Below are 60,948 nucleotides of genomic sequence, written 5' to 3'. Positions count from 1 at the left end.
TTGGGTTGTGATCTAGGCCATCTTTTGGCCCAGTATAAGAGATTTTTTCCCTTAACAATATTCACTTTCAAAAAAAGAAAAAAAAATTCTCAATGAATTATGCTATTTAATTTCCTTTGTTTTATTTTTTTAATATATGAAAAAATTGTTTTGACTATGGGTGAAGTTAAAAATTTAAATTTCGATAATTCTTTATATAAAAAAAATTATTTGAATGTAATCAGTGTCAAATTACACCTCAACATGAAAATCAGTGTCAAGTTGCTAATAAATAGCAAAACTCAAACGTTTCGTTAGGGATAAATATGTCATTTCATCGAAAGAACAGCACATCGAAGATTCGAAGTCTTAGGTACAAATTACAGATATTTTACCGTTCGTTTTCACTCTTGTAACCTTGTTCTTCGCCGCCGTTGAATTATTTAGTATTATTATTATTTTATTTTATATTTTGTCAGGAAATTTGAATAATTCCGGTCACAGTCACTAAACCCTATACCTATACATTTCCGCGCCTCTCTCACTCTCTTCAAATTCGGACCATCCGCGTTTATTTCACGCACAAATCCTCTCATATATACACACATCCATATACATATACATGTGCGTGTGTATGTATATAATTATATATAATATCTGCTTCTGAATTTGTAATTGTCTGAGTTTCATATTTCCAAAATCTGGATCCACCGCTTTCGAATCAAAGCCCCAAATCTGTTTATCTCTGTTCCTTCAGTGTCTCTATCTTTCTCCATTTTGTATCTCTATCTGTGAGCTGCGAATAACAATGAGGAAAGGTGCAAAGAGGAAGGCGAGTCAGAAGGAAGAAGCCAAGCCTTCGCACGAGAGTCCCCAGAAGTCCAAGAAAGCAGCTTCTAGGGCTAAGCGGGTCAAGGCCACCAAACCCGATTCCGAGCCCGAGTACTTCGAGGATGAGCGCAACTTGGTATACCTCACTTTCCTAGTTATCGCGTGCAAACTCGATTGAATTTGTCTCTGTATGTTGGATTGGTTGGTTGTCGTTTTGATTCGTGGAAACAAGCTATTTTCGTTTGGATACGAATTGCATTAGCATTGTATGATTTACTCCGATTCTTGAAGCTCCTCGATTCTTGAAGCTCCTCGTGGTATCTTTGCGATGTATAACTGTGTTGTGATTATTATTGTTATTGTTATTAGTGTTATCATAAAATTTCTTATCTGCGTTTTCATTTTACTTACAAAAAAAAAAGAAAAAAAAATTCTTATCTGCGTTATTTAGGCTGACGATGCGAAACACAATTTTGATTGTCTCCATTTGGTTGCTGAAGAAATTCAATAAGTAGAAGAATGTTAATGTATCATGCCAATTCTATTTTTGAAGAATATATGAACACTTGGCTGAGTTAACCTAAGTACTTGCATGGAGCTCCGCTGAGTGGGCTGTTTAGCTCGATTAGGATTTCAAGCAGTTTAAGACAAAAAAAGAAGAAGAAGAATTCACATAGAAACATGTTATATTTATATCATTTTCCTTTATTAACTTTTACCGTGAGCGGATTTTGAATCATAGCTTTGCTAAGCATTGCTATGGCAAAGTATAGTTTATCACACAGCATCACTCTTGCAGTCTTGCTTTATGTTTTTGTTTTGCTTAGCGAAAAATTCACTGTAATGTCTCCACAATGAGACGCACATATCTGAAGCTATTATGCTTTGTTTCTGTCTTGCTTATGCAGGAAGACCTATGGAAGGAAGCATTCCCAGTTGGGACAGAGGTTGGATAAATGTTTTGATTATCTCATGTTAGGTTCTTGTTGTTGTCGTTTTTTGGCTTATATAATACCAAAAAAATGTATCAGTGGGATCAATTGGACTCAGTCTACCAATTCAAGTGGAATTTCTCAAATCTAGAAGTAAGTAACAACTTACATTTTCATTAGTCTAAAGGCTTACTGGAATGATTAGTTCTTAGAGAAATGATCTAATTGTGGTCAGGATGCATTTGAAGAAGGGGGGAAGCTACATGGGAAGAAAGTTTATCTCTTTGGTTGTACAGAACGTGAGTGTCTTACTGACTTGGATTACTTAATAAATTTACTGAGAAAACATTTTTTATTTCATGTGAATTATATCTGATTACATTTCAGTCACCAAGATTCTAGACGTCAATTATTTCTCACTTCCGCTTCACATTCTATTCTCACATCATTTTACGTTACTGCAGCTCAATTGGTCTTTTTCAAGGGTGATAGCAAAGTTATCTGCATACCTGTTATAGTGGCTGTAAGTTATTCTGTATTGTTGCTTTTGCACATTCATTTGAAGTCACCTATCTAGGTGATTTAGGTAATGATCAATGTCTGTGGAAGTTAGTCCGTTAGGGGTTGTAATTTTGCAGCTGCTTTAAATCATACAGTTGCTGTTCTTTGATGCTTGAGTCTTCTCTATCATGGATTGTGTTGCTGTAAATTTCACTTGAAGCTTTGGGTTACTGCATCCAAGATGCACAATTTAGCGTTTTTGTTTGGGCATATTAACTCACAAAAGTTATATTGTCTTATCCTAAAAGGCTAAAAATTCTAATATATATTTTTTGGATAAGTAGTAAAAATTTCATTAAAAAGCACAAAAGGCGCTATCCAAGTATGCAGGTAATTTGTGCAATATGATATATTTGGGTTTCTCCTGTTGATGCTATTTTTGGGTGAAACTTTACGGATAATGTTCTTCCGTTTTTTATCATATCTGTCTGTTTTATCAATTGTAAGTGTTAAACGTCTAATACCTAAAATGAGTGATACAGTTTGTATATTAACTTGAATTGTCATGTGGTTATTTAGGTTTCCAATAATGTTGATTCTGGACTGTCACACCATTAGAGCTTTTCATTTATTCTTATAATATTCTGACGACTGCCATTTTTTCTTAAAGATGTATGTTCTTTTTATTTTCTTACTACTCTGGTGCAGTCATGTGTTTTGATTTCTCAATAATTGCTCGTCTTATATCTTATTAATTATACTGTAGGCAACAAAGGATTTTATCGAATATTTATTACAGTGGATGCTAGTAAATAATTATTCATGTTGCAATAAGTATTTCCACTTTTTTGCTCTTTAATTGATTTGGCTTCTTGTTGATTAAAAAAATGAATGGTTTTTTTTCCTTGTTTCACAGGTTGTATCTCCCTTCCCTCCTTCTGATAAGATTGGGATTAACTCGGTTCAGAGAGAGGCTGAAGAAATTGTTCCAATGAAACAAATGAAAATGGACTGGGTTCCTTATATTCCTCTTGAGAACAGGTACTGAATATATTGCTGTTATTTCAACTGATTTTATGGATTATCTCTTATCGCCGTCTTCCAAAGTCTTCAGATTCCTGATGTCATTACACATTTTAATTCTTCTACAGAGGCAGCCAAGTTGATAAACTGCACACTCAAATATTTATATTGAGATGTACTCAAAGAAGGTACTATGCCATTGCATTCTCTCTCTTCCGCTTTCTCTATACAAAAAGACATACATACATATATATATATATATTTATATTCTCATATATTTTTTACCTGCAATTGAGGAAGGTACCATTTACATTCTTTCTCTCTTCATTGTTGATGCCCCTTAAATTTGTAGATTAGCAGTTTCCTACCGTTGATATAGGTGGGCTGTTCCTATTTTATCAGAACACAAATTAGGCGGGTTGTGGCTCTAGGTTTATACTTGTGGGAAGGAAAATGTGGAATTTCATTTATTTGGAAGGAAGTTTTGCAAGAAAAGTAGTAAAGATTGTAGAAATTTTAGAGAACAGATAATTGAGGGATTTGTGGCTGTGTGCTAGGTTTAGGGCTCAAATAGGTGAAAAATATTTGGATTTTGGGTATATACAAGAGGGCTTAGAATTGAAATTAAGAAGGAAAGCTATAGTCAAGGGTGTTGTCCTGGGGTTGAGAAGTCCAAAGAAACAAATCTGAACCTTTTTTGGTTTTAGATTGTAATTGATAGTGGGCTTGTTAAAGTTCTTAGATAAAATTTAAGGGTTTGAGAAGGCTGAGAAGAAGTTTGGTTGTGGTTAATTTTTTTATATAATTTTTATTAATAATCAATGAAAGAGAACAACCTATAATTGATGTACACTGGGGGCTATACAACAAATACAGCTGGTGTGAAAAATTGGAAACAGTAAGGAAATCCTGCAAAGTAAGGCTAGAGGTGCATAGGTTAGCAGATAAAAAAGGAAAGCCTACAAAAGTCTTGATGCTCTTTGGGTGTCAATGAAACTACAGTCATTTCTTTCCCTCCAACATCAAGTAAGTTGGGATCATCTTCCACAATCTTCCACAATCTTCCACAATCTTCCACTATACCTCCCACCAACATGCTAAAAGATCTACCACCATGACAAGACAATTTCTTAAATTGGAGGAAGGATTTTACTGAGTGCAGTCGTCCATGTAAAGAAGGCGGCTCTCATTAGGGCCTTGCTCCTCCAAATGGTCTTTTATGAAAATGTAATGGTGATAGGGGACTGAAAAAAAAGTAATGGTGTCATAAGGGATTTGTGCTTTATAAAAGGACTTTACTTGAAACACCCCTCTCTTCATTATGCTCCACCGCATCTCTCTCTCTCTCTCTCTCTCTTTTTTTTTTTCCAAAAAAGAAAAAAAAAATCTTTCCATCCCAGTCCTAGTTGTGTAGAATATACACTTAGTATAAAAGGCAGTAGTGAAGCAGCCTCCCAATCCTGTGCCACTCGAAAAAACCTCACTCCTCATTGAGGGAAAAAATCCATTTGATAGTCTTAAGTTGTGTGCCATCAATGCACTGATAACAAAAAAGGTGTCTGCCATTGATTCATTATTCTCCTTAGCTATGCCAAATAGATCTGAGAAAGGGGTTGGTTGCCACACAATACATCATCCTAGAATTTTATCCTTGTTCCGTACCTCACCTTATATATTATGATGTGTTGGGAAAAATTCTGCCAAATTTTTTTTTTTAATTTTTAATATTCTTCCATAACCAAATACTGTAACTCCCATTCACCTCTTAGGAGCTCCAATCACCCCATCAACTACCATACTTCAAGTCCATGCCTCCTTCTAAAGACTTCCTCTATCATTCGCATAGTGCCAGAGCCACTTCCCCAATAAAGTGCTATTGAATGTGGTCATTCTTCGTAACTGATCAAAAAAAAAAAAGAATGTGGTCATTCTTCGTATACCCAAACCGCCTTTGGAAAATGGGGAAAACACCTTGGGCCAGCTTACCAAGTGGAAGTTCCTCTCCTTCCTCCCCTTGCAGCCCCAAAAAAGTTCATTTGAAGCCCTCAATAGGGTTAAAGAATGAAAAAAAAGGAAAAGCATGAAATCTCATTAAGTGTTAAATCCTTTATCGGTCCCTATAGTTTGCTAGTGGCTTCAATTTGCCCCCTATAGAGGTTGTTAGTGTATTGGATTCCCACTGGTGTTGTCTTTGTTATTTATGATTTTTTCTGCATCATACACAATTTTAATCTAGAGAAAAGTATGATCTCTGCTAATGGATTTAATTTTAATTCCTGTTTCGAACAAGATAATAACCCCTACTATTCCTTCTGTTTATGAATTGTTTGTGCAGGGCTGCTTTGAAACACTTGAAATTAGACCGTGTCAAGAAATACGAGTACTGCTTGCCTTGTTAGTTCTCAAACCTCTACTGTTTAAATTTCTGCTCAACATTAACTTTATCGCCACTTACCAAAGAATACAAGACAATGAGCTCCCTCTTTATTCTTATTGACTGGATGACCAATGGCTTTATAACTGGCTTTAAAAAAGTAAAGCTGTAAAAACTCTCTTGATTTTTCTTTTTGCTTTACGAAACCCTATAGACAGTTCCTGAAGCATCTTGGAGAAGACTTAAACTCTGTTGCCACGTTTGTTACTTTGTCAGTATGTAATCTAACTAATTCTTTTGGCAGATATTTACCAGCCCTTAAAGGAAGATGAATTGGAGCAAAGCACTGAGGTTCAAATAATATTTCCATCAGAACAAAAGCCGGTAGGTTATGAAATGTGATGGTAAAATAATGATGCTTACAAAATGTGATGTTTAAATAATGATGCTTGTATTTATTTGGATATAGATGGATTTAAGTTCATCCGAGTAATCCAAACTTTTGTAATACATCCACTCCATGATGCTCAATGGAGTTGGAATAATAATGGAAGATGGACTCCTAAATCTTGTGTTAATTGACTTCTCTTTCTGTCCTTGCAGGTTTTCTGTGAATTTGATTGGGAGTTAGATGAGCTTGAGGTACTGAATCAATTTTCAATATTTTTCTTGTATTATATACTAAAATGCAGTTGTGAATTTATAGTTCCGTGGTCTTCTCACTTTATTTCGCTATGGTTATTGAGTCCTATGTGTTAATTACTGCAATTATTATGCCATTTGATGGATTTGCCCGTTTAATCAATTGATCTTCAAACTTTCTCCTTGAATTTGTTTTCTATGGCAGTCATTTTTTGATACGTGTTTGTTCATGTAACTTGCAACTTGTTATTGCATTATTAAACTCTAATGTGAAATATCTGAACTGAGGATGGGATTGTCCCAACTTGTGGAAGATGAGGTCTTGCAGTCACCTGTCAGTTCTGTCAAATTTACCACCCAAAAGAGGAAAGAACATAAAATTGAAAAGGGTAATAAGAAACAGGATTGGAGAAGGGGAAAAAGGCGGATATTGTACTAAATTGCAGCTATAATTTGTAGGAATTCACAGACAAGCTAATCCAGGAAGAGGAATTGTCTGAAGATCAAAAGGATGCCTTCAAGGTAAAATAACAATGGATATGCAAGTAATTTGCAGTTTTTCTATCTGTAGAAGCCAATGCAGGAGTTGATCCCCCTCCTCTTTTTCAGGAGTTTGTTAAGGAGAAAGTTCGAGAGGCGAAGAAAGCTAATCGAGAGGTAGGTACTTGGGCAGATATGGTTGTAAGTGTCATTTTCAAGAGCTTACATATTTGAGCAGGTCTGCTAATTTCTTCTTTCATAGGCAAGGGAAGCTCGGAAAAAAGCGCGTGAAGAGATGAGTGAGGAAACTAGGGCGGCGTTTGAGAATATGAGGTTTTACAAGTTCTACCCTGTGCAAACACCAGATTCACCTGACGTATCAAATGTTAAGGTAAATCTTTGGAAATCACTGCTTTACAAATAACTCGGGTGTGCCACATGTTGGAGTTTTTATAATAACGTCCCCCCTCCCCACGCACCAAGGCATTTTTTATTCAACTTGCAATATTTTAGGTTTTGAAATACTAATAATTACTCAGATAGGATTTTGATTTGTATTTTCTAGGTTATGAATAGTTGATCTGCATATACGCATATTGCATGCTGACAAAGCATGTAAGGTTAGTCTTTGATATTAACTCTGATTGTTTACAACTTCTTGTGGTCAAATCAGTTTATGGCCACATTGACTCTGAAGTTTTGAAGTGTTAATGGGCTTGAAAGTTCAAATCTGAAAAAGAAAGCTGAGTTATATATGACTAGTCAAAATTATGAGTTATTATAAGTCGTCATTTAGTAAAAGTCTGATAAAAAAAAAAAAAAAGGTTTGCAGTTTGCCATTTGCTAAGTTATTTGTTGAATGGTTGGAATGATCATTTGAATTTTTATTAACTCCAAAGGATACAGTGAAGGATTCAATTTTCTGATCAAGGAAGATTTCCCCTTTACAGAAACTTATCAAAAAAAAAAAAAAAAAAGGAAAGAAAGAAAGAAAGGAAGAAAGAAAGATTTCCCCCTTACAGAAGAACATATGAACTCCCTCCTTTCTACACCCTTAAGTATTTAGAACAGAAAAGCAGAGTTAACCTTTGTTGGGAGTGCAAAAGTTCATTCATTTCTCAAACTTGGACTCTTTCTAATTATTTGCCTCAATTTTTGTGATGTATGCTGTGACAAGTTGAGCATGACTTTTACCGGTCATGGTGCAACCTAGTTGAGCTGTACTCCTTGGTTCTACCAGTTTCATGGATTGTCTGATATATGGTTCCGGTGGGTGGGGTTGTATATCCGGGTTTACTCTCATGGCATGGGTTCAAAGGATCTTACCTTGGTGAGGTTTAATGTCATAAAAAGAATAGAAAGAAAAGTTCAAGCATGATTTTATAAGAGACCTTATATTTGACTATCGATATCAAGAATCTGAAAGTCTTGCAAGTTATTATTCCTCGATGCATTGTGCTTAGTATGTACTCTGAGAATAGAGACAAAACTTAAGAGTAGGACTTGTTTACATCTTTTCTGCGTTGGCTTTTCGGACATGGATTTAGGCGACTGAGGTTTTGTTTCTTAATCATCCTTAGTTTCTTTAAATTTTTTGAAGTAGACCCCTTGCTTAATATGAAGTAAGCCATGTCTTCCTCAAAATTATAACTGCAAAATTTTGGCCTTGCAGGCTCCTTTCATAAACAGGTATTATGGAAAAGCTCACGAGGTTCTGTGATTGATCTCGGGGACCAGTATGGCCGAGGTGTGGTCTCAGCCTGCCATGATTGCCAAAGCAGTTAAGATTCCCAAAGTTTTGCCCCCCCTTTAATCATGAAGTTTAGGAGGCAAGCCCCGGTTGCCTGTGTCTGTGTCACATTAATAGATCAGAGCACAAGTGTCTCTCAGGATAAAAGGATGTAAACTAGAGTTTCAGAATTTGTAGACAGACAAATGAGATGCTTTTCTCACCATAGGATGAAATTGTAAGATACATTATTGAGGCTTTTCAAAATTTTTAAACTGAATTCTTGAGCTCCCAAGTTAAATACTCAAGGGTTCTCGACGTCTCAGGTTCGTTGTGGTTCTCCCCTTTGTCTCAGGAATATTTGTTTTTGATTCCATTCACTTTACTTTTGCACAACTAAAATGTCAATCTTGCAAACAATAAGAAATAAAGAGCTTGAAGAGAAAATCATTGTGCTTCTTATTGGTGGTTTAAGAAATGCGAGATTGTGCAATGTGCGAAGTGGCGAGAGATTCAAACTAGCAACCTCCACCTCTTACTTCATAAGATATGGCGTGTAAATGGATGTAAAAATAAATAAATAAAGAGTAATGTTATATACAATCGTTGTAAGTACAGTCGTTTTAAAAAAGAATATAATTTATTATTAAAAAATTAATTTTTTTTTTTATGTATATTTCATATTAAATTAATTTTTTTTAAAGTGATTGTACGACACTTACACACTCGCGACTGTTACCATCATTTCTCATAAATAAATCAGACCGAAATAATGATGAATCAATTTAAAAAGCATTGAATACATTCACCATTTAGATTATCATATATTGTGGCAATTAATCCAACTCACAAAAAACAATAGATAGATGGGTCTGGCTTACCTCCTGTGGATATTCCGCCGGTTTGTACCGGTTTGTACAGATCAAAACAGAATGATACAAGAGCAAATTTTTTATCTTTTTAAGTTTAGTGCAGTAGACTTACAAGGCTAATATACAACAATATCACATTACAATTCACATCAAGCAGAATCCCTGATAACATCTTCTCACATGATCCAAGTTGAGAAAAACGGCTTACATAGTAACTAACACATGAATAAATACACCTGGCTGTGCTAGCAGAGCTATCTTCAGCATATACAACTATTGGCTGCTTCTGATACAGTAGACTCATAAGTTAGGCTGCACAAAGACCCAACTCTAGCTTCAGTCACCAGGATACAGATAATCATTTACCTGCAGTGAAAAGTGATCTTTCCATTCACCAAGGCTCGCAAAAGGCACAAGACCACATAGTAGTGGCAGAAACAGGAGCAAGATGGTATAGAACAGAAACCGACGGATCCTGTAGGGTAATATAACATTGCCTTTGGTTCCTTGAGACACATTGACAGGTCCATGGAGGATAAGGAACAACGATGATGTACATACATTACAAATGAAATGCAGCAAGCACAGTATCTCCCAATATAGGAGCCAATGATATCCACTCCCTCCTAGTGTGTCCACACAAAGCTTGCCTGCAAAACCACAGGCAAGTCCTAACAGCAAAAGCATGAAAGTGACTGGCATTATCTGTTTTGTCGTTGCTGAACGCTGGAGAAGCAAACAAGCAATTGTGACAATCATTAAGACGCCAAACAGCATTCGACTCACAACTTGAACCTGACATCTGAGGATGTGAAGCCCTGAATTAAAAGATGCCATTGGCTTTGGGATCCACCAAGACTTGGACTCCTGAAACAGAGAAAATAACATCATCTGTCCCCTAAACAAGTAAATTAGCATTGGGAAGAAATGCAGGTTTATTTATTTATTTTTTAAATCATCTGTTATATGTTAGTAGCGCACAGTCTTATGTGAGTCCTACTCATGTCAAGCGACTGATTTGAAGATTGGAAAATTTCTAAAAATAACAGCAGCAGTAAAAGAAATTGTTTTTTTTTTTTTATAGGTAAACAAGAATTTTATTGATAAAAGCAATAGGCATAGCAAAAGAAATTGAGTTCCACTAAGAGATAACCTTGGACAAAGTAAGTCCTGGAAAAATTTTGGAGAGCGCAATCTGTTCTGCCTCTATCATTCTATCTTATATGAATGTAATTTAGAGATATAATATCCCCTAGGGGTTGGCTCAAGTATTAAAGACTTTGGTCTTGGTAGTATGCTCTCTCCAAGGTCCAAGGTTTGAATCCCACTAAGTGCAAAAAATCTCTAGGGGCTATCGGACTGGGGGATTTTCTCTTTGAATTACCCGAGACACACTTGAAGGAACTCTTTGCCAAGTGCCTGTGCACCTCTAGGATTAGTCGAGATGCTAGTCTTGGATGCCTAGTGCTAATAAAAATAAAAAATAAAAAATTGGGATATAATCTATGTATTGGAGAACTCACATTATTGGATTTTATTTTGAAATACAATCTATCTAATTACCATTTAATTATCCAAACAACATATATTTCTTACTCTTTCCCTATTGCTACAAGAACAGCAAATCTATAATAATATGTGAAACTAAAAGCAAGTAAAGATATGCAAAACACATCCACATGCTGTGAACAAGATTAACAGGATCTTTGAGAATCATCAAACCATGGAGGAAATGATGCTTGCCTGGGGTGAAGATGTGCAAGATTCAGTAGCGTCAGTAATCCTCTTGTATGAAAACACATAAGCACCATATAACAGTGAAGCTGACATGAAAAGCAAACCAGTAACAAGGCAATCTACGCACTTTCTGAGCAGCTCAGCATGTCTCATGTCTTCTAATTGGGTCTTGAATTTCTCAGCTTTAAAGGATGCCTTTGACATACCCATGGCCAACTTTGATCGCTCTAGATGATTTAAATCCAAGTTGAGAGCCAGCTGGGTCTCTTTCAACTTCAATCTTTCCATTGTAAGACCAAGCTCCAAAGTCTTAAGGTCATTAGAACGGGTGTGCTCTGCGACCGATTTCTGAACGGTGCTAACCATGGACTGTCCGATTACAGAACCAGAAACGCTTGGCAAGATACAAGCCAATTGGTTTGTTTGCCCATGCAGGGCAAACTCCTGATTACCAGAATCAGTTAACGTATTCTCTCTTATCTCATCACTGGTATTTATTAGATCCCGACATGCAAAAGTTTGCAAGAATGCCTCTGACTGAAAATCTTCTCTACCAGAATTGCTCATGCAACGTTCTTTGTAAAGACTCGTAGGTGAAGCAGAACCTTCTACTTTTAAGTTGCTAAAATGTTGTCCTCCCTTTTCCACATATGAATCATTGATCGCTCTAAGTGTCCTCAAGGTGCTCCCAAATGACTTCTCAAAATTATTCATAAAACAATCGCATTTGTCACCAAAGACCTGCTGCCACAGAGGCAATCAAAAGAGGCATGAAGATAAAACTTTAGACACCTGTATTGAGTGATGTTGGCAAGAACTACAAGGGGAAACTTAACTTGTAAAACCAGTGTCATGGATGAGTCAGCAGTTTAAGATCTGGCTTACATTGACTAGAGATTCTCTGATAGCCGAAGTGCAGATCTACAAGCAAGAGTGAATCAACATCGAATATATCATTCAAACTCAAACACATATCATAAGCATGTTAGAATAAATACAAGAGGTTTGCCCCAACAGTGCAAAATATTAAGAATTGATTATAATTTCCTTGGGCATGCCAAGAATGATAAATGGGATGCAATGTGGTTCGGTGCCAAACAGACCCCTCTAAGGTTAATCAAAGTTGATAATCATGTTAATCGGATAAGAGGGCTAGGATTATACCATTGAAAGATGATCCACAGAGATCCTTCCACGTGCTGGGTCTTTCGTTTCCAGAACCTAGAATCAACAAAAAGCAAAAAAAACGAGGCACATATATCAAACAAGTTCCATTTTATATCTACGCAAACGATACTTTTTGCAAGTGGCATATGTTACACTTCCAAACAAGTAAAACACATTGTTCATTACTTATTAGTCATCGTGACAAAATTTGCTCGGTAAAATTATTTGAATTCAGACGACCTCCACACAAAGCACTTAACTTTTCACATGGTGATAGTGTTTTGAGTTACGCAAAAAATTGCTTCTTTTCTAATCATAGCCCATGTCTGAGTTCTCTACCTAAATCCCATTGGGTGAAAACTTCGAGTGCATTTGCATTAAAAAAAAAAACAAACTCCTGTTCACCCAATTTAGGATTTGACAATCCCAATCAAATAAAAAGATCCAACAGCAAATAAGAATAATAAGAAAGGACCGGAATTAGAAGGAAACCCGCCATCAAAATCAAAGCTTCGCCACTAACCCAAGATTTTCCGACCAAAAACAAAAGACAGAAATGACCAAAAACACAAGAAAAAAATAAGAATAAAAAGGTTGAGTTTCGAACCAGAGCAACAAGAGCTGCGACCGACATTCCGAAAGGGAGAGCAATCGCGGCCACATTACCCTCGCTGCGCCGCGCAGCACCGAGAAGGAGCCTAGGGCTTCGGCGTTTCAGCACCAAGCGCGTGGCAGGAAAGGAAGAAGAGGATGAGGACGAACAATAGGGAGACGAATAAGACAATAAATCAGATCCACCTGGCAATACCCTTCTCTTCTTAACCTTCTTTTTCGTCGTCTTATTCTTTTGGACGATGGTGATGGGCTTCGAATTATCGTCGCCGGTGGAATCCTTAGATAAAGGAAGTGAAAGGTCTTCGACCGCCGAATTTGGAACTGAATCCGTGGTGGGGGTGCAGGCACTGGATTGAAGAGGTTCCTGAGGAGGCGAGGCCGCGGCCTCCATGGAAAGGCAAGGGTTATGATTCTGAATCTGAAAATTGTAACATATATTTTCCGACAGACAAAAAGTGGGAGGAAGGAATTAAGGAATCAAGAAAGTACGGCGTAACTCTTAACTCCGAAGTTTGATCCTTTTTTTGTTAAAAACAAAAAATCTCCGAAGTTTGATACTTGATAGGTTTGAGGAGTGGGTCCCAGACTCCCACGTTTATATCTTTTTAAAAAATCTTACTCATAAATTTATACATTATTTAAAAATATATAAATTTATTATTTTATTTTTATATTTTATAAAATATAAAATTTTTTATAAAATATAAAATATAAAGAAAAAAATATAAAATCACATATTTTTTAAATAATGTACAAAATATAGAGTTTATGTATAACACAATTCTATTTTTTTTTTTTATGATCACGCTCATATTATTTGGATAAGTGATTCTTGTTTTATTCATTTTTGAGATGTTGAAATTGCCTCAATATTATTTATTATTTTTTACTAAATTTTATTATTATATTTTACAAAATATTTAAAAATATTTCACTATCCAAATATAATCTTAATCATAATCTTCCAACAATACAATAATTATGTCAAAGAAATGATTTGTAAGTCTTCAATACATAAGTTTTATTCAAGTATTTGTAAAAAGGTTAGACTTTATCTAACAAAAATAAAAAAATTATTATTTATTAATAAAATATATTTTTTTATTTTTTTATAAAATTTATCTATTTAAAGCTTATACAAAATTACTCTTACCATAATTTTTGAATTTCATTTCTAAATTTTGTCTACTGTTAGGCTAAATAAAGGGAACCAGATCTTGAGCTTGGGCTTGGGCTTGGGCTGGAGCAGGGAAAAGTGGCCCACTAAAGCCCAGCTCACTAAAGAAGAACACTTTATCCGTTGAACCAGTCGAAGGTTGAGAGAATATCTCGAAGGCATAGGCTAGCTATAGATTGCTCAAGTAGGTTTGGAGTTGAGATAAGAATTTTATATTTTATTTGAAAGTTTAAAATATTATATTTTAATATTATTATTTTAAAATTTAAAAAAATTGAATTAAAATTTAAAAAAATTAAATTATTTATTATATTTTATATGATGATTTAAAAAATGTGTAATGATAAGATAAAATGAGATGAAAATTTTATATTTTATCTTGTGTTTCAAACCAACTAATTTTTAGATATTTAAAAAAATAAAATATCATTAAAAAATTCTTACTTAATCCCTAAATAATAATAATAAAAAGATAAAAGGGTATCGATAGAAATATCAATAAAAAGTCATTTTTGTTCTTGGCTTCGCGTTACGAAAATTGAGAGAAACTCATAGATCAGTGGAGATATATATATATATATATATATATATATATATAAATATAAAATTCACAAAGAAAAGTAACAATTAGAATTTAGCCTTAGTATTATTTATCATCAACAAATACAAGAAACTCATACATATCACAGACTACTCCATATTAATATATTTTATTAATCTCTACCACTCAACTACATCATGATGAAGATGATCATGAGCTTGAGCCACAGCTCTATTGCCATTTCCATTGCCATTTTCACAGAATTCATTTCCCTTAAAAGCACCAATCACCATATTCTGATCTTCATAACCCGTGCCTGATCTTCCACTACTTTCTCCATAACTATCCGGATTTACTTGTGTCCCAAACGAATAAAACCCACCGCTAAAACGCTGAAAATCTGCGGTCGCCACTACAGAATTAGCAGTAGTAGTACTACTACTCATGGCTCTGTGAATCTGATCATTGTAATTAGTGCCATGATCGGTGTAGGAATCAGTCGGAGATTGGTCTCCCTGTCTAGCCATGGAAGTCTTGTCTCCTTCGGTCTCCCTATACTTGCCGAGGTAGTTCCTCAGGGGTCCGACATAGTTCTCGAACCCTAGTATCGTCATGGCCCACAAGAGGTCGTCACCATTAATGGTCTTCCTCTTTTCTCGTTGGCACTTGTCTGATGCTTCACCCGTGATGAAGCTGATGTACTCAGAAACACATTCCTGGACGGTCTCCTTTGCTTCCTTAGAGATTTTGGCATTAGCCGGGAGCGATTTCTTCATGATACGGCTCACGTTGGCAATAGGGAGGAACCGGTCTTGTTCTTTCAAAGAGATCATGATGTCTCCGGAGGAGGGGCTCCCAACGTCTGGGCTGGTTTGGCTTCTTTTTCCTGTCATGGAGGACAGAAAATATTTGTATCTATTTCTAGGGAAAGAAGAAAGAAATTAGGCCGGCTGTGATATATGGGTGAAGGCAGGGAGGCCAGAATCTATAGTACTACTTACTAGGAAGGAGGCATGCATGGGCTCTTTTTAAGCTAACAGAAGCTGGGAAAAAGAGAGAAAAAAATAATGCAAAAGTGCAAAGGCGGTTTGATGTGGACAAATAGGAAACAAACAAGCATTTGGTGACTAACAATCTATGAGAATTTTTCTCACTTTCATCCATAATTAAGAACAACTTGATCTTATTAGTTATAAACCATTGAAATTTTCTATTTTTTACCATTTATAACTAATTAAACATCCAGTGCCCTGCATAACTTACAGCTTGTTGACATGATCGATCGACACTTTGATTATTATACGTACATGGCCAAATAATAATGGAATAAATTAATCCAGAATATATATAAATATTATTAATGGTCGATCGACATTAATATTAAATCTAGCTAGCTAGCTACTGCATGCGCGCATGTTTACTGGCCGGGTTTATTAATATTCCAGCAACATATATATAATATATGGCCTGGCCTGGCCTGTTGATCTCAATCTTAGGAAAAGGGATGTTAAAAAAAGGAGGGCAGGGCATTAGCACATATTCTTCACTACTTTGCCCTTTATTTTTATCTTTCTAATATTCTCTACATCACATCGGGATAGCGGCGCCACCACGCATGCATGCATGCCATTTGATGATCTCTAGAAGCAGTTTAGCCTCAAGCTAGCGATGATCAGTTAATTATTAATATATATTGGAGGATCATATATGCATGAAAATTATAAGCTGCTGCATGGTTCTTAATTATAAGCTGTTCTCTGAAATATTTCATATAAAAATCGCCTTGTTCCCTTGCTTATACCCTTTTCTCAATGAATTATTAATTTCATATATAGATATATATATTTCATACACTTGTTAATGTTGTTTTACACCTTAATTATAAGCATATATTAATATTGTAATTGTTGAATGATCACCTCGATCGATCAGCCTGCATATTATATATATAACATGATGCAGTAGACCACATGAAAATAATATTAATCATGACTAAAGTACTATATATTAAAGTTGTAAACAGGTCGGCATGCATGCATGCATCCTAATTAATTAATTAATTAATTTGTGAGGATTTATATAATGCTGTGATGAAGACTGTTTACTTTCTTCTTCCTTTTTTCTAGCTATGAATCGGCTTTAATTTGCCTTTTTCAATTCTTCTTCATGTTTACACGCATGCACGTTATCTTAATTAATTACACCGTCGTGTATATTCTTCTTTCATTCATGAATATCGCTACTTAAAATTATTAAATACGACGCATGTATTGATTCAAAATTCAAACCCTAGCCTATATATAATATATATATATATATATATATATATAAATAGGTTAATTAGAACGCAATTAATTAGAAGCTATCAACGTACGTACGGCGGCTTATGATCAAGTCTGAACAGGTATATATATATCTAGGCTTGTGACAAATGGCGCGCTGCCTTATATATTTAGCATTTAGCAACAGCCATTAATGCAGCCTACCTGTTCACATTATACGTACAGCTAATTATTAAATTCACATGATACTTAATTTGAAACTCTCTTAACAATATGATCTGATCTCTATGATCTCTTGCATGCAAGCTAGCTAGACTTACGCGTCCTTAATTACTCTGATCAGTACTCTTTCTATATATATTATCAGAACATTATTTCATTGTTTATGGGTTCTTGATCAAATCATTCAAACATAAGAATATATAAACATATATATGTATGTATTTCATGAAATCCAAAATTACAATATTCAAACAAAAGGGTTTGAAAAAGGTGGATGAATGTACGTGGATCATTTCCAGGGCCAGATTAATAATCACTTTTTAATTGTCATGTGCTCTTTCTTGCGAAGATATATATACTAAAATTAATGCATAATAATTAATAATGCTGCTGCTGGAATAGCTTATAATAATAAAAAACTGACAAAATGTTGGTCATCATGTCGGGAAGCATCCGAGCAAACAATACATCACCTGAGGCAATTAGCATATAAAGATCGACCTTGACCATGCTTATATATATTTATATATATATATATATATATTTATATATTGCCGGCCTTAACTGATCTAGGATCATCAGGCCGCCGGTTAGGGTAGGGTTAGACTTTGCTTCAATAAATATTAAATGTTTACCATCAAAGTAGTGTTAGTACTGTTAATTACGTGTAAATTTTAGATCTTGATCATCTTTCAATACAACTTATAATTGCAACATGAAGGTTGCTTGACATCATCTTTCAATACAACTTATAATTCTCTCTCCATGCTTATGTTGTCTTATCATCTACTAATTCTACTATTTCTTCTCGCTGGCACTTGACAATACTTAGTTGGCCACCATCCTTATTTGCTGCAGTGGCTGCTTTGACCTCATTGCAGTGATTAATAAACTTGCTCAGCTCCTGTTTCGATCATGTTGAATAAGAGAACATGTTGATGAATCTAAATAAGTAAATTCTTATGGAGTGAGGAAACGTAAGAAGAAAACTGGAATAGAGATTTCTAAAGGCTCCCCTGAGTGCAGAGATAGTAATAAAAGATTTCTAAAGGCTCCTCTGAAAGGAATAGATCATGAGATCCACTCCTCTGTTCCATTCCCTCCTAAGCATTCTGATCCAATTCCAAAGTGGGTGGAGGATGAGCGCAAAAAGCATTTTCAGAAACCACTTTACTGAGATCTGCCTGCAAAAGGTAGTTTATAGCAAAAAGCAAAATTAATTTACATGTGGTCAATGACACACTTTAATAGAGTCATACTTCTGGTAGATATCCTTCAGAAGCTTTCATCAAAAGCAATCCTAAGACAATATTGACGCAACAATATAATTTGTCAATATGCTCATAATAAAAAATAAAAAGGAAGTATGAGAGACATTACTACAATTGAAAACTGAATTTGAACTACTATAAATAGATTCTTATGTCCACCCTCATTTCATATTGTTAAATATAAACTTTTTTTTTTATAAGTACTGTTAAAGATAAACCTGTTTTACTGAGATGTCAAAATACTGCCTTGGCATCATTTCTAACAATCACAGAGCATAATCTTGATGGGCAATGTTTCTTTTCATCTTGAATTTGTCATTCTCTAATTTCCATAGCATCTTATATAAACTACAACTCATTCTCATTCTCATTCCCATTTAAAACTATAATCTTGCATAACTGCATGACAAAACCCAACAGTTCTATAGCTCTCCATGTAGATCATATCCCTCATCATTATATAATTTACTAATAATAATGGCAAAACAAGCAGAACAGGTCCAAAAACCACATAACAAGACCAGGAGCAGTTCTTTGGATTTCATTGCTATTTTAAGATGTTTTTCAACATCTGAGTCAGAACATTGTTATTGATACAACAATATAATTATTCTTAGATGAAAGCGTCAGGAACCATGTTCCTATTGAAGTGACAGGAGATTGGGAGAACTAGTGAAAATGGCGTATTCAATGAAGATGTACAAGTTAGCACTCATTTTCTCCACTCTTCCCGCCCACTTCTTGCAGCCTGAGCCGGATGGAAATTCATCTATCCATAGGATGGATAAACATAAGTCGGTCATTGAAAAATCACCGAAAGCAAATCATTTCATTGACAAAACACCAAAAGCAACACAAATTGCTGTGATAACCAAAGTTTCCCTAAAAAAACCAAATAAACCGAGATCATTGCTCCAGTTAAAAAGCATCACAAGCAGATCAAACATTAACTAAAAGCAAGCCCTTCCACTTACAAGAAAGATCCAAAATTTACCAACAAGATAAAAAAAGACAAAGAAATCAGAACACTAACCGAGACTAGAGATCTTCTAATTGGCAATCAGGCTCGACACCGACGGGCAAGAGTTCGTGGATGCAGCCTCTGCATTATCTGGCGACTTCTGGTGTTCGTGCATGAACTTTTGGCTCATTGAATAGCAGAGCTCAAGCATAGGGAAGGTGTTGCAGAGCTCAGGAACCTCATCATAACTGAACCCAAAGCCAAGTTCCAAGCACCTTTAAGCTCATCGAGATCCTTATCAGTCAAGCTTTTGGTAGGGAGAGAAGAGCGAGGAAGAGGGACTTACCGTTTGGCCTGGAAGATGACGGGGAAGAAGACAACCGAATGAGAGAAGAGGGACGAACGAGGAAGAGAATAGGCATTGCAGGTCTGAAGAGAGAGAAAAGAACGAGGGAAAGAGAGATGGGAGGTTGACGAAAATCATAAAATATTCTAATGGCCTGTGAACAGTAACTTGCCAATGTTGGAGAGGCTTCTTAATTTACTGTAGCTCAAGTCTTGAGCTTTGGACTTTTAGCTAGTCCAATGTAGATGTTTTTTCTTCCATATAGCTAAATTATGGACTTGCATTGACATTTGGTTAGGCTATTGCCAATGCTCTAACAAATTGTGTCTAGACTTACATGCATCATACAAGCAATTCTTGATATAGGAAAGCATGCATAATACATGCATGCACAAGCGCTCCGGTTTCATCATATTCATCCACAATAGATCCTTTTGTGCCAATTTTTTTAGGCTCCATAAGACATTTTTTATTGCACCTCAAGGAAGGAAGACCAAGAATATTCACCCACCAAGAGCTAATGACATCTTTTGCATATTGATCCCCCAACAAATTGGAGATTCTTTTGTTTTTTGATAATAAAAGAAATTTCATTAAATAAAAGATTACAAACATTTGTCAAGCCATAGAACTTGAGAAAGAAAGTCTGGAATACTATCCTACCACATATCAATGTTTTCCACAATTTTTGCATTTCTAGCTAACCGATGTGCAACCATATTACCCTCCCTGTGCACATACACAAAATCACATTCAACAAAATAGGATGAAAGAGATTTTACTTCTGATCTATATAATAAGCCAAGCAGTGATCCCTCCATGCTGTTTTGCTTTAATGCCTCCACCACCAACAAACAGTCAGATTCTACAAAAAGTTTTGAGATTCCCATGCTCACGCACAACTGAAGGCCTCAGAATATAACAGTTAACTCAATTGCTTTAGCTACCCCCACCTCATTCCCAACCTTACTAGCTGCTATCAACACATTACCTTGGTCATCCCTCAAAATTGCACCAAGACCAGATTTATTTTGAGCTTAAAAAATGGCACCATCAACATTCAGCTTTAGCACCCCTACTGGATGAGGCTTCCATTGAAAATGGTTATTCAATTGAACATTTGATTTTAATCTGCCTTCTTTAAAATTTCTAATCAACGCAATAACATTCTCAGCAACATTCTTTGGGTTCAACAACAACTGGTCATGTACCATCTTGTTTCTTCTATACCAAAAACTCCATGTGAAACAAAAGAACAGTGGCAGCTTCTCCTTTAATACGCCCTCACAGAACTTCAAAGCAGCCTCATGAAATCTCATTCTGGCATCTATCACAAAATCTGGGAGCATTTCTTTCAAAACACTCTGAAGACAAGCACAACTAATCAAAGCATGATGAGTATCCTCCACCTCAAACGCACAGAAACAACACTTCCCTTCAATTAATACATGTCTTCTTAATAAATTCTCTGTTGTAGGGAGCCCCTCTTTACAAGCACGCCAAGTAAAGATTTTTATCTTACTTGGCACCTTCATCTTCCATAACTGTTTCCATAAAACCTGATGAGTCCTAGCCATAGATGATTCTGCAAAGCTAGAACCCATTCTTGCCTTTATGAATCTGTAACAACTTCTTACACTAAAGGATCCACTTCCCTCATATGCCCAAACTCTGTTATTCATTGAATCTCCTGGATAGATTACTATTTTAAGAATATCAGCCACTACACTTGGATTGAAGAGCGGTCAAAGCTTATTTACATTCCACATTCTTGTATCATTATTAATAAGTGTTGCCACCAGTTCTTCTTGTGTATCTTCTGGTCTAAACACCCCTTCTAGAACAAGCTCAGTACGCCCAAGTATTCACTAGTCACTCCAAATTCTTACAGCTCCTCCATCTCCAACAAATTGGAGATTCAATTGAGCGAGTTTTTTGACATGGGTTTCGCAGATTTTTTGGTCCAATTTTCATGCACAAATTTAAAAAGAAAAAAAAAGTTTCTACTCAACATTTCAAACACAAAAATCCCTCACAACTAGTACTATGAAAAGTCGCTTCAATTACTACTTTTTATTAGCATCTACAAAACATCAATAGTGTTGGGCATTTTTTTTTTGTTTTTTTAAAAACAAACTTGTATAAGTTTGCAGTATTTTGGGCCTAAATTAACCCTTTAGAGGATGACGGCCCACGATATCCTACCGAAGTGCCTTCCTTTTCCGCATGAACCTGGGCGGGGGATGTTCGGTGCTATGAAATTAGGGATGACAAATCGTGTTTTTGGATTGTGTTCATGTCATGTCAACTCATGAACATTCGACTATATAGGTTAACCTGAACCCAACCCGTTAAGCTAAACGTGTCAAACTTCCAACCCTAACCCAACTCATTTAGATAACAGGTCGTGTCGTGTCACTCTTTTTGATCTGTTTAATAATTAATTAGAAATGTGTTAACACGACACAACTCACTTAAATCTGCTTGTTTCATGTAAATGAGTTGAACTGTAATGCATAAATTATTTTAACTGATTAACATAATTTTACATAAAAATTAAAATCTATATTTATTAATAGCTACAATATCTTAAAAAATATATTTCAAATTTTAACACATAATAAAACCAATATTACAAACCATACAATAGCAAATATAAGCATATATCTAAAATTACAATCCCAACAATATAAACAATAAAAACATAAGCATTTTGAGACATACTAATATTACAACTTAACAATAATAAAATTTTAATTTTGAAATAAGTTCAAAATGGGTCAAAACAGGTTGGTTTCATGTTAAGCAGGTTGACTCGTTATTGACTCGTTTATAAACCGTGTCTTAACGGGTCAACCCTTTTTGACTCGAATCTGTTAACATCAAACCCAGATCTGCTAATTTCGTGTCGTGTTTGATTAATTGGTTGTGTCGCATATTTCCACCCCAATTTGAAATTGCAGTTGTTGAACCCTCCATTAATCATAATTCAAATTATCTCAAGGGGAAAAATTCTCATAAGTTCGGATCTTTGCTCGTCTTACAGCTCATGTCACTTTGTTGTAATTGCACCTCTACGTTATCTCTACGTTACTTAGGAGGCTACTAGCATCTCTTAAATAATTTTACGCTTCAAGATTAAGAGAGTTGATCAAAATGGTTGCTCTAGAAAATTGTAGAGAGAGAGAGGATAGCCTTTTTGTACATTCATTTTTTCACTCTTATAATTAATGTACGTAAAACTCTCATTTATAGAATTTTCTAATAGGTGATTAATTAACTTTCTTAAGTTTAGTGCTAGTGGTGGGGAGTACTTAATTAACTCATCATGGTAGAGAGTTAATTAACTACTTGTAACTTCCCTACACATGTGGACACAACATGGGTCATGGGGTGCCCACTACTAATATTTCTCACTTGTCCACAATGAGTGTTATGCCCATTAACAATCTTTGCCTGATCTTTCCATCAATTATCCCTTATACAGAAAATGAAGTGTATGACCTGACGAGAAGGCAAATGGTAGCAGTACTATATTAAATCTTTATTATCTTACTAACATAGTATATCACTCATAAAATCTCATTTACGCCCCGAAATATTTGATCTCATTAGGTCAAGGGTTCTTAATCCCTCATGAGTTTATAGCTCAAAGCAATTCTTGATCTCACATTATATAATATACTCATGATTATCTTGAGTTATACCGACATAATTGCCCTGACTATGAGTCATAAAATAATACGTAGGAATCCAAATAACTTCCCTAAACACTCATATCAATTCACTTAGACTTGACTGTTGTTAGTGCCTAAAAATCGCACAATAGGCCGAAATGGGAGAAAAAGTCATTTCGACCTACTATGACAATTTGGGTCTCGATCGGTGTAGTGTGGAGCCCCCGACAGTGGTTTGGTGCGGTTATACTGTGTTTGTGCATACATCTATGATAGTGAACAAGAAATAAATGTAGAAAAAATAAAAGAGACGCAGACACACCGATTTAAGTGATTCGACATAATGCGTCCACGGGGGTTTGGGGAGGGGAAAGCCACTATAATATGATTGTTTTACAGTCTTTCATGGTCTCTCATCCTTGATGTACAATGAAGATTGGAGATCTATTTTCTGAAGGAGACCTTGTCGTTGGTGCTCTGGTCGCGAGGTTGAAGAAGTTGAAGGAGAAGTCGAAGTCGTAGCTTGGAAGACGAAGCCCCTGCTTGAAGTCGTCTGGTCCATTTCTTTTATCCTTTGCCCATCCATCCTTTATGTCACATCACATCTCCTTTTATGTCTCATCCGTTCTTTTCCTTCTGATACCCTGACACCCTTTTATTTTCTCGGCCTTTTGTTCTCTCCTTCACTTTCTTTTTCTTCTCTCCTGATGAGACCTCCAACCTTGGGCTGGTTTTGGAAAGCCACTTTGGACCTGTGATATTTTATCTCCTCCAACTACTTCCCTGGACATGCTCCGCGAGACTGTATCATTCGTGGTCCTAAGAAAATATGTTAAAGTAGCAACAACAAATCTTCATCTCATGACATAATTCCAAATTCAAGCACATAGGAATATATTTTATTTGTTTATTTAATAGGTGTGGTAAAATCTCATTGTGAACAAAGTGACACAGATTTGGTTATTAGGACCATAGTTTTAAATTTCGTTCTGTTCTGGCCATTACGACTGGAATTTTTCGTTCCGGCCATTACGATCATAATTTTTTGTTCCAGTATAGTATCGAGTGCACTATATTTGTTGTTCCAAATTCCGGCCAATTCTGGTCCGCTATGCCATTTTGGTCAAATTTTGGCCCTTCTGTTCCTTAATCCGTTTCAGATTAGTTTTGTAATTTTCATGTGTTTGGATGACATTTTTGTAAATTTTAAATCTAAATGGTATTTAATTAATTCTAGAATATAAAATGTATTTATATAATTTTATTTTTTTTGTAACTTTAAATATGTCCCCTCATTCTTTTTTTTTTTTTTTTTAAATATCATTATTTTTAATAATTTTTCTATTCTTTTATTATTTTTCTTTATTTTTGTATCTTGGCTCAAGTTTGTGATGTCTTCAATGTATATTCATTTTTTAAATCTTCAATTGTTCCATATATATACACATATATATGATACACACTTACATATATATATATGTATTTATTTTATTAATTGTTAGTTTATATATACATATAATTTTTATATATACATATAAATATAAATATATAATATATAGTTAATCTCGAAATGGTATACCAGAATACACCGATATTAAAATATTTCTACTTAAATTGAAATGATCACCAGAATGAGATTTAAAACATTTATTACAACTGACGAGAATACGAGAGAAGGGAATGATTTATACAATGAAAAACTCAATTTTAGGGTCTCTATACGGACCAAAATCATCTGAACCATATAAATTGCCCTAAAAGTCTATTTGCACCCGGCATGGAGAACCCCCGTATACCCGTCCCCTCCATGTGAAAAAATTGAAACGGCGCGTTTTGTGTTTAACCCAAATGATAGAATACCAACATTCAAGAACAGAGTAAGGTTCGTCTTCTTCGTCTACCCACAAATAGAGCAAGGGCTAGGTCTTCTTTTCATCTTCTTCGCCTACCCATGAAGACGAACACAATTTAGGTTCTTTTCATCTTCTTCTTCTTCTCTTGCCCTAAAGAGTAGTATAGGGCATGCAAAGAGTAGATTCGGTGATTTTGGGTCTTTTTCTCATCTTCTTCTAGTGGACTCCTTCTCTTTGTGAACAAAAATCAAGCAGTTTTGCTTGATGAATAAATTCAAGAAGAAAGCTCGTAGAGTAAGTTTTTTTTGAAATCTTTACTTTTGTTCATGATCTTAGAATCCCTATTAACTTACTTCAAAAAAATAAATGGTATTAGACAGATGTTTAATATGATGAACATAGACAAAAATATTCAAAATCACGTTAATATAAATGACAAAAGGTACTATTATTTGATTTATCAATTATTTTAGTAAACAAATTGATGTAAAGAGCAAACTAGCATTACAAAGGCACTACGTGCAAAGCACAGGCTCGGGAACATCGGTTCTGAGCATTGAAAGTATGATATTATGCAAATAACATATAGTTACTATTCATCATGGAAACATAGTATACATCGGGAAAAATCTAAAATAAATAACACCCAAGCTGCCTATCAATGCATTCTCCTTCAAAGCGCAAATAAAAGCCCAAATGGAAATGATACACCTGAGGCACATAAAAGGTAAGAAATTTGACTTCCAAAATAACAGATTTAGAAAGCATCTGGGACCTATTAAAATGAAGAAACAATGTGAATAGATATGTTCTTCCCAAAATAAACAATGCTCATACTCAAAATAAACTTCGGTAAAACGAATAGATTTGTTCTTCCCCTTATAGGCATTATTGCATTTTCCTCAATGCTCAAAGATGACACTCACTCTCTCAGATTGCCAACGCTCTCTCTCTCAGACTGCCAACGCTCTCTCTCTCTCTCTCCCAGACGGCACTCCCTCATTTCTCTTCTTCAGTTGGGTTTCATTTTTCCTTTGTTTTTGTGTTTTTATTCTTCTTTTCTTTTGTTTTTTTTTTAAATATATCGGGCGATTCCCCCAAAGGTACCCAAAGCCGGGTACCTGTAGCAAACTAATATACAAGTTTGACTCACTAGCCTTTTGTAAAAAATAAGATTTTATTATGAAAAATTTCATTTTTTATGTGAAATTTATTTATTTTTTATAAAAAAAATTTGTGCAAACTCTTTCTGTAAATCCATATTACCATTTTTTTAAACTTTAGTGTCTAGACGCGTGTAGTTACCCGAAAGAATATTTTTTTTAAGGGAAATTGTTATCATTGATTTATCAAAAACACTTACATCCATGACCGGATACATTTTGAGATATCTCCAAATCAAACATGACATCATAAATCAAAATAATGCATTTGGAGCTCCACCTGTACGTATACTATTTCTTTTTGTGATTGGTCCGGTTTTCACTATTGCTGATACTTTTTACAAATAAACATCCAAGAGACAACTCTCTCTGCCTAAATAGAGAAACAACCTTACCCTTCATAGGAAGAGATGATTCAACCTCTACATACAAACGTTTGAGAGATGAACTTTTTTATTTTATTTTATTTTAATTAACAACAAGGAAATAAAAAAGGAAAGCAATATGATAGATGAGAAAAAGAACGGATTACAGTTTGGACGAACTCTGGTAGACTTCAGAATTTGTGACGGCTAGTGAAGGCAACACACTTGCCTCTTTTCAACTACAAAGGTCAATTATGAAATGTCTGGTGGTGGTGAGTCTGGCGATCTGGTGCGTGAGTCCAGCGATCTGGTGCGTGTGAGGACCACGCACAACGATTTTTGCAAAACTATCATTTTCCTCCAAACGATTTTTGACTTGTCAATTTGCTTGTGTCGCGCGTGTCTCTCGAGAGTTGCCGGAAAGCTGTAGATTTGTCTTTTTCAGCCTTAAAGAAAGCAAAAAAAAGCTAAGCAAAAAAAAGCTTGATAGACAAGGTGAATGAATGGAGGAAAGGGGGAAGGAGAGGGAGGAGTGTTGGGATAAACCGGTTATCAAAAGCTAAATTTGAAGTATCGCAATGGAAATAAACAAAATATAAATAACGATAATCACACTCAAAACACCAAGATTTAAGTGGTTCGGCTCAATGTGAGCCTACGTCCGCTAGTTGGGTTGGTCTCAATGAATTCACTATCAACAAAGATGGAGTACAGAAGATTTAATCAACAAAAACTCTTTACAAAGAATCTCTCTCTCTCTCTCTCTCTCTCTCTCTCTCTCTCTCTGTGTTGGTGCCTAAAAAATGAAGTAAGTTCTGAAAAATGAACGTCGTTTTTTTATTTATATTGAAACGACGGACAATAACTTTCGAACATTTGCTTGAGCAAGTGTCGAGCAGTGCTCGAGCGAACGTTAGGGTTAGCATCCCGCTCGAGCGGATTGTCGAGCGGGTGTCGAGCGAACTCTCTGTCTGAATCTTTGCTTGAGTGGATAGTCGAGCTAAGGTTGCTTGAGCCAGGGTCAAGCAACAGTCAAGCCAAGCCTCAAGAATGACATTTTCAGTAGGAAATCAAGCCAAACTCAACAATGAGGGAGTAGGAAGCCTCCCCTTCCGATGAAAATTAGATCTAGTGCCCTTCAGTTTTTACGAGAGATAGAGAGAGAGGGGCAATGAGGCGCCTAGTTACCCAAAAGAACATTAATTTTACCATATACGATGCAAATAATTAATTTGCGAAATTTTCACTTATAATGTTTCATACATTTAACTCTCTCCCCTAAAGGAATTCTGATCACGAGTGGAGTCTAAGCCTAAACATTTCAAAAATGCTATTGTAGCCTGCCTGAAATAATCGCAGGGGTGATAATATTTAGGGGTTACTGCAGATGATGACTCCCTTTCTGTAACCTGATCTTCTGCTTCTCTCACCGATGATCTTCTACTTCTTCTACTCCTTCTACTCGTGCTTGTCCCTATTTCTGATCTCTTTATAATTCCTCCTCCGACCTGCCAAGATATATATAATTCCACTCTGTTATGCCTAATTAATGATCTGTCTAATATAAGGTTTTAGAAGGAAATTAACAGAAATGCACAGTCCTAATTAAGTTTTCCTTTATCCTTTCTATGCATGAATTTTCAATGGTAATTTTTTTTTTAATGAGCAAAAACGGTACGATCGATCCGAGTGTGACCATGGTTATATTTTACCTACCGGAAATTGAACAAGAAGCTGGGTCTAGAAGGCGGAAAACATTTTCAATAGTCATTAATTTTCCTTACGTATACCCTTATCATGGCTCTCCCTCAGGCCTCAATTACCATATTATATATAGCAAAAATGGTATAAAACGATAAAATGTCAAGTCAGTACTCATCTTCTCCAACACCTTTTCGCAGTACTAGAGTTACTGATCATCACCATGCATGGTAATCATAACTTCCTAAAATATAAGGGATCTTAAAATTTCTTAACAAGTTGGACAAAAGCTTCGGATTTGAGTTCCAAAGAATTTTGTAGAAAAGTTTTGAAGTACGTTTCAATTAACAAGTCGGACCAAGCTCATGTAACGTATGCAATTGTCTGTGTAGTACTAGAAGTTGACAACAGCCTCGAATAAATATCTGAGAATATCTAAAAATACTTGAGAATATTTGTGTTTTCATTTGCACCAAAATTACGTGTTTTAGTTAACACCAAAAAAATAAAATGCCACGAATGTTCCCAAAAATTTATATGCTAAACCAGAAAATAGATAGAGAAAGATGAAGAGTTTCAATTTTTTGTTAAAACTACTTATTTTTTTTTTTATCTAAAATCACAGTACTTTGTAGTCTCAAACTATTATGGATTTTGTATTTTTACATTAGACTACTAAGATTGATACATTAATTATCACTATTAAATGATAAATAATTATTTAATAAATGATCATCTAATGATAATAAATGTGACATATCTTACATAGTGAAATGAAAGTGAAATGATAATGTGGTGTATATAATTTTCCTTTTTAATATCCTATATTTTTATTGGTATGAAAAATTAAAGATGCCCATCTCAAGTAACCAAGGAAAAAATTGGCTTCATAAAAAGGATAAAAAGTTGTAATGCTCGATCGTATTAATTAACAATATTTTATATATTATAAGATAGTACTACTGCAGCAGCTTAATTGGTTTTAATTTAGACAAGAAAGAGAATATATTATCTTTGACTAATTAAAATAAATAAATAAATAAGATTATCTTAGTGTATAAATAGTTGAAAAGATTAATATTGGGTATGAGCTGATTGGATTAATTATTATAAATAATAATCTGTACCAATAAATCACACCCTAAACTATTGTTTTTTATTAACAATATCCCAATAAAATTCAAGACGAATTGGTAATGTCCCTCAACATCTAGATCGGTATCAGAACTAACTAATCAATGACAAAAATGTACCAAATAAAAAGAATTAATTAGTGTCACACAATCATATACTAATGCATGGTAGTACTACCACTTTCTGTATATATCTTTCGACCGAGACCTATGGTACGGAATTCTATATTTGCATACGATTTAATTTGCAGGAAAGCATTGTGAATTGGAGATTTGAAATAAAGGCCGGAACACAAAAGAGAAGGCATCAGGAAATCATAGCTAGGATGGGTCCTTCAATGGTACGTACCCAAAAATACCTTTCGGGGCGGTGTAAAACATAAGCAGCACAAAAAAATATGAGGGCGGGGTAAAAGAAATAAAGAATGGCCATGATAAGAATCAAGCCTGTGATCGGGTACTGGATGTTTTGATATTGCAGAGTAACACAAACCCAACTCGAGTAAGCCAAATTGATCGGACTCACACAAATAGATAAAATATAAGGTTGAAAGACCACAAAGATCATCTTCTCTTTTCCAACAACTATATACAAAGATGGGAATTATAATAACATCAAAGGAATTAGGTGGGTTTTAGGTGTTTTAATTTTTAGCGGGGTGACGACATGCACGGAGGAACAAGAACATCATCATGTGAAAACAGACAGAGAAAAGAATGCACGGGAAGATCATGATCATGATACATACGTACCTGAGTAATAGTCTCTAAGCATGAATTTGTAACATTTGTTGTGGTATTGCGCTTAGGGATCGACCTATGTCTCTGGGTTTCGCTGGAAACGAGCTGACTCGTATATGTAGAAGAAGCAGTAGTACTGGTAGTTTGGTCGTCGGAGTGATGATCTGCAGGGACAAAAAGGGTGAAGCAGTAAAGGAGAAAGAAGAGGAGGACCAGGATCAAGAGCTGAATCCATATAAGCCAAGGGATTGATCTGTAGCTCTCTATTGAAAGCTCATCATCCCCAAAATCGGACATGTTTAATTTTTTTTGTTTTGGGATATATGACTAATTTGGAAGATGAAATTTACGTTGAGAGGGCGATCAGATCAGAAAGTAGAGGAGGTTGATTGGGGGGTTTTTGAGAGAAGAAAGGTAACTTAGGTAAGTAGTTAAGGCAGGTAGGTTGGAAATTAATCAGAATGGTTGCTTCTGTTATAATTAGGAGATGACCCTCGCTTACGTACAGCTAGCGTATGGTTTTAACCAATGCTTTAAATTCCGTTTATCATTTCGGTTTAAGTACTAGAACTTAAACTTTCGATATCGGTATATTTCGGTGTATCATTCTAAGATTAATTATATGTTATAGACAAATATTTATATGTATATATAAACTAACAATTAATAAAATAAATACATATATATGTAAGTGTGTAACAAGTATATGTGTGTGTATATATATGGAAGAATTGAAGATTTATAAAATGAATATACGTGAAAAAATATAAACTTGGGTTGAGACACAAAAATAAAGAAGAAAAAAAATAAAAGAATAGAAAAATTATAAAAAAAAAAAAGAATAACATTTAAAAAAAGAGAGAATGAGGGGACATATTTAAAGTTACAAAAAAATTAAAATTATATAAATAGATTTTATATTCTAGAATTAATTAAATACCATCTGAATTTAAAATTTACAAAAATTTCATTCAAGTACAAGAAAATTATAAAAACAATCTGATACGGAATAGGGACCAAAATGGATGGAACGGGCCAAAATTTGGAGTGAAAAGAAATGATGAAGTATAGTGTACCATATACTACACTGGAACGGAAAATTCTTATCGGAACAGCCAGAAAGAAATATAATTTAAAACTATGATTTTAACAATATTGCTAGCCACCGATTCAAACTTAAAAGAAAGAAAGAATTTACGTAAATGCTAATATTTAAGAAAAATTTATAAATTTTTTTTTTTTTTACGTGTTAGTTATTGATATGCTGAAAATTATAAGATTTGAATTTCAAAAAAAATTAACAAAATGAGTATTGTAAGTAAAAATGTAAATATATTTAGCACTACTCAAAAAAGAAACGAAGTAGACACATTTATATCATATATAATCCACGTGCCATGCATTTCTCCTTATCCATGTTTTTATTGATTTCTTATTAACTTGGTTTATTCATGCATATATGTTTGTGATCCACTGATCCCCTTCTCACTTGACTAGGTTTGAATAAGAACATAAAAAAAGCCTTTTCCCTTCATGTATTTCGTTTGGATTCATTACAAAAACACAAGATCAACAATAGTGACACTCGGTATGTATATATATGTCATATATATACTCACTCGTATTGTGCATGCATGTACTTTATATGTGATAGATTCCTTTTTGTTTCGCACTCCAAAAAAGGGGACCGATCGAAAACTAGATTTTTCTAGTAGTCTAGAGACGTTATATATATATGGGTCAATCGAAATGATCTTGTTTTTGTTATATCTTTAAATATCTACAGCCAAGCTGATCCCGAACGATTTTTGGATAATCTTATTAATTTATTTACTATCCAAAATAAGGCCACGAACAAAATAATTAACCGTGGCTACTAAAATTAGTGTCACGCTCATGATCAAGATAAAGTTTATACAGTCATTAGTTGTGCAAGCTATGTCGTACACTCTTTTTGAAAAAGTGTGGGTTTCACCATTAAAAGATTAATTTTTTTTCATGTAAGTCTCATATTTATTCATTTTTCTTAAAAGAAGAATGTGAAGCACCTTGATATTCTATAACTGCAAATATCATTTTTATGAAATTTAAATTCAAAGAGTCATGTATATATAATATCCAACATCGATGATGTTTGTTTTAAATTTCATATTTAATTTTAATTTGAAGGAAAATGAGACTTCTTTCGGTTCCAAAATCTCTACATATTCTCAAGCTTTCTATTATTATTTTTTTAAAACGATGACGGTATCTCAATTTAATTTGTATACCTTCACTCATTGTAATATATAGGCCATGAGCTAGTTATAAGGTATAGAAAATACGATAGAAGATCACCATATATATATATATAGGCCGTGAGCTGGAAGCTTCCAGCTTAAGGTCATGGGAATTAAACAAATCCCAATTCTCAAATGTTGATATTAAATATGGTTCTAGTTGAAATCCATAGCACAATTTTAGACAACAGTACTATATCCTAAAATAGAAGCTTAATTCGATATATAGTTTGAAACACTTTTGTACACGAGTCATTCACTATATTATATATATATAGCTACAAAGTTGATGTATAAGTACTTGACCGTGACATATAATTAAAGAGTTTTTACATGCATGCTAATTAAACAGGCCCATGAACATTGATAAACATGATCAATTACTTTTTTGGCAAGAATTAGAATTTGATAATCATAAGTAATAGTTTTTTCATGGATTACAACATCATGTGCTGTAACTGAAACTAATATTTTCAATTAATATACCCAAAAACTTCTCTCAAATTTTTATTCTAGAAGTAGACACACGGAAATTATTTAATAATTAATACTGTAGAATTTATTTCATGTATCTATTTTTTTAGAGAAATAATTTACACAAATTTTAAATATATAGACAAATCTCATGTAAACCTTTATAAAAAAGTACTGGATCCTGCCTTGAGAAAGTAAAAAAAGTTTTATTAGTTGGACCCACTTTATTTTATAAAATGATTGTATAAGATTTGTCTGCTTGGAACTTCTACGTACCTAGCATTACTTATCAATTTTTTATTAGCTTTCAAACTCGAGTAAAATCTAAAAGAAATATTTAATGGTAAAATGTGAAAGTTAGATCTTGCATTTGATAGAAATCGAGCCGTTGTAGAGTTAGTCTAAATGACTGATCTCATATATATGTTTGGATAAGTATTTTTGTTCCTTGTTATTTATAGCATAATTGATCTCGCATGGACCAAAATTTAGGGGAACGCAGACCAATTTCATACCACAAACCAGTACCAAACTTAACGAAGCAACCAAATTAACCAGCTGATCTCTCTTTCCCTATCTCCATCTCTCTCTTTTGACACCCTTCTTTTCCTGGTTAGTTTATCGAGCTCCATTAATGGCGGATACACGAATACTTCCCAATACACCCATCGAAGATTCTTATGAAACATCTCCACGAACGCCTCCGCAGTCAACAACGCCGCGCCACTCATCCCTCGTCCAACCATCCCAAAAAAAGAAGCGCAAAACCAAAGCTTTCAGAGTCTTTCGCTCCGTCATCCGATCCTTCCCTATCATCGCACCGACATGCAAGATGGGCACACTCCCGATCGGTTTACCGGAAGGATATCGCGGCACGAGCGGCAGTACCCGAGTCACCGGCACCGTGTTCGGGTACCGGAAAGGACGGGTGAGCTTGTCCATTCAAGAAAGCCCGAGGTGTTTACCCTCGTTGGTGGTAGAGCTGGCCATGCAAACAAACGTGTTGCAGAAGGAGATGAGCTCGGGAATGGTCCGGATTGCTCTGGAATGCGAGAAGAGACTGGAGAAGGACAAGACGTGGATCTTGGACGAGGCATTGTGGACCATGTATTGCAATGGGAAGAAGTGTGGGTATGGCGTCAAAAGAGAGGCTTCCGAGGAGGACTTGAACGTGATGGAGCTCCTGAAGGCCGTGTCAATGGGTGCCGGCGTTCTCCCGGGGAATTCCGAAGTCGAAGGTACGGACGGCGAGTTGGCATACATGCGTGCGTATTTCGAACGAGTCGTGGGTTCCAAGGATTCCGAGACACTGTACATGTTGAACCCAGACGGTAGCAACGGTCCTGAGCTTAGTATTTTCTTCGTCAGGGTTTGATCATCATCACAATTAGCTGTTTAATTAAATATTAAATGGAAAAGAAGAGCGCTCGATATATTCTTGCATGTTGATTAATTCATCCAACATATATATAAATACAGTTTCCTTTTGTCAAACAATAATATAATTAGACGTTGAAATCACTCTAATTAATTATATATATATATTGTTCAATAAAATTGTAGGTTAATTAATTAACAACTCTTGAAAGAAAAAGACCCTGATCATGATCATCCCAAGTAAATGCCTGTTATTTATTATTAGCTGCAATATTAATGCTTTAAAAAAATGTTTTGTGCTCAATTACGATGATTAATATATCATTACTATAATTAACTTAATTCCCAGCTTATATGATTAATTATCATTTCCAGCTTGAAGGGATTAGGATCATGAACTGTACGTATATGATCTATGACTCAGTCCGTACTCTTAAGAGAGTGTTTATGCATGCATGCATATGTGTCTGGTCGACATGAACAGTACTAAGTAGGTGATAACCCTTTTAAATTTCGGAGAAGAGATGTATTGGGAACTACGCATGTCAAATGCATGCAGATCGATGTATAGTATAATTATGTATTGGATCAGACTACTCGATCTGGATGCAGGTCAATGCATCCATGGAGTTCAAAGTTTCAGAAGCTAGCGATCGATATTCCTAGTTATTCATGTACATGTACATGTACATATTGTAATATAGAATGTGTACACATTGATCTATTACAACATTTGACTGTACGCACGCTTAATCTAATGTTTTTGAGAGAGCAGAGAGGTCAAATATTATATATGGCGCTTCAAATTAGTCTGTTAATTTTAGAGGATCAGCCCGTTCTCGTCGTCTTCTTCCATGGCCGCACAAAGTGACTGCCCCTGCAACTGCATGCATGCATGCGTATATATTTATATAGTAATGCATCTCATCATCCCTTTATTTATCATTTCCTCATCATTCCATGATATGACATTAGATAATTAGAGTCTATTTATTATATTTCACTTATAAATCTATCATTTAATACCACATCATAAGATGATCATGAGAAGATGATAAGAAAAATGATAATGGATAGATTTTTTCATATTTAAAAATCTCGTGTGATATCTTTGGTTGAGGCAATTATTAGCAACGGGTGCAGCATCCATAATAGTCTCCTACGAAACAAAGAAACTGTTGGGAAAATATGGATAATAAAAGATATATGTGCAAATGATTTGTAAAGTACTAGAGAATATGTAAAAATAATAAGAACAAATTAGAAAGAGAGAATCTGGTCATGTTGAGACATATTGTGATGGACGTTTTCCTTAGAGTAGATTCCGCAACCTCCAAATATTTATATGCACTAAGTTTTTTTACAGTCTACTCTCAAGATACAATAACGTTGGTTCCCGTTAATCTTCTTATAGTTGCACACAAAAAGAGATTATCGAACTCGATGTAAAATGTCCAAAGTCCAAAAAAAGAAAAAAAAAAGAATGATGAAGTGTTTCTTTAATTTTTCTAGAGAATTTGGAGTGAGAAATTTTGTGGGCGAGGCTTCCTATTTATAGAAAATGAAATGAAACTTGTGAAAAGTTACAACTAAAATGAAATATTACTTATGAAAAGTCACAACTTGTATAAATGAAATGATATTTGTGAAAAGTTATAGCAAAAATGAAAGAGTACTTGTGAGAAGTCATAACTTCTCAGATTGTAGAGAAGATATTGAAAATGTTTCTAATTCTCCAAAGGACACAAGCCCTCGTTTGGTGGCCAAGTGGTTAAGGCTTCTATCCTCAAAATGCATGCATTGGTTCAAGTTACGATAACACATTTTTATTTAAATTTTGACGAACGAACCGACACATTGAACAATGATAATGACTACTCACATTATTGTTTTTTACTTAACATTAAATATTTTAATCATTTCTAAATCTAAAAACCAACAAAAACAACTTGTATGTGATTCCAACTGAGGATGCCTCCGACCAATAGTTAAGTCAGTGAGAGAGACAGAAACTTCTGAATAAATTTAGATAGATGTAATATATATGTACATGAAAGTATATTTATAGAGTTTGAGGTGTACAATATGGAGGAACCATTCTCCTTGAGATTACACTATAGATGACGGTGCCCTTTTGGCATTCAACATGTTTATGCCATCTACATCATACATACCTGAAACTTTCTTAGGCATACCTCTTTCATTAGACCACTGATAATTGTTAGAGGCTATTTCGTCTAACAACTCATATGGCTCTTCTGTTGACTTACTCATTAAATTACCTCCTACAGCTGTGTCTATGGTAAGTCTAACTGAATGTGTTAATTCATTATATCCAAAATTCAACGACTACATTGTTGTGCAAAAAGCACACACACCAACGATGACAAACTAAAGTAAAATCAAACACGATCAAGCACACGACCACAATATACGTGATTCAGAAAATTGCCTATGTTCACAGAGTTGCAGAAATCTTATTAATCAGAGGATATTACAATCACTCAATCTCAACTCACTCTCTAGGGCTTTTTGCTCTCTTACACAATATGCACTCACTTGATAATTGTTCTCTTCAAAATATACTGAAAGTCATACAAAACAAGTCAAATATCATATTTATAGTAAACGACGCTAGAAACCCTAATCCGGCAAAACCTACGTTCTTCACTAGAGTGGCATGTCGAGCGCGCCTTGAGCGAACAACTAATGAACATTGGCTCGAGCGGGATGTTGAGCGTGGCTCGAGATAACGTGAACACTAGGATTTATGTCTCGCTCGAGCCCACTATCGAGTGAATCTCGAGTGAACTCATGGGTTGAGCTTTGCTCATGCCTACTGTTGAGCATACATCGAGCGAACTCACGGGTTGAGTTTTGCTCGAGCGCCATGTCGAGCGAACTCTCTATTTTTCAATTTTCTGCTCACAAACCAGTCTACACATGCACCCCAACAATCTCTCACTTGGAGACTAGGTCTCTACATGCCAGCCACCATTTCTAACCAAGTCCTATCATCTACGCAACTCACCGCTCACGTCTTCAAGCTAGAAGACGCATTGAAGTAAAGCTTGACTTCAGTTTTTCATGTACATTGCCCTTAGTCAGTACATCGACTGGGCGACTCACAACTCCCACTACACTAGGAGTATCCGGTCTCGAACCGATCTTGGCAACCTCAGCCAACTTTCCCAAGCTTACATGAGGAACGACGAAGCTGACTCCTTTTGGCTTCCTCATATGTTTCGCACGATCAAGTCTGCCCTTTTACACTCTTGTATTTTCCTGCACATCACTAGACCTTGATATTAAATACAAAGAGTTAGATATCTTACCATGCGCTAAGACCAATGCACCCTAGTGATCTTCCAAGCTCCTCCAAAGAATTCTATTGCATAACCGCTGTCATCAAGTTGTTGCACAGAGATCATGTTTTTCTTCAGATCTGGAACGTGGCTGACTTGCTGTAAAGTCCACATGCCCCTATTTGGAAGTGTGATGCGCACATCACTCACTTCCATTACATCCAGTGCCTCTCCATCAGCTGCGTACATCTTCCCAAAATCACCAGCAACATAATTCTGCATGATCTCTCGATGTGAGGTGCTATGTAATGAAGCCCCTAAATCCAACACACAATCATCAATCGGATTGTGCACTGCAAGAATTAGGGCATCATGAATTTCTTCTGCCACTACATTCACAACATCATCCTCAACACTTTTTTGATTCTTGCAGTTTCTCTTGATGTGGCCGAGCTTGCCACAATTCCAGCACGTGATCTATTGCCCAGATCTCGTCTTACTCTTTCCCTACTCTTGGAGCTTGACCTGTCATGTCCTCTGCTTCGATTGTCAACATTCAGGGCAGATCCTGAACCCAAAAACTCACCTAAGTCTCTTCTATGTACCTCTTCAGCAAGGATCATGTCATGTACATCGTCGTACTTCAGTTTCATCTTGCCGGTTGAACTACTCATAGCCATTCTCATGGCCTCCCAGCTATTTGGCAGCGATGCCAACATAATCAATGCTCTAATCTCATCATCAAACTCAATCTCCACAGAAGACAGCTGATTTGTGATTGTATTGAATTCATTCAAGTGTTGGGCCATAGACATACCTTCTAACTTCTTCAGATTGAACAATTTCTTCATCAGGTACATTTTATTATTCATCGATGGCTTTTCATACATACCTGACAAAGTCACCATGAGATCCGTCGTGTTTCTCTCCTTACTGACATTGTGTGCCACTGTTCTGGGCAAGGTTAGCTGAACAATCCCTAAACCTGTTGATCTAACAAGGTCCACTCAGCATCATCCATGCTTTCTGGCTTTTTTCCCAACAGTAGAAGGTGGAGCCTCTTCCCATAGAGATAGTCCTCGATCCCCATCAATGTTGTCAAACTTCTCGATCACATGTGCATTCACTTTATCTCTAACCATTGTTCTCCTTGAGATCGGATCATTGCTCTTGATACCATTTGTTATGGAAAAAATAAATACACCAATGATGGCAAACTAAAGTAAAAGCAAACACGATCAAGCACACGACACACAATATATGTGGTTCGGTAAATTATCTACGTTCACAGAGCGGCAAAAATCTTATTAACCAGAGGAAATTACAATTACTCAATCACAACTCACACTTTCTAGGATTTTTGCTCTCACACAATATGCACTTACTTGACAATTGTTCTCTCTCAAAATATGTTAAAAGTCGTACAAAACAAGTCAAATATATCATATTTATAATAAATGACGCTGAAAACTCTAATCCGGCAAAAACTACGTTCTTCATTCAAGCGGCATGTCGAACGTGTCTCGAGCAAACAATCAATAAACATTGGCTCGAGCGGGGTGTCGAGTGTGGCTCGAGGACACCCCGCTCGAGCGAACACTAGAGTTCATATCTCGCTCAAGCACACTATCGAGCACATCTCGAGCGAACTCACTAGTTGAGTTTCGCTTGATCCCACTGTCGAACGCACATCAAGCGAACTCTCTGTTTTTCAATGTTTTGCTCACAGACCAGTCTCCACATGCACCCTAACATACATCCTAGCCTTGGAATAAGAAAACTAGCAAATCATAATTAATAAAAATAATCCAATTATTTCTCAAATATAAATTCAAATTCAACATCCTTCATAACAATTCAGCAACTAAAAATTAGAGAAAGACAAAAAAAAAAACTCTGTAATTGTAGAAACCATGAGCTTCTTTCTTCATTTCAGAATTACAAATCTTCTTTCAATCCTTTTCTTTTTTTCTTTATCGGTGTGTTCTTTTTTAAACTCTCCCCAATATGCAAAGTTTTTTCCTGCTTCGTCTCATGTATTTTTAATTTAAAATATTTTTGTTATGTGCCAGCTAATTCAAAAACCTGCCATCCATATCTGCGGCTGAAATTCCTATCAACTTAAATCCAATTCTCCTTTCAAATTTTAAAACAAATTTGCTGCTGAAAATCCAGAATTCTTGGCTGACCGACTTCCAGCTGAATTTAGAGTATCAAAACGACACAATTTGAGTAGGGTCCTTCACAAAAGTCTTAAATCTCATTCTCACTTTCAAATGTACCTAGGCTTGCTTTATTTTAACTTCTAAAACTCCAGATACAGGTTGAAAACTGAAACAGGATCTTGGCTGCAGTAAACTTCTAGACAGATTTGAACTTCTCTGTTTCTACTAAATTTGGAACTTCAAAAAGACAGAACTAGATTTTGGGCTCTTCATAAAATCTTTAGGCCTACGTTTTATCTTTCCATCAAGCTAAAAAAACACTTGAAACCAAGGTTTGTAGCTCCAGTTAGAATCCAAAAATGAACAGTGTTCTAGTTTGACAAGACCAAACCAACTAGGATTTGCTCTCTAGGCCTAGCCTGATTTCTACATCTTCACATCATCCCAATTTTAGCCTAATTCAATAATTAAACACCTGCAAAATATCAAGAATTTTTAAGAATTAAATAAATGTAAAATGCACATAAAATTCTAGACAAACGAGCTAAAAAACATACAAAACACTCTGAATCAAAACAATTAGGACTAAAAAAATGTGTGAAATAAATTCCCACATCAGAGAGGAGTCTTTGCAGGACTTGTAATTTCTTCAACGTAAATCTGTCACATGATATGCTCTATCAGATAAAATTCTGTCAAATACGACAACTTCAGAATCTTCCTAAATGATGCATTTTACCTATTTCTACGCTTCCTCACCTTCTTTCTTTTGGGCTTCTTGAGTACATTTATTTGGTTGCCTATCGACTTTTTGATCCCATGCCTTTGTTGCATACTCTTACCTAACATCTTCTATACCAAATCAGATATATACTTGTATTTTGTCTTCTCCATTCACCACTACAACAATTTGCTTTTTTTGGGATGAAAATTTTCGTCCCAAAGCAGTTTTTTTTTTTTTTTAAAAAAAAGCTTCGCAAATTCATCTCAATATCACTGTCCCAGAAGGTTTTTTGGGACAAAAATTTAGTTTCAAAATGCATTACACATAAACTCATCAACAGTCTTATGCTATCTCTCTGACCAAAATTTAGTTTGAAGTCATCATTGAAAAAATAAGAGTCACGGACAAATTAATTGCATATTCTATATTTTGCATCCTGGATATAGACCACGTTGTGAATCATTCCACAAACATTCGAACGTGTTATGACCCGCGTCATTTGCAGTTGATGTGTCTATAGTACCTTCATCCATAAACATTATCGCTTCAATTTCACCCAACATTTGCTCCATATCCTCGTCATAATCATGACCACCATCCTTTATTTGTGCGCCATGCAGAGGCTCAATTGTCGGATATAGTTCTCCATGTAAGACTCAATCTGTATAACCCTAGTCAATACCATTGACAAAGAGATGCTCACCCACCATATCCATCTTATGAGAACGTAAATTCTTACACTTTCGACCCAGACATCTGATTCGCGAATCAATATCAATTGTACTGCGTGCTAACTCCAAGAATCTTTTAACACCTTCAGCATATACGTTGTAGTCCTTATCCAATCGATCACTCAGTCGTATTCAACTCTTATCCATTACTAAATCCCTATTACAAACAATGGCGCAACCATAACAAGCAACCATATTCAAATGAAACAGTGTGTTCTTCTTCGCCTCACCGGGTAGTTGGTTCTATTCTATTCGAGATTGTAAGCTCATAGTCTTTAACCTACCAAATATTATCTATCATGTTTAACAAAATTTTGACAGAATCTTCTCATAGTTCTCCAAATATATTTGTTTTATTTCTTAAATTTCAGTGCCATTACATTGGCTTCTCGGGGAAGGAAGGGGGACATGTCAGGGCAACCCTCCAGTGAAAAAGTCCAAGAGAGGACTTTTTTTTTGGAGAATCAGGTGAAGATCGAGGATTTTCAGGATCTTCTATGAGAGGGTTGTTCTGTGGCATCTGTCTTCCTCGATCGTGATTGGACACTGATCATCGATCTGAATGACGAAGGGAGGGACATGATCATTTCCCACATTGACAATGTATTTGATTTCTATAGAGAAATTGGTGGTGCTGGCTAGGATGATGACGCATACACCTTCTTCGTTCGGGGCAAATAAGTTAGATTCTTAGTGGATGCAGTCGTCGATTTTCTTCATATCCCTCGACTGCCCACCACATATCCAAGTGTGGTGCTTAGGGAGTGTACACCTACAAGTGATGGGGAGATTGTTGAGGATGAGGATACTGATGTAGTAGATAAGTTCGATGGCCTCACTGATCATGAGGTTTGTCGTTTAGTTGTGGGTCTAGATGCTTCTCCCTATGATGAGACCAAGAGCATCAAACAGGTCAACTTATCTAGTTTTTTCAAGATCATGACCATAATAATGGCCAACAACATTGATCTGTGGCTGCACAAGACTGAGGTTAGAATGGATCAGGCACAGTTTATGATACGAGTCGCTCGTGGGGTGCCTATCAGTTAGAGGCCACCTATATTACGATAGATATATTGCCATTTGGGGTCCTACTCACACAATTTTTTTTAGCGACAAGGGTCTAGCCAGATGTGTACGAGCGTGTTTGGAAGCCGATTGGACCAATTAATTCCTTGACCTTTTCACGCATCACGGGACACTCGAGATTTAGTATTCATGCACCCAGTATAGAGACGGTCGATACTCAGGGAGATGCACACCCAAGAGATCATGGCGTATCGGGTGAGGCATCTACACAAGGCGCATCATGCACTGCTATTGATGAGGAGATTGCAGATATCATACATGTAGAGATCTGTGCATAGACAGCATAGCTGATTGATACAGTGCGTACAGAAGTCTGGATTGCCCTCACAAAGATTGAGTCGAAGATTTTGTCTCAGTTGACAGATATAGAGACACGCCTTGGTGGAGTCGAGACGATGCTACGAGATTTGGGTCAGTAGCGTATATATTTTATTTGCATTTTTCTGGTTTTCTCTATGGACACTAGCTATTTGTGTTTTGTATAATTAATTTAAATATGAATCGTTTTTTTCATTTTCTAAATTAGTTATTGAGTTCCTTTATGTATTTATATTATTTAAATGTTGTATTTTTTTTATATAAATTAAATATTTACCTATAACTAATTAATAGGTTTTTTTTTTTGCAATTAAAATTTGTAAAAACTATGTCGCTGTTCGAATGTACTGTAGAAGCCTTCGAACGTATTTTCTACTCCTGCCAAACATCTATTCATCTAACCTGCCAGAATTTCCGTTCGAACCATTCAATACTCGTTCGAACGTTAACTTTAGATGTTCGAACGTTAATTCCTTTGTGTTCAAACATTTAAATATACTGTTCGAACGGATACTCAAATTCTCGCTAAATTTGATAACTTAACCTGCCAATTTAACATTCGACAGTTCCAAATAACCGTTCAAAGGTTTATTCAATTTAAGATCGAACGGTTTGGTACCCGTTTGAATGGAATTTCTATTAGGGACAAATATTTTCGTCCCAATATATTTCGTTCGAATATAAAATTATACGTTCAAACAGATAACGACATCCGTCAATTTTTTTGAGCAAAATCTAAATTTTGACCCTAAAAATCATATTTTGGGACGATTTTCATTTGGTAAAAAAAAAAAAAGAATTTGTTGTAGTGCACATAGTCACATTTTAATTAAGAGACTTTTTATTTAAGTGATTTATTTATGAAATTATTCAAAATGGACCATGCATATCAATCAATATTGCAATTTATTATAAAATCTAAAATAAAAAAGTAATATTTCTAGATGGTTAAATTTGTAACGTGCATATTATATACAAAATATAAGGTTTATAAATGTGGTATAAATTCACTAATTACTTATATATAAGTTGAATGGTATAAAACTGATGTACTGGTTTAAGAAATCCAAGTACGTACGAACTACGAACCGAAATTTATTACATAATTAATAATCCATGCGATCCAAATGCCAAGCATCCGTTTGTTTTACAAACTTTCAGTCTAATTACAAACTGAATTTAATTTTTAAATATTTAATTCTTAAATTTTTAAATTTATTTTAATTAAAAATTTTTTTACACGTGAAATTTATAATTTTTTTTAATTTAAAATATTTTTATACGTGAGACTCATAATATTTTTTAATTTTTTATAAAAAAATTACACTAATCTTAACATTTAAATATATTTTAAATTTAATTTAAATAAATTTTACATAATTTAATCTATTATTTAACTCATTATTATTTATAAAAAGGTCAATTAAACTGAATTCATCTTGACATCCAATAGCAGGCTAAACGTATTACGTACCGATCGAGAAGTCAGCCTTCTCAGATTGAGATTATAAACTGCGAAACTCGTGTCGTCCCTGTTCCTCGAGTCAGACTTCTCAGTCAAGAGTCTACCCTGGCTTTAACGCACTCGTGGGTACAGATGAACCGAGTGCGCGCGCGCCTCTCCAAAGATTTTAATTTCTAGAAAAATATTTATGGATTCTTTTTTAGTACTTTTTTAATAATAATTATTAGTTTTAATTATTTGTCTTAAATATATCAATCGTTTGCAAAACTTGCTGCAATAAACTTTCAACATATTGATTTTTTTTTTATAGGACTAATTAATAAATTTTGTACGCGAAAGACCTAATTCGGCAAACATTAATATTAATTTTAATGGTACGTAGGGCATAGCGTACTATGTAATTAATTAAGCTTGCAAATAATATTTTTTTTTAAATATCCCTGTAATCATAGCTAGAGTGCATTCAATATTCCCAGTAACTAATTTCATGTTAAGTTAAAATTAACGCTAATTTATTTCGTATTCTAATAGAAATGATATTTGCAATCGTAAGTGTACAAGTGTCATGCAGTCGTTTTGAAAAAAATTAATAAATATAGAATTCACATGAAAATAAATTAATTTTTTAATAGTAAACTTCACTCTTTTTCAAAACGACTGCATGATATTTACGCATTCTACGATTGTACCATACACTGTACAAAATAAATATTTACGTAATATTACTTTATTTTTTATTACGCGCAAGCCATTTCCCAACAAAGACTCTGTTTTCTTGACGGTAGAACTACTACGGATCCGCAAAGAATGACAAGTGTAAAGTACCATACACTGGAAAAGAAATGAAAGAAAGTAATGGAATATTGTTAAGTATAATGGTTCCTTGCATGCTTATGATCATCATTTGAATTGGTCCATCCACCTGTTTTTCAATAATTAAGCAGCAATTGAGTAGTTTAACCCTTCCAATCAAAGGCAATGGACTAAAATAATAATATCTTTATTATACCCTGAAAAAGAAAAACTCAACAAATAAAATCTTGAAAAAATAAAATAAATTATCTGATCATCAGCATGCACATGGTTACTGGACTTTTCTTGCAGAGTAACAAGCTGCTGATCACCCGGCTGGGCACCAGGATCAACTTATAACTAGCTATATATATATATATATATATATATAAAGCTGCTTCGATTCGGCCCTGCTAAAATAGTGAAGCCCAAATGGGGAAATTTGCTCAGGATCTGAAGATGGGTTTACTCCATATGGTTGAAAGCATCAAAGCCTGCAAAACTGGTAAAGGTAAAACCATTGCATCTCAAAAACTTATATATATGTTAATGTTTCTATTCAACCATATGACTCTCTTTTGATCTCTCATTCGATCTGGTCCGTCTTTTCTTTCTTCTCGATCTGTTTTCTTTAATTACTTTACGAAACTCAAGTACTGCCATGCATGTTCCTATGGATCTATTTACCAGGACATGATGAAGAAGAAGGAGAAGAACCCAAGTTGGAATCTGCTGATCAGGCATACCTGTTTTTGTTTTCTTCTTCTTCTTCTTCTTCTTAATTTTTTTTTTTTTTTTACACCATATTAATGGTGAATCTATTGATTATGGAGTGCTCAAAGCAGTATTGAAGGGTATATTAACTCTAGATCTGTTATTTTTCATTAACAGAAACTACGTGTACAAGATAGAGCCATCCACATCAAAGTGGCAAGAGGTCCAAAGCGCCCAAGTGTACCCAAAGGTGCCCCTCCTCAGACCAGTTGAAGTCTTGAAAATCATGTTGTTTTTTCTTTTATGATTTTTTTTCCTCCCTTAGGCCCATACATACATCTTTGTCCATTTATTCTCTTATTCTTATCGTTTCGGGTGTCTCTTAACATATAAATCGTGGGATTTGAACAGTCTTTTTTGGCGATTAATCATCGACTCTATGATAGATCAAAAGACTATTTGGAAAATATCTGTCTTTAATCATTGAGGTTTAAGACCTAAATGCCAGATATTTAAGACGTACTAGATTACTTATATATATGATCGATATGTTTTTATTTCTTTTTGGATGTCCTTCTCATAGTTATCTCTTTAACTTTCAAGAAAATCAAATGAAGATAACAGCCTAGCTTGGAAAAGAAAGTTCTGACTCTATTTGTTTTTTTCCCCAGCTGGTCCCGTTCTTATCGTCTTGGAGTACTGTTTCCATAATAATCAACCGTTTTTCTCTCTCTCTCTCTCTTTTCTTTTCCTTCAAAAAACCATCAGTATATTGCAGAAACAAACCAACTGTTCAGTCATTACAAAATTGTTCCTTCCTGACAGTATACATAATCTGCTTAGGCTCCTCTTCTAACCAAATTCTTTCATCTGTTTGCATAAGAGCTAGTAGATGAGCCACTTCATTTGTTTCTCTATAAATGAATACAACCTTCCATCCAGACCATTCCTTCAGCATTGACTGAGTATCATGCACCAAAGACTTATAATCTGTGTTGACATCTTCTTTACTGTTTGTTGACTTTACAATTATAAGCTGAGAGTCTCCCTCAAATGAATTTGCAAAACCCAAATCAGCACATATTTCCATTGCCTTTCTTAAAGCCATACCTTCAGCTATAATAGGTTTCATATTATAGCTATAGTTTGTGCAAACACATGAGGCCATAATGTCACCAAAATATCCCTGATTATAATGCCTAACCCAGTCTTTTTTCCTTGATCATCCACAGACGCATCCCAGTTAGCCTTGACATACCTGTCAGCTAGTTTTTCCCATTTTGCTGCACTTCTAACTGTAGCTTCTCCTTACTGTTGTTCACCCTCTTGAACATGTGATTGAAGAAAAATATCCTTATCTACACTAGCAGCTTTTATCACCTGTTGTGGACTCTCAAAGGTTTATCCAAAAACTACAAAGTTCCTTCTGATCCATATCCTTCTCATAACAAAATTTGAAAACTGTACATCTTCATAAGCCTTGAATTTAAATCCATCCATAAATCCTGAAAATCTAAAGTTGAGCTTGACCATTTTGAAACTGGACTTAAATTTGTAGCCCAAACATCACTAGCTGTAGGACAACTTCATATAGCATGAAGAACTGTTTCAGCGCTAGCTTCCCTTTGACAAATTGGACATAGATCATTATCAACCACCTTCTTTTTAAAAAGATTCTGCATTGTTGGTAACAACTCATTAGATGCTTTCCATAAGAAATGTTATAATTTTCCTGAAACTTTTAGGCTCCATATCTGTTGCCAATCAAATCTAATTGCTGATAAAGAAGATTCTCCACACTCGTCTTTTGATTGTGTAATGCAAATGGTATGCACTTCTAACATTAAAATTCCCATTAGCAGTATATCCCGAAATCATTTTATCTTGAGCATGCCTACTGCTTACATGTATTCTACATATCATTTCCCTTCCTTCTGGTTGAAAAATCTGAGATATCAATTCTTTGTTCCAAGTGCTTGCACTATCTTCTAAGAACCGTTTTTCTCATTAAAACATGAAAACGCTAGCTTAATTTCCCAACTATATTTTAAGAATATGGTCCAAGTACATGAGAAACACCGTTTTAGATGAATACATGAACTATACAAGCTAGCAGCTTTAAAAAAAAAAAAAAAAAACTATATATACAAGTCCGGTATAGCGAATGTACGTACATCCATGATGAATCCAGCTCATTCCTATTTGCAAAGAGAAAATTTATGTGGAAGCTTTATACCACATACTCTCATCAATATATATATAATTTGTTATTTTTGTCATTCTATTTTAATGCTTAAATATGTACTAAATATTTAAATAGAATGAAAAAAATGACAAATCACATATTGATTAAATAAATATATAATTTGGATACACAAAATATCTCATCTCATCTCATCTCATCTCATCTCATCATTATAATTTTTTCAAATTTTTATATAAAAATATAATAAACAATTCAGTTTTTTTAAATTTCAAAATAAAAAGAATACTAAAAATTTATATTCTAATAATATTTTATTCAACTTTCAATAAAACGTCACATCTCATCTGTATTGTCTATCCAAACCCACATATACTAGCTAGGCCTGGAAAGCAGCAAGTATTAGGGATTGCTTCTCACTCATGTGATATTCATGTTCTTGCCCCATACCCATGAGGCACTTCACCGACTGAGAGTTGAGTCACATGTTATTAGCATAAGTGACCATTGAGAATTCAAGCGACATCTTTCAGACTGTTAATTGATGGACTGTTCGTACAAGACTAGTAATAGCGCTTTAGATGTTTGGATTCGAAGATAATTTGAGATGAGTTGAGATGAGCTGAGATGAGTTGAGATGGATTGTGAATAGTAATGAGATGAGTTGTGAATAGTAGTGAGACTTGTGAGTTAAAGTTGCTGAATAGTAATGAATAGTAGTGAGATGAGTTGAGATGAGCTGAAATGAGCTGAAATGACTTGCGACTGGCCAGTGAGGCCTGGGTGTCATCAGCTATGATGAGTAGACCATGCTTTTTCCTAAACGCAGACATTGGGCTTGTTACAACGCTCTTCCGTTGGATTAGTTAAAATTAAATGATAGTTTTAATGAATGTAAAAAAAATTTAACTTTTGACTATTCCATTCGTATAAATCTCCACATTGAAATAACTATTTTTTCATTATATAATAATAAAATAATATAAGATGAATTTGATTTTAGTTATTCATATTAAATCTCTACATTAGATTATACATTTTTTTATTATATAGTAATGAATAATTAATAATTTCAAAAATATTTAATTTTTTTAATTATTAAGTTATTTAATTTTATTATATTTTACTATTCTACTTATTATATGTTAATTAATAATCATGTTCTTATTAAATTAATAAATCACTAAGTCAAATTAATATATTAATTGTGATCAAATATGTAATAGAAAGAAAGGGATAGAGAAATAATTAATAAAATATGTATTTGATGTATGTACAATAATCTTCAAATTTAGAAAAACTTTTAAAAGTCACTATAGCTAAATTTTAAATATTTGAAATTTGACTAATCTAATGTGAATATTTTACTCTTTAATAGCTAAATACTCATTAGATTTAATTTTTAGTTAATCCAATGAGAGTGCTCTTAGTGCTTAGGAAGGGGAGTGGTGACCTCTATTAAGCCTAAGTGTCATTCACTGCAATACCATACTCGATGGTGGCTCCATACGATATAATGTAGGTTAGAAGATTTCTCAAAACTGTTATGTGATAATTCATTCTGATTTAACATATAGTTTTTATTGAGACTCCATACTTATACCGGTGGTGAATTAAAGAGGCAAGATGCCCTCGTAAGGGGAGGGGGATGAGTCGTAGGATTACAAATACCCTCCTAATTATGTAACATGTATAAAACAAATTGATCATGATATGGCACGCATCATATATACATACATTTATATATATGAAACTTATCATGTCAGCCATTAAAGCATGAACACCATATATATATACTCGTCCTATATACCACATTAGCCTAAAATTAAACAAAACACCAATAACTGTATATGATTCAAGGTTGGTAATGGGTGATCTCCACACTTGTAGAGATCCTACTTAAGATGATCTCCTTATCCATGACTAGCTAGCCCTTGAGTCTTATTTTTTTTTTTTATAAATATTATCTGACCTTAGAATATATTAAAGTTTGGTTCGGTTTCACAGACCTTTCAAATCATCTCATTCTATTTCATCTCAACACTTAAATATTATTCAAACACAAAGATATTTTTATTTCAAATTTTCAATATTTTCATATAATTATTATAACTTTCTCAAACTTCTAAACAAAATACAAAACACAAAATTTTTCAAATCTCAAAATAAAAATAATATTAAAAAAATAATATTTTAATCCTCTTTTAACTTTATAATTTTTTATTAAACTGTTTCTTCATCTTTTTTCAAAATTTCATAAAAATCTTAATTCAAACCATTTTACTATTATTAACAAATTAACTCATTATTATTCACGAATTTATCATCTAATATGTATAATCAAACGAGATCTAAGTAATATTTGATATGAGAAATACGTTGCATTAATCATATTGTAATTCAAAGGTAAAAATAAGATTACTCCAACGTATATAGAAATTATACGATTATCCCAAATTAACAAAAGAATAGGAGCTCGAATTCGTACCAATATCCCACACTTTTCCCCCCCTCTATCCTAAAATCCCACGCCAACCATACAAGATAAGTCGCAATAGTTTTTTTCTCTCATTTTTTCTTCTACAGGCGGCTGGCGGCTGCTTTCAGAATAAATAGCAAAATAAATAGCAAAAATGGTGGATTAATTGTTTTCTGGTGAACGTTCACAGCATGCATGCATCCCATACCGACAGATAAATATCTAATATATATATATAATTTATATATATGTCTCATTATTTTTTTTATCAGTTTCTTAATTTTTAAATGGTATACTAAATAATTGGCATAAATAAAATATTATAAATAATTTTTAATGAATAACTTTCTTAATAAGAAAAAATCAGTCTCTTTTTCTAAGAAAGGAACAGGTCAGTAGACAATTATGTCCATACGTGTCACCACTGCATTGAACAACTCAAGCTACCCAACACACCAAAATAGAGATGACAATATATGATAAATTCAACACCAACAAATTAGCAAGTTTAGATTTGATATTAATAACTTCGAGTGAAAATGAACTAATCTATTAAAATATAATTTATAAATGAGTCAATAATAAGTCAACCTGCTTAATATGAAATTAATCCGTTTTGATCCTTTAGAATTTATTTCAAACTTTAAATTTTATTATTATTAAGTTGTAATATTGATATTTTTCAGAATGCTTATATTTTTATTATTTTTATTGTTAGAATTATAATTTTAGACCTATACTCATATTGTTATCGTATGGTTTGTAATATTAATTTTATTATATGTTAAAATTAAAAAAATATTGATATATATTTTGTAAGATATTGTGATTATTAATTAACATAAAATTTAACTCTTAGGAAAAATTATTTTAATCTGCTCAATTGAGTTATTTGTTTTAATTCAATCTATTTATATAAAATAAATAGATTTAAATGAACCATATTAATATATTTTTAATTAATTATTAAATAAGTTAAATTTAATAACACTATACGATTTATTATTTAAATAAATTATATTAAAATTTAAAAATCTGACACATTTAAATTAAGATCGAATTAATCTATATATTCAATTGTATCTTGTCGCGACCCGAAAACACAATTTAACACCCCCAACTAATAAGGCCAAAGCAGCCGTCACGTCACTGACTCCCACGAACGTCATTCCTACCTCGTAGACAAATAAGAGACGTGGATCCATGGACTACCACGAAAGATTCCAAAGGTCATTAATCCTCAAAAAGCACCGAAGATTCTCGCTATTACGCTCATTTCTCACTCGCTCGTTCTGTGAAGTCTCGGATTTTCCCGATGGCCTCGGCGGCGCGTGCAATCCACTCCGAGCTTAGGTCTACGAAGCCGGTTCTTCAGAGGAGAGAACCGCTGGCTCCGGTTCAACTTCAGGTTCCCAAATCAAAGCCCGCCGATTCAGATGGAACCAAGGTTGTATTGCAGCCTCGGCTGTGTAATCTGAGATCGTACGGCTCGGATCGAGTCGGGGTGATAAAGACGAGGAGGGACGGCGGCGATGGAGTATCGCCGTTCTTTGCGATTCTTTCGGAGTATATAGAGAGCTCGAGGAAGAGCCATGACTTTGAGATCATCTCCGGTCGGCTAGCCATGGTGAGTTTCCGCAGGCCGATGTTTCCTTTTCTCTGTTAAATTCAATTTGATGTGCTATATATGCGTCGTTTGATGCGTTTGAGCTCCATGCAGATAGTTTTCGCGGCAACCGTGACAGTAGAGTTGGTGACGGGAAACTCGTTGTTCAGAAAGATGGATGTTCAAGGTATTGCGGAGGGAGGTGGGGTGTGTTTGGGGGCCATTACTTGTGCTGCTCTCTTCGCATGGTTCTCCAGTGCCCGAACTAAAGTAGGTCGGATCTTCGCCGTCGGCTGCAACACGTTTATCGATTCCCTCATCGATCAGATTGTCGATGGCTTGTTCTACGAAAGTGAGCTTAGTGACTGGTCCGACGAAATCTGAGACCGGAGTCAAATCAACATCATCTTCTATCCGCAAGCTTAATATATACATAGATAGATAACAAGGTTTGATCCTTAATTAATTGGATTAGGATATAGTCATGGAACTCCATTTCATGGTATGGTATTTTTGTAAATTTGGGATATTTCTAGTCCCTTATTAAGCATGCAGTAATATATATATATATATATATATATATATTTATATAACTCGATCAAATGTTAATTTGTTTCTGTTTTTTTATGTCTTTTCTATTTTCTTGAAGTCAAATTAAAAGAAATTGTTGGAATTAATAATGCAGTGAGATATATATCTGATGATATCCGCTCAATATCAACTATGCAAAATCTCACAATTTAGGGTGTCCTGACTCCTACTCCTTAATTAAAAATAAATATTTATATAAACAATTTTAATATTATAATATGTTATAAAAGATTAGGATAATTACAACGGCACCCCCGTATTCCAAAACTCACTTATAATAATTTTCTTGAAAAAGGAAAGGAACTACTAATGTAGATTAATACGTACGGCGGGGGCATAGGACATTTTTGGTGCAGCTAGCATGCACGCGGTATGTTGCGTAAAGATCATGAAAAAGAAGACAACAACGCGGAAGGCATTCAATTACAGCAGTAAGGCAGGTTTGGTAACTAAAACAAAACATAAAATTCTATTCTCATCTTATCTTATTATTATATTTTTTTTTAAATTTATATATAAAATATAATAAACAATTCAACTTTTTCAAATCTCAATACACATTTTTTAAATCTCAAAACAATAATAATATTAAAACGTAATATTTTAAACTTCAAAATAAAACATAAAATTCTCATCTCACCTCTCAAATCTGCCCACTCAAAAGATTTGTTTGGATTGACAAAACATCTCAACTTATATCATCTCATATAATTTAATCATTATAATTTTTTTTAGATTTTTAAATAAAATATAATAACTAATTTGATTTTTTTAAATTTTAAAATAAAAATAATATTAAAAAATAATATTTTAATAATATTTTATTTTACTTTCGTATCATATTTTCTTATCTAAATTCGCTATCCCAAGACAAAAAACTAGAGTGCTAAGGGAAAGAAACAACGTGTTAGAGATAGTGATCAAGAACAAACTACCTTCGAGATTACTGTTGGCCCCACATACTCATTTGATAAACAAAATAATTCAAATTCAAATGAAGATAATACTGATATGTACTTTATTAAAGATCATATCAGAACCAACTAATATTTGAATAATGAATATTTGTACTTATCTATAGATGTAACACTTATCTCCAGTTTCAATTCAAATACGTGTACTCTATTTTATATATAAACACTAAATGCAATATAACTGGTATAATCTTGAACTAGCCTTTTTCAGTTTTTACTTTCTAATTTCGTATCAAAGCTTATCAAGCTCACGCCTTTTTTTCCAATCCATCATGGCCTCATCACCTGCACCTATTGTGCCTCCCTTTTTGTTCCTAACATCACCCCTTTGGTATCTGTCAAATTTAATGGAACCAATTACTTAAATTGGACTATTCAATTTATCTCAATTCTGAGAATTCATGACCTCTTAAGCATTGTTGATGGCTCTGAGGTTTTTCCTTCTCAATATCTTCTTGACACAATTGATAAATCCACTTCTAATATCAACCTAGAATATCTGGTTTGGCAGAAGAATGATCAGTTCATTTTGACATGGTTGAATGCCACTCTTAGCGAGATGTTTTATCCATTGTGTATGGACTCACTACCTCTAAGCAAGTTTGGAATCCTCAATCACGATCTCATGTCTCTCATCTCATACGTCAACTTCAGACTCTTCAGTAAGGATCCAAAAACTGTTGTGAATATTTATTTACAGCCAAGAGTTGGTCTTATCAACTTTCAGCTGTTGGTAAACCTGTTGATGAAGAAAACTTAATCTTATATGTTGTTGGAGGACTTAATCCAACCTATAATCATTTTATTATGTCTCTCATCTTGTCAACTCGTTATAACCCCATTTCCTTCGATGACTTCCAAGCTGAATTGCTCAATTATGAGCAACTCCTTGAGGTCCAAAGCAAATCTCTCTCTTCTGAAGGCACTCAATTGGCCTTCTTCACTCATAAACAAAAACCCATCATGGAAAGAAACCAAATTCTCAAACTAGGAAAACCAACACATCTCTTGACCTCTCACCAATTCCACTCTACTTCTCAAACCTCTAAATCACAGTCCTCCAGCAAACATCTCTTCTCAAATAGATTTCTACTTTATCAAATATGTGGCAATAACAATCATCAAGCCCTCAATTGTTACCATCGAATGGACTTCTCTTATCAAGGCAGCATCCCCCATCACAGTTGGCAGCAATGGCAACTCATACTCATGTTGAACAAGAGATTGAGCAGCCTTAGTATCTTTAGTGGAGCTAATAATCACATCACTTTTGAGCTTGAGAACTTAACAACCTTGCAGCAACAGCCCTACCAAGGAAATGACAAAGTGACAGTGGGCAATGGAAGATAATAATTGTTACTTCATTCTTTGATTTGTAACTTCAAAACAAAATTCCTTTTAAACAATATACTAAATTGTCCTCATGCATCTTCCAATCTTTTATCTATCCAACAGTTTTGTAATGATAATAATTGTTACTTCATTCTCACTATAGCTCAATTTATTGTGAAAGATCTGCAAACCAAGGAAATCCTCCTCCAAGGGCCAAGTAAAGCTGGTTTGTACTCTATTTACCTGAAGCAGCTCAAACTTAATAAATCACCCCCTAAAGCTCCTCTACTTTCCTCTTTCACTGCATTGTTAAGTGTCAAAGTTTTCATTCAAATCTGGCACTCAAGATTGGGTCACCCATCAGAATCTATTTTTTATAGATTAGTCAAGAGTTCTATGTTGCCAATTTCTAGTCCAACAAAGTCTAAACAATTATGTGAGTCATGTCAAGTAGCCAAGAGTAATAAACTTCCTTTTGTTGAGTCCAATAACAGGTACACCTCTCCTCTTGATTTAATATACTCGAATGTGTGGACTTCTCCTGCAACTTCAGCTGATGGTTGTAAATTTTACATTTTATTTATTGATGATTTCTCCAGATTCACATGGTTGTTTCCCTTAAAATTCAAATATGAAATATTTAGTTGCTTTGTTAGATTCAAGTGCCTGGTTGAAAATCAGTTTTCTAGCAACATTAAACAACTTTTAATTGATAATGATGGCAAATACGTGTCTACTACTTTCCAAGTTTACCTTTCTAAACATGACATTTTACATAAACTCACATGCACTTATACCTCTAAACAAAATGACATTTCAGAGAGAAAGCATAGACATATCACCAAAACTGGACTCACCCTTCTAGCTCAATCTCACCTTCCACCCTCTTATTGGGTCGATGTTTTTTTCACTGCCACTTACCTTATAAATAGACTCCCTACAATAGTCTAATCCAACCAGTCCCCATACTCTACTCTCTTCAACAAACAACCAAATTATTCATTCCTCAAAACTTTTGAGTGCTTATGTTTTCCACTTCTTAAGTCCGACAATCCATATAAACTAGTTTTCTGAAGTAAGAAATGTGTGTTCATTGGCTACAATGCTAATAAAAATGACTATCGTGGTGATGAACCTCAATCTAAATGAGTCTACATTTCAAGACATGTAATCTTTGATGAATTGTGTTTTCCTGCTCAGGCTACAACTGCTATTTCTCCAACCTTATAGGTTCCTTCCCTTGGTTCCACAACTCCTCCACAACCAGGTTCCCTCTCTAATCCTTTGTCCTTTATTTCTATTCCTTTATTTTCATTTCAACTTCTTATGATTCACCCACATTAGACCTTGTTGCCATTGTCTTCCCTATCTCTCCCACACATAACAACTCACTTGCCTCTTCGCCTGATCTCCACCTTAATCCAGAGATTATTGCTGCTCATTCCAATACTAATTTCCCATCTAATGGCATTCCAACTCTCGTGATTAAACCTATTTCTCATTCCCCTTCTTCACACATGTTTGAAACCAACACCCCTGAGCCTACCCTCCAATTTATCCCCTCCCTTCATACAAAATCATAACTTGATCTCAGATCAACTCCTTGAAGCCTAAACGATTCCCAGATTATCAACTCTACTATTCCACTAAACATCCTCTTCGAGCCCTTTGCACCCTCTCTTTGCCCTCTGAACCTAGAACCTATAAACAAGCAATGAAGGACTGGCATTGGATGAATGCAATGCAAGCTTAATATAGTGCTCTCTTGGCTATGTTCGAGATCTAGTCATTAAAAGGTAGTGAGGAACAAGTAGGTATTTAAAATCAAACAAAAATCTAATGGTACTCTTGACAGGTGCAAAGCTAAATTGGTAGCTAAAGGCTTTGACCAAGTTGATAGAGTTGATTTTAATGAGACTTTTAGCCTTGTTCTAAAACCTACTACAATCAGGTTGGTTCTAGCTTGGTAGTTCACCATGAATGGTTTATTAGACAACTTGATATCTCCAATGCTTTCCTCCATGGCTATCTTGAGGAGGAGGTTTACATGGGGCAACCTCAAGGTTTTGAAGATCCACACCTCATTGATCATGTTTGTCTTCTTCATAAATCCATTTATGGCCTTAAACAAGCTCATCGGCCTTGGTTCTTTGAGATTGTCTTAGGTTTTATTGGAACTAGGTTTCATTGGTTCCACCGACACATACCTATTTACCTTTCATCATGAGAAAATCTATATTTTTGTGCTTATATATGTAGATGACATCATTGTCACCAGGAACACGTCATCTTCTATTGATGTTCTTATCTCTAATCTTAGTTGTAAGTTTGATGTTAAGGACCTTAGACCATTATCATATTTCTTAGGAATTCAAGTCACCAATACATCTAATGGTCTGCATCTTCATCAAGGTAAGTATGATGTTGATTTACTGCATCGTATGAATATGGCTAGTGCTAAACCAGCTCCCACACCGTGCACCTTAGGTGACAAGCTATCCAAGTTATCAGGTGACCCATATAATGATCCTATAGACTATTAAAAAATGGTGGTAGCTCTTCAATATTTAACTCTCACAAGATCATATTTACCTTACAGTATGAATCAATTGTGTCAGTTTCTACACTGCCCAAGAACCACTCATCTTATAGTTGCCAAGAGAGTATTACGAAACCTCAAAGGTACCCTGCACTTTGGTCTTCAGTTCAGCAAATCATCCCTCCAACTCAATGGCTTCTGTGACTCAGATTGGGCAGGAAGTCCAGAGGATTGAATGTCCACTTCAGGTTACTGCATCTATCTTGTCTCATGTTTAATCTATTGGACTGCTAAGAAGCAACCAGTTGTAGCCAGATCTAGCACTAAAGCCGAATACAGATCTATGGCCCTTACAGTAGCTGAACTTTATTGGTTGAGAATGTTGTTTAAAGAACTTCACAATTCACATACCCCTGACCACAGCTCCTTGTCTTTGGGTTGACAATATTAGTGCCTTAGCACTCTCTTCCAATCTAGTATTTCATGCCTGGACTAAGCACATCAAGGTGGATTACCATTTTATCCGTGAGAAATTCTTCAACAAAGACATCCAAGTCATATACATTTCAACTGCTGCACAAACCTCTGATATCTTCACTAAAGGTCTCTCATTCTCTCGCTTTCAGTTGCTTCGTGACAAGTTAATGGTTTGTGACCTTCCCATCACCTTGAAGGGGCTGTTAGAGATAGTGATCAAAATCAAAGTACCTCTGAGATTACTATTGGCCCCATATACTCATAAAAAATAAAATGATTCAAATTCAAATGAAGATAACAATGATATGTACTATGTTGAAGATCATACCATAACTAACTAATATTTGAGTCTTGAATAGTTTTACTTATATATAGTTGTAGCAGTTATCTGCAGTCTCAATTCAAATACTTGTACTCTGTCTATATAAACACTAAATGCAATACGACTGGTATCATCTTGAACTAGCCTTTTTCAATTTATTTTCTAACTCAACGAAGGCATTCATGAGTTGTACTCACGTCCTGGGCGGACTCATGAGTTGGGCAATTGTTAAGTTAAATGAAATCCCTTCTAGATATATTTTTTGTTTCCAAGTCTTTGCTAAATTCCGAACCTGTCCTTGAATTGCCTTGAATCTTGATGACACGTTCTTCATTAATCACTGAGGAGATGTTTGTATTCACAGCTCATCTCAACTCATCTTAATTTATCTTATTACTATTCAACAACTTCAACTCACAAATCTCACTACTATTCACAACTCATCTCACTCCTATTCACAATCCATCTCAACTCATTTCAAGTCATCTTCAAATCCAAACGTCTCCTGAAACTCCCAATTTCTGGCCTTTACAAGCTTTCATATTTAAAGTCTAAGGGTACGTTTGGGTGTTGAAAAGTGTTGAGAAGTGTTGAGAATGTTTATGAATAGTTATGAGTAGAGATTGGAGTGAGTTTGTAGGTCCCATTGAGAGTATTTTGAGTTGTTTGGATGTGTGAAGTATGTTGAGTTGTTGACTTTTGAGTAGGTAGTTGAAAAATGTGTGGGTTCCATAAATATTATAGTGATTTGATTTTTAATAATAAATATTAGAATGATTTTATTATATTGATTTTTTAATATTAATAAATATTGTAGTGATTTTATTTTACTTTTATATATAATAATGATAAATATTATAATGATTTTATTTTTAATTTATATATAATAATGATAAATATTATAATGATTTTATTTTTAATTTATATATAATAGTGATAAATATTATAATCATTTTATTTATATATATATAATAGTGATAAATATTATAGTAATGTTATTTTTTATTTATATATTATAGTGATTCTATTTTTAATTTATATATAATTGTGATAAATATTATAGTATTTTATTTTTATTTATATATAATAGTGATTTTATTTTTATTTATATATTTTAGTGTTTTTATTTTTTATTTATATATAATAGAGATAAATATTATAATGATTTTATTTTTTATTTATATATTATAGTGATTTTATTTTTTATTTATATATTATAATGATTTTATTTATATTTAATAGTGATAAATATTATAGTAATTTTATTTTTTATTTATATATTTTAGTGATTTTATTTTTTATTTATATATAATAGTGATTTTATTTTTTATTTATATATAATAGTGATAAATATTTTTTATTTATATATTATAGTTATTTTATTATAGTGATTTTATTTTTTATTTATATATTATAGTCATTTTATTTTTTATTTATATATTATAATGATTTTATTTTTTATTTATATTTAATAGAGATAAATATTATAGTGATTTTATTTTTTATTTATATATTATAGTGATTTTATTTTTTATTTATATGTTATAGTGATTTTATTTTTTATTTATATGTTATAGTGATTTTATTTTTTATTTATATATTATAATGATTTTATTTTTTATTTATATTTAATAGTGATAAATATTATAGTGATTTTATTTTTCATTTATATATTATAGTGATTTTATTTTTTATTTATAGATTATAGTGATTTTATTTTTTATTTATATATTATAGTGATTTTATTTTTTATTTATATATTATAATGATTTTATTTTTTATTTATATTTAATAGTGATAAATATTATAGTGATTTTATTTGTTATTTATATATTATAGTGATTTTATTTTTTATTTATATATTATAATGATTTTATTTTTTATTTATATTTAATAGTGATAAATATTATAGTAATTTTATTTTTTATTTATTATATATTATAGTGATTTTATTTTTTATTTATATATTATAGCGATTTTATTTTTTATTTATATATTAATAATTTATTTTTTATTTATATATAATAGTGATAAATATTTTTTATTTATATATTATAGTTATTTTTATTTATTTATATATTATAGTGATTTTATTTTTTATTTATATATTTTAGTGATTTTATTTTTTATTTATATATAATAGTGATTTTATTTTTTATTTATATATTATAGTTATTTTATTATAGTGATTTTATTTTTTATTTATATATTATAGTGATTTTATATTTATTTATATATTATAATGATTTTATTTTTTATTTATATTTAATAGTGATAAATATTATAGTGATTTTATTTTTTATTTATATATTATAGTGATTTTATTTTTTATTTATATATTATAGCGATTTTATTTTTTATTTATATATAATAGTGATAAATATTTTTTATTTATATATTATAGTGATTTTATTTTTTATTTATATATTATAGTGATTTTATTTTATTTATATTTAATAGTGATAAATATTATAGTGATTTTATTTTTTATTTATATGTAATAGTGATAAGTATTATAGAATGTTTGTGAATAGTTATGAGTAGAGATTGAAGTGGGTTTGTGGGTCCCATTGAGAGTATTTTAAGTTGTTTGGCATGTGAAGTATTTTCAAAAGTACGAGAATACTTGAAAAGTGTTGAGGAACTTTTGGTACCCAAACATAGCCTAAAACAAATT

At 33.9% G+C, this 60,948-nt stretch overlaps 6 protein-coding genes across 8 annotated transcripts; 3 read left to right on the top strand and 3 right to left on the bottom strand.

The window, feature by feature from the left end:
• The first annotated feature begins 448 nt into the window (after positions 1-448).
• On the top strand, positions 449-8,871 carry LOC109012774 (protein HEAT INTOLERANT 4-like). 2 transcript variants are annotated; one of them, XM_018994578.2, is made up of 14 exons: positions 449-946; positions 1,719-1,757; positions 1,842-1,895; positions 1,978-2,041; positions 2,207-2,265; positions 3,160-3,284; positions 3,395-3,454; positions 5,602-5,660; positions 5,945-6,024; positions 6,244-6,282; positions 6,742-6,804; positions 6,892-6,939; positions 7,025-7,153; positions 8,435-8,871. In XM_018994578.2, exons 1-14 carry the CDS (start codon positions 788-790, stop codon positions 8,480-8,482), a joined length of 1,026 nt encoding a protein of 341 aa, XP_018850123.1. In that variant the 5' UTR covers positions 449-787; the 3' UTR covers positions 8,483-8,871. The 2 variants fall into 2 exon arrangements, with proteins under 2 accessions (XP_018850123.1, XP_035551222.1); XM_035695329.1 differs by lacking the exon at positions 8,435-8,871 and adding an exon at positions 7,328-7,397 and having other exon boundaries at positions 507-946.
• Positions 8,872-9,421: 550 nt separating this feature from the next.
• On the bottom strand, positions 9,422-13,417 carry LOC109012776 (protein CPR-5-like). 2 transcript variants are annotated; one of them, XM_018994579.2, is made up of 5 exons: positions 12,875-13,417; positions 12,265-12,321; positions 11,986-12,021; positions 11,107-11,844; positions 9,422-10,230 (listed from the first exon to the last, which is right to left on the bottom strand). In XM_018994579.2, the coding sequence occupies exons 1-5, from the start codon at positions 13,271-13,273 to the stop codon at positions 9,700-9,702; spliced, it is 1,761 nt and encodes a 586-aa protein (XP_018850124.1). In that variant the 5' UTR covers positions 13,274-13,417; the 3' UTR covers positions 9,422-9,699. The 2 variants fall into 2 exon arrangements, with proteins under 2 accessions (XP_018850124.1, XP_018850125.1); XM_018994580.2 differs by having other exon boundaries at positions 11,107-11,841.
• Positions 13,418-14,713: 1,296 nt separating this feature from the next.
• LOC109012777 (nuclear transcription factor Y subunit B-8-like) lies at positions 14,714-15,567 on the bottom strand. The gene has a single exon (XM_018994581.2). It carries the CDS (start codon positions 15,491-15,493, stop codon positions 14,780-14,782), a length of 714 nt encoding a protein of 237 aa, XP_018850126.1. The 5' UTR covers positions 15,494-15,567; the 3' UTR covers positions 14,714-14,779.
• A 12,438-nt stretch (positions 15,568-28,005) lies between these two features.
• LOC108979519 lies at positions 28,006-30,612 on the bottom strand. Its single transcript, XM_018950210.2, has 2 exons — positions 30,328-30,612; positions 28,006-28,248 (listed from the first exon to the last, which is right to left on the bottom strand). The coding sequence occupies exons 1-2, from the start codon at positions 30,610-30,612 to the stop codon at positions 28,006-28,008; spliced, it is 528 nt and encodes a 175-aa protein (XP_018805755.1).
• Positions 30,613-33,621: 3,009 nt separating this feature from the next.
• Positions 33,622-34,562, top strand: LOC109012816 (protein MIZU-KUSSEI 1-like). The gene has a single exon (XM_018994637.2). The coding sequence runs from the start codon at positions 33,703-33,705 to the stop codon at positions 34,441-34,443; it is 741 nt and encodes a 246-aa protein (XP_018850182.1). The 5' UTR covers positions 33,622-33,702; the 3' UTR covers positions 34,444-34,562.
• A 17,083-nt stretch (positions 34,563-51,645) lies between these two features.
• LOC109012779 (stress enhanced protein 2, chloroplastic) lies at positions 51,646-52,565 on the top strand. Its single transcript, XM_018994583.2, has 2 exons — positions 51,646-52,057; positions 52,151-52,565. The coding sequence occupies exons 1-2, from the start codon at positions 51,746-51,748 to the stop codon at positions 52,418-52,420; spliced, it is 582 nt and encodes a 193-aa protein (XP_018850128.2). The 5' UTR covers positions 51,646-51,745; the 3' UTR covers positions 52,421-52,565.
• The last annotated feature ends 8,383 nt before the right edge of the window (positions 52,566-60,948 follow it).

The sequence above is a fragment of the Juglans regia genome, chromosome 10 (genome assembly GCF_001411555.2).
Source record: "Juglans regia cultivar Chandler chromosome 10, Walnut 2.0, whole genome shotgun sequence".
In the NCBI taxonomy this organism is placed as follows: Eukaryota; Viridiplantae; Streptophyta; class Magnoliopsida; order Fagales; family Juglandaceae; genus Juglans; species Juglans regia.
This window is presented reverse-complemented; position numbering and strand designations above follow the sequence as displayed.

Coding starts and splice junctions, on each gene's coding strand:
- LOC109012774 (XM_018994578.2), top strand. CDS start 788: ATGAGGAAAGGTGCAAAGAGGAAGGCGAGTCAGAAGGAAGAAGCCAAG. Junction 1,896..1,977: donor GGAATTTCTCAAATCTAGAA/GTAAGTAACAAC, acceptor AATTGTGGTCAG/GATGCATTTGAAGAAGGGGG. Junction 3,455..5,601: donor TTGAGATGTACTCAAAGAAG/GTACTATGCCAT, acceptor TTGTTTGTGCAG/GGCTGCTTTGAAACACTTGA.
- LOC109012776 (XM_018994579.2), bottom strand. CDS start 13,273: ATGGAGGCCGCGGCCTCGCCTCCTCAGGAACCTCTTCAATCCAGTGCC. Junction 12,322..12,874: donor TCGCAGCTCTTGTTGCTCTG/GTTCGAAACTCA, acceptor TGTTGATTCTAG/GTTCTGGAAACGAAAGACCC. Junction 12,022..12,264: donor CTGTGGATCATCTTTCAATG/GTATAATCCTAG, acceptor TCTTGCTTGTAG/ATCTGCACTTCGGCTATCAG.
- LOC109012777 (XM_018994581.2), bottom strand. CDS start 15,493: ATGACAGGAAAAAGAAGCCAAACCAGCCCAGACGTTGGGAGCCCCTCC.
- LOC108979519 (XM_018950210.2), bottom strand. CDS start 30,612: ATGTCCGATTTTGGGGATGATGAGCTTTCAATAGAGAGCTACAGATCA. Junction 28,249..30,327: donor GCTTAGAGACTATTACTCAG/GTACGTATGTAT, acceptor ATATCTTGGCAG/GTCGGAGGAGGAATTATAAA.
- LOC109012816 (XM_018994637.2), top strand. CDS start 33,703: ATGGCGGATACACGAATACTTCCCAATACACCCATCGAAGATTCTTAT.
- LOC109012779 (XM_018994583.2), top strand. CDS start 51,746: ATGGCCTCGGCGGCGCGTGCAATCCACTCCGAGCTTAGGTCTACGAAG. Junction 52,058..52,150: donor TCTCCGGTCGGCTAGCCATG/GTGAGTTTCCGC, acceptor AGCTCCATGCAG/ATAGTTTTCGCGGCAACCGT.